This window comes from Pistacia vera, unplaced genomic scaffold (genome assembly GCF_008641045.1).
Source record: "Pistacia vera cultivar Batoury unplaced genomic scaffold, PisVer_v2 Contig364, whole genome shotgun sequence".
Lineage (NCBI taxonomy): Eukaryota > Viridiplantae > Streptophyta > Magnoliopsida > Sapindales > Anacardiaceae > Pistacia > Pistacia vera.
In genome coordinates, this window is record NW_022196184.1 from 358,711 (window position 1) to 430,799 (window position 72,089).

Here is a 72,089-nt window from a genome sequence, read left to right on the forward strand (position 1 = left end):
ACAAAACAAAACCAAAACAAGTAGTTGTAGCAGGAGAAAGTGAAATGAGAATGAGGCTAGCTGCGGGTATACATATACAATAAATCGGGTTACATGCGTATCTTGAAGAGAGTACGCTGAAGAAAAGAAATGCTAGTCGACAAAGAGAAGAAATGCTAGTCTTACCATAAGTTATACAAAACCCCGACACAAGAGAAACACTAGCATTTGCCACATCACCTGTCTCATCATCTATGGTGGGGTTTCTTTGTATAACTTGTGGTAAGACTATCATTTCTCGAGAAAGAATGGGTGGGAAATGAAAACTATATACATACGCAAGGAACACAAGCATTTGCAATTGCCACATCATCTATGGGAGGTTTCTTTGTATCATCCCTTCCTAAAAATGTCCCCATGAATCTCCAAAAAGTCTCGTCACCACCAAAAATACCCAGATTATCCCTCCAAAATCAAAATACCCAGATTAACCCTCCAAAGTCATTTTCAAAAATACCCAGATTGACATCCAAAGTCATTTTCACATATACCCATGGGCCATGATCCTCACCTATGTCCCCCTGAATCTCCAAAAAGTCTCGTCACTACGTAAAATACCCAAATTAACCTCCAAAGTCATTTCCAAATATACCCATGAACCTCACCCTATGTCCCCAGCGTCACTTCCAAATAAAGTCTCCATAGTCCACCCCATCATCACTTCCAAATGAGAGCCGCTGTCAACAGTACAAGTCCTGACTTCCTCAATCCTCTCCTTTTCATAATTTACATGTAACAAGTAGCTGAAATTTCTTGTGCAATCTGTTGTGATAATAGTGATATAAAGATGACAAATTAAATTGGGAGCACTCTGAAACGATATCTATGAGCAACATAAATTAGGAAAATGAGACATGCAGAGCAATATGAACTAACTAGGAAACTATCTTCATATAATGCACAAATCGTTGGCTTCTTTGGTCATTCTTGGTGAAAGGCTAACTCGAGACTACACAAATTTCTTTTTCTTTTTTTTGAAAGTGTTTACTATGATTTTTCATTTTCTGTTTTCACAAAATATAAAATCCGTATTTTTCTTAGTATTTACAGTTTTATTCTATTTTTCCGAAAATATAAAAAACTAGTATATCGAAGGTGTTTTCTTGTTTCACTGCTTAAATTTTTTACAATATATCAAACATTGACTTTAATCTCAAAACTAGAAAAGTTATAATCATTTTATTAAAACAGGAGAAAAGAAAACTTGATGAAAAGTTTTCCTTGTAAACAGGAGCTTCACACTCAGAGATCGTCAATCATGTATTTTACATGAACTTATATACATGACCATTATCTGTACAATGTTCTCTACAGAAAGAACGCCTTCCAGTTTTAGTATATTTCCTTTCCTTATTTATATTCTTTACACAAATGTCCATGTATTATTGTTCTACAAAGTTTACCAAGGACGAAACCACCAGAATACTAAAAATCTCCCATCTTTTGTCAGGGATCCATAATCCTATTCATAATTATCCTGGTACTCCATCTGTGTTTTCAATTCGTTCCCACAAAGTTCCCAGAAGTTAAGGATGGATAGCTGAGCTTTACAAATATAGAGCAACCAAAAGCAGCTTAATATGTGAAGAGTCTGATCACTTTCCGTAATAATATACCTGGTGTAATCAAATACACATAACACTGATTACAAATTCAACCATGATAAGGAAAATAAAACGACAGAATGCATTTTGGAACGCTCATCGCTAATATATTATAATCCAAAAGTTCAAACCCTTTAAACGGCATAGACTCTAAGTTTGATATTTTCATTGCACTGATAAGTATGCAATTTCAGTGGACTACTATACTCACATTTGTTACAATTACCGAAGTTGTACAATATTTAGACTTAATTTTTTTCAGGGCAATGTATTAACCAATTGTCATCAAATAATAAAAATTAATCCTTGCATTTTGATTATGTGAATACTTGGTTGGATGCAAAAATCTGCAACACCTCTGTTAACCCAAATGAAAATATATACAAAAAGAAGTTGGGCGTTTTAGTGATCTGTATCATGTGACAAAAAATCACAGTTCTTCACTCACCAATAAAGTTCTCAGATGACAGAAGCTAAACCACCATAACTAGGAAAATCATTAAAGACGACAGTTGTAGGTCGCACATTTTTCAGGAAAATGTCATAGCATCCATTTCAAATATGTGCAACAAGTGCAAGACAATGGCTTGATGCTCACAAAAGCATATAGAAGAAAAAAATGGCTTACCTTAACAGTTCGGTCAGCATATCCAACAAAAAGCTTTCCTTGCCAGTAAAACAAAGCTGTTATGACAGAACCACAGGATATTGAACCAATAGGTATGGCATCCACGTGAAACTCATTCACCATTAGTTCCTACAAATTGATAGCAACATTGATGAGTAACATAAGTTCCTAAATAAATGAAATATATATTAAATTTAATTCAGAAGAGTTTAGACAGAAACAGGATATTATTAGCTTAAAGTTAAAATCTCAGTTGAAAAGAACTTTCAAATGCAAATATGTACTACATTACAAGTTCTTAAATAGGTTAATATCAGCCATGAATCAGCTTGTCCGCCTTCAAGCCATACAAGAATTGATGTAATCAATATAATTAAACAAACAAATGATACACCTGCACACTGACAGTCTTGTCCCAGCCTCCTGTAAACAGCCATTTCCCCTCCATGCAAATAGACAGGATGGAACCATTATGTGTTTGCATGGATTTCATTAACACATCATTACTCCAGACCTGCAGGATGTAGTGTTGAAGATAATAAATTCACTGACTAAGTTAATCAGGAAAAAAGCTTGAAAGGAAAGCAGCATCTCCATATTGGTATTCCCCATGACAAGGAAACACTTCTATATATTCCCTATTGGCTCAAAAATCATATTCATGTGCATGTTCGAGCATACACATTTTTGACTGCGGAACTGCAGATGCACAATACTTAAGCATATAAATCAATCTTTCCTCAAGCTCAATGCAATGTAATTCTAGCATTCTACATTAACTATCTACGAAGTCATAAACTGCAGAAATCAAAGTAAATGTCCAAATCTCATATCCTCCCAGAAGTGGTGGTCGTTAAACACTCCATAAGGATTCTGCCACCTAAGCTTCATAATTTTATGATGCTAATAAAATATTAAATTCTGTCCCACAATGTCACATGCGAATTCTCTGCATAACATGACCAAAATAACTTTGGCAGGCTATTATAGACCACCTTGAAAGTTCAAAATTATTTCACTTACATGTAGTGTCAGCTATTCAATACCCATAAAACATAAACAGATCAAACCTGGCTCAAGCAAGTATCAGAGACTACAACACCTTTATAGATCCATTTTCATGAGCTGCAACAATAGTATGCTGATTGGCAGTAAGAGACAAGACAGAGTATACATTCCCCATACTGACTTCCTCCAATACCGTCAACAGACTATGATCACTTAGACTCCACAATCGGATGGTTCCATCCCAACTCCCACTATAAAGAACCCCATTGCATACTGCTAGTGTAGAAACTACGGATTTGTGACCATTCATAGTGCATGATAGGGCACCATCCTGTAAACGACAATACATTATGGATAATGTATAACATTTGGAAAAGATGAGGTTATAATTCGAATAGATCATGCGATGACAAAAAATTCATTACCAGCAATGACCACACTTTAATTGTCTTATCTCCACCGCCAGTATATAGATATTTCCCTAAACTAGCCAAGGCATGAATACCACTATAACGCCAATCCTTTGGTTCATTCCATTTCTTTATTGGTTCTTGCCCAAGAGGGAAACTAGTGCTCCATACAAATATACCACCTCCACTGTCACCACTTATGCATAATGGTTGTTCTTCATCCACATAGACTACTGCCATGACTTTATGCTCATGACCTTTGAATGTATGTACATGAGAAAAGTCCTGCACATAAGCACAAAGAAGGTAGTTGCTGAAAACAGATAACAGAAAATAAGCCTCAAATCCAATAAAATAATTAAAAAGAAAAAAGAGAGAAAACTTTATGCTCTCTCATATCATATCAATCAAACAAAATACTGAAGTGGATCTACTTACGCATTCAATATGAATAGATAAGAATCATGACGGTATAACAGAAGTAACCATTCCTTAACAAAATGCATAATAAATAGTACGAATACTCGTATAAAAAGTTTTAAAAGCAATGGATGAGGTTCTTATATGAATTAGAGGACTAAGGATACTTAAAATAATTGTTGATTTCACAGTGCATACCTGCAATGACCATACATGGACTGATTTATCAAATGAGGAGCTAAACAGGAACCCCCCTACAAGAGGGAAAAAAATTGCATTCAGAATAAAGCCGCAAAGTATGTAAGCTTCAAAACAACATTTTATAATAAAATGTGTAGCAACAACTTGAGCTTCAAAAAGTCATGCTCTGCAAACTTGTATAAACTAGGCAGAATAATGAAGAAAAGGGGAAAAAGAACAAAATACCCTTCGTGAGAGCAACTGTGTTATAGATATAAACCAGCACATGACATGAGTGGGAAGGAAAATATTTAGCTGAGGTGAGCATGAGAAAACATCAGAGAAACTTCCACTCTTCTAGAGTGGTTGATCATAGAAAACCATGCTTACAGCTTGCATTAGAAACTGTTTCATAGGTTATAAATAAAGATATAACTAAAGAGGAGAATGACCTCAGATTCATAAGCACTAGGCTTGCCAGGCTTCTAAAGAAAGGAAGCCCAACCATGGTTTGGATGGGAAGTGATTTCCATAAGCTGGCTGGGAGAGGTTCCCCTGCATTTTCATAGTCATAATGAAAAGGATTGTCTACACAATAACTACACGTCCAAATGTTTGGAAACTGAATAGATCCAATAGTTGACAACAACAAATGATGCTTATCGCAAGGATATCACTTCATTCTCAATTCTCAGCAATCTAGGGCAATTAAAATATGCAACAGATGAAGAACTTCAATAGAGCATTGAGTGAATTCCATACCTCCAACAGCTAATCCAGTGACACAATCAAGATGGCCCTGCATGTCTTTAAACTTTATATTTCCCTCTGTTAGCCCTTCAACTAAATCTTTGGTAACCCCTGTCTCCCCAGTTTGATCAATAGCAGTGCCATTGCAGTTCTCCACTGCCAGCAACCCATCTTTTTCCTCTGTCGATAATCTTCCCTTGGGCAACCAGCACAATTCTCCAAGGACCAAACAATGACCTTCATTCTCCAAATTTACTGCCTCATTGCATTTGATCATTTTATCAAATTTACATTTAATAATCAGCTCCCTCAGGCACCTCCACACATCAGTCAAAAGAGGACGATTCCCTGAATCAAAATTCAAACATTGACAAAACATCTGCTGCAAAGACACAAATTCTGAACCAATCTTATTTTCCAACAAAGAACTTACTTTCTCCACCCAACCCATGTACATCCCCAAACTGTTCTCTTCACCTGCTTTTGTGCTAACAAAACATATATAATGAACCAGCTCTTCATTAAATTTTCTCCCAATAAGGAGTCCAAGCAAAATACAAGCTAACGACCAGACATCTGAACCATACCCAACCAAATGTCTAGTCTCCCCAGATTCTGCCTCAATTCCCTCTTTCTTCAACAACTGAAACAGCAGCTCCGGACTGAAAAACAAATTTCTTTTCAATAAATCACTCAAAAGAACTCCCATTTCTTTATCACCAATCCTTCTACCACCACAACCTACTTCCACAACACTTTTAACAATCTTCCTTCCTATCACTAAAACTTCATTCAAATCAACAAAAACATGCCCAAAGTCATCAAAACTAAAGCAAGAGAAACCTAAACAACCTAAAATCAACCCTTGTTGATTAAATCCAATCAGTGCTTCACACATTTCCATACCCATCATTGCCAAACCAAACAATCCATCATTACCCATACCATCTTCATCTATCAAAGCCCCCAACGATTCCAACAAACTCTGATTCATTCTCTCACAAACTATGCACAAAGACCCATCTGCCACATCACCCCACAAGCCCAAAACTCTACATAACTTACTCACTTTCGAAGAACCTCTCAGAATGAAACGCAATTCATCTACCTCTTCCTCTTTCATACCACTCAAACACTTAATCACTCTCACAACATAACTATACTTAAACACAGAATCATCATCTGATATCAAAGAACCAACCTGAACAAGACTCACCCTTTGACTTCGACTTTGACTTAAACAACCGAAACAGGCACCACCATCTTCTCCAGACTTCAGTTCAACTAAAACGGCATCCTGGGGGAGAATATACTCTTTCCAGAGAGAGTAGAACTCATCAGACCACGTACGGGGGATGAAGTCCAAGTGTGGGGCAGAATTGAAATTCTTGGGATTGTTGTGAGGCTTTTGGGGATCCGGGTCAATGAGACGGAGAAGGTCGATATTTTTGGGGAGAGAGGAGGGGCCTTGCGGCGGGTACTTGACGAGTACGGTACACGCGGGGCAGCGGATGGTGTCCGGAAACTTGTGTGGCAGGTTCAACAGGCAGCTCTCGCAGCACGTGTGGCCGCACGCGAGAACGCGTGGAATTGTATACTCGCTGTCGTAGGACTGTAAGCACACCGGACACTCTGGCATCTCCATCGTCACGTCTAGACGAGGGACGAGTACGACCAACTCGTATCAGTAAATTGGTTTATTTGGTTTAGCCTAAGGCGTTTCATGCTGCTAATAAACGACGTCGTTGAGAAAAACGACAACGTTTTGAATCTTTAGTTTTGAACATTTTTTACCCCTCGTTTTTTAACTAATTACCGAGTCTACCCTTTTATAGAGTCTTAGTTAATTTGGCTTAGTCACAGATTCATAGACTTGGCGTGTCACTGACAGAGATCGAGATCGGAGGGTCTAGGGTTTTAAAGGTATGCTTTTGGACCATTTTTCTGTTTGGTTTCGTAGAAAATGTGGCTGTTAATGGATAAATTTTAAATCTTTTCCATCTTATTACGATCTATATTGCTTGTGAACCTGCCCTCAACTGAGCCCATGCACGACTTCAATTGAGGCTGTAGCTAAACGAGCTTTAATCTTTTCAATGTCTTTTTGTGTGATTGGTTCATGCTTTATACCATTTCACTGTAGATTTGGTTGTGAACGGATCGATTGTGCGCTTATTAGGAAATGAATGTAATTGTGAATTTATAATATCACTGTGCCCATTTCATGGTTTTTTTTGTAGTTCTAGTATGAAATTGGAAAATTTCATTTTGGGTTAACTGTCAGTGTGTCTGATTTGAAGCGTCAAAACGGAAGGTTCTCTCTCGATGGAGATTCTCACTGTGCTAGAGAGATGTTTCTTTCACTTGAGTCTCTGCATAAAGAAATCTTCAGAACACATTTTCGCCACTAAGGATATTGTTTACGATTTCTGTATGCAAAATTGTGCTTCATACTAGTTCTTTTGTGTTCTTAATGAATCTAGACCACCGGAGACCATGTTCATGCCACAAGTTTCTTTTTATGGAAGTTAGTTTCTGCCTTGCACTTGAAGTATATCTTCACAAAAGATAAGGTGTCGACTGAATATTTGTACTTGAAGGACTTATTGTTTCTTATATGCTGCGATTTAATGTTAAGAACTATGGTTTTTTTTTTTTTTTTTCTATTAGGTATAATCAATATTTTATATTAACATAGGCTTCAAAATGAGGAACCTACACATGCTATTTTCTTTGATTCTTTAGTTGAAGTGGGATTCACTTTACAATGGTGCATTTTTTTATGTTTTGACATTTCAAGTGGTTGAGTGGTTGATTGTGTATCTGATGCTCTTGTCACTAATTCTGCAGACAATGGCTGGGTCAGGGAGTTCGATGCTATATTCATTTCTTTTCTTTGTTGTCATTTTGTCTCTTCAAGAAGTGTACCGAGGCAAGTTGGCATCAACTGAGTTATTTACTATACTTGGAGGCTTCATCAGTTCTCTCCTGTTCCTTGTGTCACTAACTGTAAGTGATGGGAATCTCATTTCATACATGAGTGTTGTTATTTTTCTCAAAGTTCTATTTCTTATATGTTGACAATGTTCTTATCAAAAAATTGTTTATCAAGTCATAATTGAACTAAGATAAATATTGTCTCTCTAGTCATACTGTTGATATTATTATTTTCTTCTATGATCAATGAGAAATGTATCCATAGAGAAAAAGGGGTTAGTCTATGCACACAGGATGTATCCAAAGTGGTTGTTTAAATATTAACGTGTCTTTTGATTCATAGTCTATAGTGTCTTTATGTATTATAGACTGCAAAAATCCATGAAATTTTAATTTCTCCGAATGGAGACAAAAACTAAATGTCATTTAAGATGATTATTTGTTATGAGATTTCCCTCTCCCTGTCCCTCCCTTGCTTGTAATCTTCCCTTTTCTTCTATCTTGTGTTCAGGAAAAATGCTGTGTACTTTGACTGTCTTATGTAGCTCAAATCACTATTTTTCTGACTGCTAAGTTCATGAAGCATGTACATTTAAGCTTAGGTCTCTGTACTTGAAGATATTAGTTTCTCACATCCTAGTGATTGACTGGAATCTGGTTATTAATATGCACTCCCACAAATGGATATCTGTTTCTCCCATGTGTTTTTTCCTTGCCCTACACCTTTATAGCTGGGTTTATGTTTGTATGATTGGTTGACATTCTTGTAGTGTCCCATAAATCTGCAAGTTTAGATCTGCATACCAAGTTGGGTGTTTGATTTTGCAGCTTGTATAACTTTATTATCCATTGTTAATGTGCATGAGGTTGATTGTTTTTGCAGTTCATTGGAAATTTCCAGGAAACATGTGGCATGAAGACTGGATGGGGTGCTGGTGAGTGCACTTAATTTATATATTTCATTACTCTCTTCTTCCCTCCATTGAGTGAAGCCCAAGAGAATGAGTTTAGAAGGGGCCTTTCAAATGTTCCTGCATACTTCACTGTATTCTATGTGATAAGAGCATGGTATGAATGCAAACACATCTGCCCCTGACTTGTGACTTAGCCACTGTTGAGGATCCTCTGTGTAATTCATGCACATCCCATGCTTTTCTCTGCATATGTAAACCCCTATTTTATAGTCTGCTGCATGTGTTTCTTTGTTTAGTTCTTTATGACCTCTGTCTATGCATTCTACTGTCAATTCTATGCTTGTCAGGCATAAATGGTACACATCTTTGGTAACTCTTTAGTTGAGATAAAATTTGGTGCACAGCTTGGGTTTTCTCTTTAACCCTGTTGAAAAGCCTTGAAGTACTGGAAGATCATATGTCACTTTAGCTTGCTTACCTGTTGCCTCTAAGTTTGGCCTATTTGCCAAAGAGGATAGCAAATAGCTGACTCATAAGTTACCTAAATCTTAGACATAAAAGCCTTGCAATTGATATTCTTGTCTGTCTTTATCTGTCATCTTGCAGGTCACCCTCTTGTTGCTTCTGTATGATGGATATTGATGTTCAGTAGCAAAAGGGGGCTAGGAACTTTACCAGCACATATATTTATTTTTATTCTTAACTGCTTTTTATAAACTCTAAATCTTATCCATGTAGTTTTGGCATTTCAGAATCCAGAGAAAGACGTAGTGCCTGTGTAGTGTAATTCATTCACAATGCAGTCTCCTTGGTTGTAATATTTATAGTTCCAGAAGTAACTTGAATGAATCTTTTTTTTTTTTTATCTTGCAGTTATGATAGCTGAAGCAATTGCTCTGATTGCTGCTAGCACAGTCCACCGAGTCTGCATCACAACTTGGTAATGTCGAGATAGATATATTAATTCTGCTTCTATTATAAAATTGTCAAATTGGCATGAGAGTGGTGGAAAACATGTTTTCAGGACACTGACCTTATTCCTAAATCTCAATGCAGTTTCTTGTTCTCAGCTGGACTACTTTACGAGGTCAACAAGCTTTCAGGCATGATCCTTGCTAGAAGTGAATCTAAAACAAAGAGGCACTGAAAGAGATCTTATATCTTATTCGTATAAACACTGATTAAAAATTCTGTCATTTTATCTTCCATTCCATAATCATTTTTGAGTTGTAGAAGATATTTGTTAAATGAAAATTATAGAATACGCTGAGTGAGTTAAAAAATTTCTTTTATGCTGTTATTGGCCCCTCCTCGTCCATATTAAAATGCCCCTGAAACCTTCTTTTACATACTTCTGAAGAAGGAAAACTGAGTTTTAATTCTAATATTTTCGAGGCCCTTTATATTGCCCCTGTTGATTGTCTACTTTTATTTGTGGTGCCTTAATGTCTTACGATAGATAGATCAACAATGCTACAGACACCGGTGTTTTTACACCAAAGTTTTGTACCGACTTACGTGTGTGCTGACTCAGACCATTCAACTCATTTTTGCGTTATTAAATTTTGTCTAATGGACGGTCGTCCATAACATATAGACGGAAGTCTATTGCTAAATGAAATAAAAAATATTAAAAAAAGTTAGGGACGGCCGTTCACGGTCGTTCATAGGTTATGAACGGCCGTCCATACATATTGGATGGGCATTCATATATTTTGGACGGACGTCTGCAATGTGTGGACGGGTGTCCGTATAGAATGGACGTCCGTCCATAATTTGGTTTAAAAAGATTTAAAAAAATATTTGGACACCCGTCCATAATTTATGGACGGGGCGTCCCTTAAGTATGGACGGGCGTCCATTACATATGGAAGATCGTCCATACTTAAGGGACGCCCGTCCATAAATTATGGATGGCCGTCCTTTATTTTTGGACGGGCGTCCCTACTCTAATTAAAAACAAAAATTTAAATTAAAAAACTTTTAGGTTAAAAACTTTTGGGGAAAGCGTTTAAAAAAAAAAAATCAGTAGCAGTCTTCTTCTTCTTCATCCATCTGCGCTCTGCTTCATCGTGTTCTTCATCTCTAGTTCATCGTCTTCTTCATCTCAAAAAACAAATCAGCCGCGATAATTAGACACTTTCGTTTTTCAATTTTTTTTTTTTTTTTTTTTTTTTTTTTTTTTAATGGTGGATGAATGTGTTGGATTTACATTTGTGTTGAATGGAGTTGAGTTAATAAAGAGAAATCCAATCAATTTGGTGGGATTGGTTTGTGTGATTGACAAATAGAAGTGTTCTGTTTTGGGTGTTTTTGGCTTGGAAAAAGATAACATTTTTGTTGGTTGTGTTGTTCTCTGTTGATTATGTCTAAAATTTGTAGTCAACCATTGCATTGCTAGGCAAAAATTAGTGTGTCCAGTGGACAAGGTTAGATGATAGGGGTTGTGCAGTTCCTGCCTTATATAATTCAGTCTTCTTTGTTTGCCAAGATGTTGGCTATCAGATTTTACCATTTTGTTGGTTGTTTTGTTCTCATAAATGTATGTTAAAGCTTACTTTCAGGTTGCTTCATCTTCGTAAAGATTCTTGTTCTAGTATCAGTGTTAGCTTTCTTTGACTCAAAATGTGTAATAATTCAATGTAACAAATTGTCTAAAAGGATTTAAAAGACAATTTTCAATGTTTGTGTAAAACTGTGCAGTGCTTCTGCAGATTCATTGCCTGAAACCATCGAGTGAAAAATGAGGTCCCATAGTACAATCACAAAATCTTGAAAATAAGAAGTTTACTTGAAGCATATCCCTATTCTGGAATACCAAGAAAAAAAAAAAAAATGATGAAGACTTTATGCAACCTTCTATAACCAGCCAACCAACCTCCCAAATTCACTTCTAACTTTGGCATCCTCATGCAATTCCTTCGGTTCAATAAATATGTACACTTACAATCTGTCTTTTCTTTCTTTTTTTCAAGAAACAATGAAACATACTAAAGGAAGGAATCAAGAGAAACAAATAAAAAGAAAAATCTGAGTGTTGTGGAAATTGATAAATATCGCCATTTTTTAGGGGTTAATTCACCAAATTAACTGCTTCTTAAATGTGCTCTCTATATTTGACCACCAAATTAGATTGATGGTCAAAATAGCCTCACCTCCTCTCTTATTTTTCATTTACAATTATCCTGTAACTTTAACTATTTGTAGTGGGATAGATCTCATCTCTTAAAGATTAGTACTGATTATTCATTTCTTTTTTATTGTATTTAATGGATTGTAGGTAGCAAATATACATTTCATAGTCTAGGAAACCTAAAGTTCTTAGATTTGGTGCAATGTTGTTGTGATTTTAGATTGTCAAATACATGAAAAATAACATATTTGGTTGTCGATGTGGTTTTGTACCTAGCATGATGACATATAGTGCATATTTAGTTAAAAATTTAGGTTCTAAATCATAACAGAAACAATTCTATACCTAGTCGAAAGAAAATATTTTCACCACCTTTTATCAATCTTTATTTTATTTTATTTTTTCATTTTTGTGTTTCCCTTGATTTATTTTGAATTATTTGTTCTGTATTTTTTTAATTATTGTAATAAATTGTTAGTATAGAAATTTCCTGGTTATGCAATAGTAGAACTTTGGAGAATCACACAAGAAAAAAACTCTGTTAAGTGAAAAAGATTCAAGAAGATGTGTGGATTTCACAACCTCCATTGTTTTATGGGACAGAATATGGTTACCGGAATGGTTGTATGAGAGAGCCTTTATATAGTGTTTAGGATGGTAATAAATCAGTTGATAATCCAGGAAACTATTTTCATCCACTGTTTCCAAATGTTAATTAATACCACAGGAAGTATCTTATAAAGCAGAAATTATTTGACCATTTGCCACACATTTTAAATGATGTAAGTGATTTAGTGCCAATTAATCTTGATATTTGAGAAATATTCTTTCTGTTGTTGATGGTTTTTGTGACTTGTGAGTCGATCTTCTTTGATGGTTTGACAAAGAGTTCAAACGATACAATTACTTAATGTTATGTTTTAGTTCTATCTCACTATGGATATGTTTTTTTCAGGGTCAAAGCAGAAAATGGTAAGAGTAAAAAACACAACCACTCCGGGTGGAGGCTCATCGTCATCTGGAGTCCAATTTCGAGACGTGCAACATAAAAAGCAATACAAAGAGATGACGAAAAGAGAGATTTGTCTTGGAAGAAGCTTGGATTTAGGATTTATAACCAGTTTGGGTTTAGGTGATGAGATTAATGGTTGGATTCGTAATTTGAAATGGGAGCAGTTGGCGAGTAATAGATATGATGGATATAAGCATTTGATTTACGAGTTTTTTAGTAGTTTGGAAGTTGTGGAGACAAGTACTGATGATATACTACCATATACAATGTTTTTTAGATTAAAGAATCAGAATTGTGTAGTGAGGCCACAGGACTTAGCAAACTAGATAGGAATTGATTTTGAAGGTTTGGATAGCGTACCAAGAACGTGGGATTCCAAACAAGCTTGGACGAATGTTTCTGGAATAGGGGTTTATCATCCACATAGGTGTAAATCTACGAAGTTAAGAAATCCTGCCATGAGAGTTTTTCACAGATTTTTGACATTCACATTTAATCTCAAGAAAGAGACAAATGGAAATATGACAGTGAAGGATTTATTGTTGATGGAAGCAACAGTAACGGGGAAGCAAGTAAATTCAGCTAAGTTATTGATTAAAAAGTTGGGAGAGATTAAAGCAAAAAAATGTGACATTTATTGGGGGATGGTTGTTAAGCTAATATGTCAGAAGTTGGGTTTTCAAATCACCCGTTCAGATGAAGCCAATAAGATAACATTTTCTGCCCATAATTTGTTGGGGGATGTCACATTGTCTAAAATGGGTTTGATTAAAAAGAATGTGTCAGGAGAATGGTTGCTGATTAGGGATGAAATGGAAGAAGAGGCAACGATGCAGGAAGGTGTCCTTTTTCCAGAAGGGAAAAATGAAGGAAGAGTCTATGTGCGGAAAAGAAGAAGAACGAGTATGGAACCTGGATCTTCTCAGAATGTAGAGGAAATGTCTTCTGATACCTTAAACGAAATAGTAAGCAGAATTGATCGGATCGAAAGGTTTCAAGAAGAGAGTTTTTCACGTATTGAGAGGAAAATGCAAGAATAACAGGATCAGTTGCAAAGTGATTTCAACTCGTTCGCATCAAGAATAGAAGAAACGGTTGACATCCTTGGGGAACGCATGACAGAAATATCCAACATGATGAAGAAATTGTCACCAGCCTCGTCCTCCTCCAGTCAGCCTCCACCCCCTACACTAGGATAAAGAACTACTGAACAATCTCCACCTTGTCAACATCTATGTAGTTAATTAGGGAACGGACTATGAATATTAATTGTAATTATGTGTAGTTCAAATATTGAACTGTATGTACGGAAATATGTTAATTAATAAAGTTTGATTTCACAATATGTTCTCAATTAGCTGAACTTCTCCAATATCATATGATTGTTAATTCTTATTATAAATGTTATGTACAAAGATTATATTTGCCACAGTAGAATCTGAAATGAAATGTTGAATAATCTGAAATGAAATGTGACGATAATATATATTGAAAACATCCAGAATAAGGCTAATATATACATTTACGTTATTATTATGAATTCAACACCAACAACCAACAGTGTACTCTTACCAACCAGCAACAGAAATGAAAAAAACAAAACAAACATACCAAAAGACATATGAACACCCTAAATCCTAAACCCTGAAATGTACAATAATCTGAACTGAAATGTGACAATAATATATACTGAAAACATCCAGAATAAGGCTAATATATACATTAACATTATTATTATGAATTCAACACCCTACAATCAACAGTGTACTCTTACACAACCAGCAACAAAAATAATAAAAACAAAACAACTGATTCAGCATATAGCTCAACTGCATTCGTCAGAAATTAACCACAACGCAAATAATTTCTACCGAATACAAATGCAACAATACTCCAACCAGTTAATGATATCAAATCTCTCCCAATGAAAACATGTTCATCATTTACATCCTCCTATCCAGTACATAAATTACTATTTGCTGCGAGATTTTGAATCGGACCAGTGGACAACTGTCAATGTTTAATAACCACATTTTAGCACATGTTATAGAAAACTTAAGGTTTTTACAATTATACAACATACATAACACATACTTGAGTAGCAACAATATCATTTGACAACACTTGAGTTCCCGGTACACTTTTAGCAATGTTTTCTCGCTCTGCTGATGATTCTTTCCCTATCAAGTAGCATAACACATCAATAATCAAGTAAATTTTATTATAAACTTCAAATAAGTAAATAATGTTTAAAAAACAAATATCATGTCAGAATGGGTGTATAACTCATACCAAGTCTTTGTTTTCGCAAATTTTTATTTTTAGCCCTACGTATAATTTCGTCAACCTTCAATTACTTTCTTTTGCATGGAGGATGACCTTTGCTGCGAGCTACCCGTGGACTATTAATTAGTTATGCACAATATCCAAGACTTGAAAGATCTAAAATCAGCCTCCTTTTCCTTTTCCACTTTATCTCGCAATGCATTATCATATTGTTCCACAAATTGTTTCAACGTTATTTTGGAATTTACATATCTATCAAAAAATGCATGCATACTTTCACTACGTTGGGTAGTAGACATATCTGCCCAGAAAGTATCTTTAAGAAATGCAAGCACCCAACGTACTCTTTCTTTATACAATCCAGATAACCATTCATTCTCATGAAGGTTATACACATCAATGAATTTGTTCCACCGTTCTTCGAACTCTTCACGTGTCAACGAATCATACACAATATTTTGTAACGTAAACTTGATAGTTTCATATTCGTTATACCCTCTTAACTTTTCAGGCAGCTTCTTCATTATATGCCACAAACACCACCTATGTCTTATACTGGGGAAAACAATCTCAATTGTATTTTGCATGGCCTTATCTTGATCAGTGATAATTCCATTAGGAGCAACATCCATGCATTCAAGCCAAGAACGAAATAGCCACACAAATGTCTCTGTGTCCTCATGTGAAATTAGCCCACAACCTAACAATGTCGAATGTCCATGATAATCAACCCCCACAAAAGCCGCAAATGGCATATGATACTTGTTCATCAGATACGTTGTGTCAAAGGTCACAACATCATCGAAATCTTTATATGCGGCCCTACATCTAACATCAACCCATAGCACATTCTTCAATCGACTCTCTTCATCTACATCAATCATGTACCAGAAATTTGAATTCTCCTTTTGCATTTTCATAAAATACTCTAGCACTGCCGAAGCATCTCCAACTCCAAGTCGTAGCCTTCTAACTTTTTCAATGTAATTCCTACAATCTTTTTGTAGAAATGACAAATTCTCTACACCTCCTGCCTCAACTGAACATGACTGAAAATTTTTACACGGTCTAATCCCAGCCTGATCATTAACTTCAAGCCTCCTTTTCACAAAAGGCTGTATCGTTCGGTTTACTTTGAAATATCTTCTTTTCGTCGGACTTGTAAGATCATGGTTATGTTCAAGCACAACTGACTTAATTTCCCATTTGTATTCACCATTCAAAGTTGCACTAATCCGACTCTTACAATCTGTTTTTGCAACAGGTTGTTTTTTCAAGGTATTTCTGCATTTACTTCTCTCCTTCCCAGAACAAGAACACGCCACTGTCACGTATCTCATCTCCCCATCATCTCCTTTCTTTGACGTACGTATCATTGCTTCAAAACCCATTTTATTCCCATACCTTCTGTAATACTTCACCAAACTATCAACTGAATCAAACACCATTCCAATATGAGGCTCCACTTCTTCCTCTGCACATCCCATATCTTCTAATTCATCACATTCATTTTCCTGATTCAATGGTTTTATAATAAAGAAAATTATAATGTGAACACATCATAATAAACAATACAATACACCATATTTAAAAAAGTTTCAAACACAATTTACCTCAATATCATTGAAACGAGGCAAACTGGACTCTTCCATATTCAGTTATTTCATGCACAACTAATACCAGTTTTCGTGTACACGAATCTAGTTCACAATTGTCTATAAAACGAATATGATTGTTATCTATCAAACATATATTCAATCCAAAATAGAATGGAAACTAAATGAATATATAAAATAAGTCAAAAATTCTTTACCTTAATAAAAAATCCGAGCTTTAACAGGTTTGATATTTTGTTATTTTTGTTTCTCGATTATCTCTGTAAAACAAGGTATTGCTGCTGGTGCTTGGCTATTGAGGAAGCAACTGGCATCGAAGCAAGGAATGACAACACGCAACAAAGGAGAAGCGTAGAAAAATAAATGGCGCAGACGAAGAACTGAAGAAAAACAAATGACGGAGATGAAGGAGAAGAGAAGAAAAAAATTCTGGCACTTAAAAATGAAGCGTATTAGACAAGCCATTCATTAATATTAATTAACAAAAAAAAAAAAATTCAACAAATATGGACGCCAGTCCATCTAGTTTGGATTGCCGTCCATTTAGTATGGACGGCCGTCCATCCTATGGGGACGGCAGTCCATGTAGTATCGACGGTCGTCTATCCTAGATGGACTGTCGTCCCCGTAGGATGGACGACAGTCCACAGATGATGGACTGGCGTCCATCTTTATATGGACGTCCGTCTATTTTAACTAGACGCCCATCCCACAAATTTGGACGGGTGTCCATCGTTTTTTTTTTTTAAGCTAAACTTTTTTTTATGGACGGTTGTCTAAGCTACATGGACTGCCGTCCCTATAGGATGGACGACCGTCCACAGATGATGGACTGGTGTCCATCTCGGGAGTCCATATAATATGGACGCCCGTCCCACAAATTTGGACGGGCGTCCATTGTTTTTTTTTTTTTTTTTTTTTTTGAACTAAACTTTTTTTATGGACGGTCATCCAAACTACATGGACTGTCGTCCCTATAAGATGGACGACTATCCATAGATGATGGACTATCGTCTGTCTTTATGGATGGGCGTCCATATAATATGGACGCCCGTCCCTAAAATGTGGACGGGCGTCCATCATTTTTTTTTTAAAAACTAAACTTCTTTTATGGACGGTCGTCCATTCCACTATGAACGATCGTCCGGGATGTATGGATGGCCATCCGAAAACGTTGGACGGCCGTCCATTTATGTCAGTATTCAATCGTCCAACGTGATGACCTCTACGTGTTTCGGTGCAATTTTTTTGGTGCAACTCTTCAGTGGATATAGCATTTCTGTAGATAGATAGCATGAGTTTAAAGTCAAGACTGACAATAAACAAAAGACTCAACATAAAAATTTGTCAGGAAAGTAGATTTGTTATTATATTTTTTCGGTTTGAAATTTTTCAAACGCCGTAAACAGCTGCATTTCAGTTTCATATACAATTACAACGTAATTTCACAATTTTCTCTTACCACTTTAACATAACAACATAGTTAGTATTACTACATCAACTGATGAGTTTGACTAAATACGAACGATTATCCCTTAGAGACGAATGACTGCTCCTTAGAGACGAATCTTCGTTCATTCATAACTCATAAGAAATGGTTGTTCATTCATAAGGAACAATCATTCAATTCATAAGGAATGGTTGGAATGGTTGTTCCTTTATGAATGGAATGAATGTTCTTTCATAAGGAACAATAATTCCTTATGAAGGAACGGTTGTTCGTCTCTAAGAAACGACAATTCATGTTTATTCAAAGTCATTTAGTGTCTTGAGTATGGTGGGAGCTAACGTGATAGTTGTCAACTCAGTTGCCACGTTAAGGTTGTAAGTAGAGATGGGCGCAAGGCGGGTTGGGGCTGAGGAATGGATCCCTCGTACTTGACCCTTGAGGAAATACTTGTACCCAAGTTGGAGGGTGTCAGAGAATCCCCATCCCCTACCCGTTCATGTTCGAGTGATACTACCTGCGGGGGAATCTCCCCCCAAATGGGGAGTAATCCCCATAGGGAATTTTCCACCAACGGGATGTGGTCCACTTGGCAGATTTTCCCCGTGAATGGGGATTAATCCCCATTGGTCATTTTCTATATAAATTTCATTAGCTTAATGCCTTAAACATCTTTAAAAAAAAAAAAAAAGATATATTGTATTAGTTAAAAACAAAAAAAAAAAAATATGACCAATCATAATTCATAAGATATATTGCCATTTTATGAGTTAAAGACACCGTTTATTCGAACAAAAATATTTGATCACATATTAAAGGTAATATGAATAGTGATTTTAATAGATGCATTTGTATGTCTATATATAATCTATTTCAATAAAGTAAAAATGCAATCAAGCACTTTAAATATTAAAAAAAATTAGACCATTTGATTACATCAACCAAATTAATCAATACCTATAGACTATAGTTCATTTACAAGAATATTTTAAAGATAGAATACTATTACTATAAACTATAGACTCCGCTTAAATGAAAACTAATTATGTATGAAAAAATGTTAATTTGAGAGATTAATTGTTTAATTGTAACAAACCAATTATATATATATATATAAAATTGTTTTCTTTAACCTCGTTTTTTATTAATATTTTCTTTTAATCAATTTAGAGGGTTACCGATTAAATAATATTTTCAATTAATTATAAATATGTTTAATATTAATCAATCTCTTCCAAAAAAAAAAACAAATAAATAAATAATTTAATAAATTTTGACAATGTGGACAATTTGGAGTTTTAGACTTGTAATTTTATACATTTAACATTAAGAGTTCCAATTCCTATTAGATTATATTAATATGTTAATAGTTTATATTAATTTATAAATTATTAAATTAAAATGTATAGTGACATAATATATTTTATTTATGTTTGAGAATAAATTAATATTATTCATTATAGGTTGTAATTCATTAATTAATTACAGTAATAATAATAAAAATAATAAAACTTTGCATAATGGAAATATTATTCCGTTATTGAAGATTTCAATAGTGATTAGTTTTATAATATTCAATAAATATGTAAAAAATTAATAATTTAATGATTTTTTTTTAATTGCATAACTATGGTGATCATATTTGACAATGGGCACTAAAACATAATTACTTAATCAGTTAATTAGAGAGGGAGAGACCGAGAGATATACTACTGAGATAATTCTGAATTATTAATTCTTAATCTTTACTCAAAGTATTAAATGTCCTTATATAACATAATAAATCTTTAATCTTTAATCAAATATCAAAATATATTCACTTTATACCTTATTGTTACTTCTATTATATAAATTAAAATATTCAATACTAAATTTAAGATAATAATTACAAAATTTGATTGCATCACATGATTTATAGGATGCTCATTTTATACAAAATTTTATAAAACATATAATTAATTAATTATATATTTTTGGGGAATTTTTAGGGTGAGGTGGGGCCATGCGGGGATACAACCATTCCCCAAACCCGACCCGTCCCGCACCCAGGGAATACTCTTCTCCCCATACCCGACCCCTCCCTAACCCATTTGGGGCAAAACTCTAACAGGACGGGTAAAACGCTCATCTCTAGTTGTGAGATTGAGTTGTGTCATAATTTTAATTCTTCATGAAATGTATTTACAATACATAACTAATATTCGGAGGGAAATCCCTTATCCAACAAACAAAATATGTTCCCTCTTCCAAATGACCCTCAAATCTGCAGTTAACATGTTAACATATCCATTATCCACAGATCTAACTGTAAATTTGGTGTCTTATAGTCCAAAGGCACCTCTTGCTTCCGTGTAACCGTAACCATGGTCTAGGAACAAAGCGGGGGCTGCCTAAGCTGTACCACAAAGTGCAATTAACTGAGCATCAGAAATTGAGTTTTCACATTCATTCTCTTTGGTTTAACCTTCACTTCTTTTGTTGGACCTGCAAAAACATGCCCACGGTTGGAAAACAAAGTCTCCCAAAAGTTACACATAATTATTTACTTTTATCTGATTAAAAACAAGGCCTCAAATGCAACCGAATTCAAACTGGAACTCAGTTGCTCCATAGCTTATAACAGACTTTATCATACTACTATCTAGGACTAACATAAATCCTATATCTAAAAAAATAATTCTTTGTTTATGTCCTTTTGTTGATTTTGTCTGTACAATTTAGCAAAAGACAATGGAGTTGAAAACGAAACTCTAGTTGATAATTTTACCTTAATTCATATAAGAAGCACTACCATTAATCAACAGTCAACCAGTAAACTTTGACAACAAGAGTGAAGGGGAGAAAATACATCTGAAAAGATTGAACTTTGCTCTTAATAAAATCCCCATTTTGACTCCAGAGCTCCGATTCTGGATCACCAATCGTCAGCAGCTTCTAGCTCAACCATATATGGTTCCTCAATCACATAAAGGCTCCTTCACCAGGAGATTGATTTTCTCCCGAAGAAATTCAAGAACATCTTCTCTACCTTCTTTTATAAGTAATTGTCTTAACCTCCCAAAAGTCACACTAGAAGGCTGGATTCCTCTTTCTATCATCTCTTCCAATAAGACACAAGCTTTAGTAACATTTCCTCTCTCACACAACCCATTTATAAGAACTGAAAAGGTATGCATGCTAGGGATGAACTGCTTCAACCTCATGAATTTCCATACTTTGAAAGCCATCTCTAGTTCACCCCTCTCACAAAACATTTTTATCATAATTGTGTACGTATCTGCATCTGGCTCACACACCTTTATCATCCTACGGAATACCTTATAAGCCTCATCAGTTTCTCCACGACCTATCAGGCCATTCAGAATTATATTGCATGTCCTCGAATTACGTGGCACACCCTTGCATTCCATCTCATTTAAAACCCTGTAAACATTTTTGAACCTGTTTGCTTTACAGAAAGCACCAATCAAGGCATTATACACCACAACATCAGCCTGAATTCCATTCCTTTCCATCTCCATGAATGTATCAACAGCATCCTCAATCCGGTTCTCTACCCCATATGTATGGATCAGAACACAATAAATGAAAGAAGTTGGCTGACAAATCCTAGAATCCATTCCCTTGACAATCCCGAGCGCTTCATCAACCCTCCCTGCCTTGCAAAGAATGTCAACCATTATACCATAGGTCACTATATCAGGATTGCAACCCATGTCAACCATTTCTCTGAATATTTCTCTTGCCTTGGGCAGATTTGGATCCTTTCCCCATCCATCAATAAGTATACTATAAGTTTTTGAGTCAGGAATGAAACGATCCTTCATGCTTTCAAATATCTCCTGAGCCTTCCTCACATTCTTAGACTTGCATAAAGCACTTAACAGGCCATTGAATGCCGCTAAATTTGGGGGGACATCATATTTTCCCATCATATTAAATGTGTAAACTGCTTCCTCCACCTTTTGAGCTCTAGCATACTTTCTCATAATAATGCAAAAGGTCTCAACATTTAGCATCCTCTTGTTCCTCATGGCATTCACAAGATCCCACATGATCTGGTACTGCCTTATCTTGGCCAGAGATTCAATCATGGTGTGGTAAGTCCTAATGTTGTGCTCATAGCTCCGCTGCTTTTCAGCCCATTTAAAGAAACGATATGCCAACATACCAGCATTCTCAAATTTCTTGAGGATATCTTCAACTATTTCTGGTGATACCCTAATGCCACTTTGGTCAAGGGCAGTGTCAAGCACTACTGTTGGGGAAGATAACATTATCTTACTTATAGTTTTTGCTGTATCTGTAATGTCTGTTTTTGGCTCACTTGAATACCTCCTGATTGACAAAATAAATCCTGATATAAATTTGCTCTGAAGATTGTAAACTTTGATCATGTTGTTGTAGCAAATTGAGTACTACAATTTATCTGAACAGAGAAAAAAAAAAGAAAAGAAAGAAATAACATCAAACATCATGATTGAAACTAATGCGTCAGCCTAAAAAATAATGCTTCTTTATATTTGATTAACAAGACTATATAATACACAAGTAAAAGATGTTATGGCAAAAATAAATAAATAAAACTTCCCAAGCATTAGCAGAATGGTTTTCCAATAGAAATTAAAGCCCGAATCCTGGATATCAAGTAATGTAAGTCTAGCGCCTCAATTACTATTTCCCACCAAGCTTCACAAGTTCTACCCTCAACTTAATTGTAGCTAGGAAGCAACATACATATTCAATAGATATAAAAGTCGAACAACACAACTTTAAATTGGCATCTGAAATTGTTAAGCAGATTGAACACAACTAAGCAGCTAAAATCCATAGAACAGGCTATCAATCCATTTAATTACATTGCAACCCACTAGTCATATATAAAAAATCATCCCATTTCTCAAATACCGTGATAAAATTACATAAATAGAAGAAAGGAAAAAATCTCATGAATTAGAATGCTAAAAGCAAGCAAATTTACAGTACTTAAACCAAATTTCCAAAATCCATATGCGGATAAAACGCAGTGAAACTCTTAAAAATCTCATACATTTGTTCATAACTATGGAAATGTGAGAGCTTAAGTAATACAAAACACAAAGTAAACAAAGCAGTTGAAACTAAAATCTGCTATACACATAATGAAAAGAATTGCCACTGTTACGGAAAACTATACGAGAATCCAAGCTTTGAATCATGTTTTCTGTTAACCAAGATTCAAACAACCAAATGAATAAGAATAACAAAAAAATACGAACTAATTTAAATCCGAAAAATTATTGACAAACAAATCCACTATTTTCCTTTTTGTTCTGTAGGCTGCACAGATGATACACAAATCCTCAGTTATATATATATACCTAAAAGACGGCCGGTTTCTTCGTGTTCGCAATGGAGCTTAGCGAAGTTTTCGAACCAGCATGAGAGTGGAAAGTCCCTGAAACGCACCGTTTCAAGCACAGGTAGAGGCACTGAGGCAACTTGATATTTTAAGAAAAGGACAAAATCAAATGAGTGATGCTATGGGTACTAACGGATGGGTACTAATCTGTGTACTAACTAAAGCATAGTATCCGTACTATACTAAAGCATAGTACCCGTACTATACATATAGTACGGGTACTATGCTTTAGTTAGTACACAGATTAGTATCCACCGTTAGTACCCACCGTTAGTACCCAAAGTATTATTCAAATCGAGTACACCCCTTACAGTTTGGGAAAGTTTCAGCAGTACCCAAAGTATTATTCAAATCGAGTACACCCCTTACAGTTTGGGAAAGTTTCAGCAGTTGGAAACCAACATTTTTAATCAAATTCCCAATTAGTTTTTAAAAATATTCAAACACCTACCACAATCCTATCTCCGTCCAATTTGGAGCGCTAACGGCGGACACAAAAATTTTTGAAGGACTATAGTTCCCCTAATTTGACCTTGATTGTCAATTTGTTGATTGACATTAGAGTTTTGGGAAATTTCCCTTAAATCCCTTGAGATTTTCTCTATTTTTTTGAACTCTCTTGTTAACAGTCAACTCTCACCCCCAACCCCAACAGTAACACAGCCGCCCCACCCATGGCAGCCATCGCAAAATTACCCAGACTAACTGGTCTCATATCAAAACTCTAGCAAATCTGTATCAAGCCCAAACCCAATTCAAATTTACCACAACAGCCTTTATGAATATCAACCAGAAAAAGAAATTGCTCGTTGGAATAAAAATTAAAAATCAACGGAAGATGAACAATACCAATTATTTCAAAATCTTCGAACACAACAGATATGTGCTACGCAGGAAGGAGGGGCTGCTGCGTATGGTTGGAGTGGGTTTCTCTTTTTTCTTCAGTTGAAAAGAAACTGCTTTGTCCTTCCTTTAACTGAACTTAGACGGCCTCCCTAATCGACTAAGCTTAGGGAGGTGTTTTTAATTTTTTTTTAAATTAGCGGGGTAAATTGATTTAAAACGTAATAGTTTCCATTTCCAAACAGTAAATGAGGGCAGTTTAAAACTCACGGATTTGAGGAAAGAATAATACTTTGAGTACTAATGGATGGGTACTAATTTGTGTACTAACTAAAGCATAGTACCCATACTATATGCATAGTATGGGTACTATGCTTTAGTTAGTACACAAATTAGTACCCATCCATTAGTACCCATAGCATCACTCTTGAGGAAATATGGTAACATGATAATTTTCCGCCAAAGTATGTTGAACGCACCGTTTTTCCTCTCCTAACTAGATAGATTTAAAAGTATTTTTTAACATAATTAATCCCTTAAAATGAAACCTACCTATGAACAATTCAGTTTAATTAAAAAAATTAAAACAGAAAAATAGTAAAATGAATCAACTTATTCTCCATATATAAAGAGAATCAAACTCCTCTTTCAATTTTAACTATTCCATCTTCTACACGTAATTACATTGTAAAATATTTGTGTTTAAAATATTGATTTGAAACTTCAAAGTCCAAAGCTTATCGAACCCAACAAGAATTTTCCATTTTGCAATCAAATTACAAAGGTAGCTGGCGATGCACTACACAATTGACATCCTTGAGCTGTTTCTTGACGTACTTTGCCACAAAGAAGATCTAAACGACTCATGACTAAGCGGCAATGGCCTCTCTGGCAATCTCGGAATGTCAATATCACCTTCAAGCATCTTCAAAGCTTCAGCAATGGTAGGCCTGAACGCCACCATAACATGTGCACAAAGAATCCCCACAAGAACAAACCTTTCCATCACCCCTTTCGGCCCTTCTTCTCTTATTGACTCTTCGAAAATTTCTGGCACTTTTCCAGACTTTGCAAGCGTCCATGCCCAGTCTGTGATCAAAAGGAACGATGAATTAGATGTGTCCAGCACTTTTCTCCCGCTCATTATCTCAAGAATCACAATTCCAAAACTGTACACGTCGCTCTTCTCTGTTAACTGTCCATAAAGAGCGTACTCTGGTGCTAAATAGCCGTGTGTGCCGGCAACTCTTGTGGTGAGGTGAGACTGGCCTTCTAAGTTTTGTTTGGCTAATCCGAAATCTGAAACTCTGGCTTTGAGTTCTGAGTCTAAGAGTATGTTTGTGGCCTTGATGTCTCGGTGATAAATGGCGGGTTGGAGTCCATAGTGTAAGTATGCAAGTCCTTTAGCCACATCGAGGATGATTTTCTTGCGTTGAGGCCATGTTAAGTTGTTTCTCGTCAGGTTATTGGACAGATGGTCACTGAGACTACCATTAGACATGAAATCGTAAACAAGAAACCTTCTTTTACCTTTCAAGTTATCGCTTGTGACACAGCAGCCTCGAAGAGAAAGAAGGTTTCTGTGCCTTATTTTGCTTATGATCTCAACTTCATTGATGAACTCTTCATCGCCTTTTGAGTCCAAATCAAGGATTTGTTTCACGGCAACCGAAGTTCCATCCGAGAGAGTTCCTTTGTAAACAATCCCAGATGCTCCTTGGCCTATCATATTTCTCTGAGAAAATCCGTTTGTGGCACGTTCAAGCTCCGATACATGGAACCATTTTGCGCCACAGTTTGGTAAAACACTGGCCTTAAAACTGCTGACAAATTCATCATGCAAAGCATTTCTCTTCCTTTTCTTATCCCACTTCCTGTACACAATGATAATCACAAAAGCCAGCAAAACACCAGTAACAGCACCAGATAGTGCAAACGCTAATTTGATTATGCTTTCGCGACTCATCGATGGATTGCTTGCTGCTAAAGACAATCCTAGTATGCAAGCAGCAGCGTTCGGATCCTTGGGATCATTAAGAATTCCTGCAGCATACAAAATAGCAAAGTAAAAGCATTTTGTCGAATTTGGTGCTAATCCTACCAGCTGAGAAGTGACTGTGTAGCCAGCATCAAGACATGCAGTACACTGAGTTAGTCCAGTCATATTCTTGCAAGCCGTGTCTAATGGGGTTACTTGACCGGCCTTCTCTATCCAATCCTTTTTCGTTTGGATTCCGGCGCAGCTGGAAGTGTTGGTGACGAACTGGGTGTAGTTCTTGAAGCAAAAAGGGACTACAGCCGGATCGATTGACAAGGCGGAGAGTTTGTCTTGGAATTTGGTTAAGCAAGAGAAGGAAACATTTAGATTCGCTAGATCAAAATTGGAGGTGTCTCTCAGGTGTTGGGCGAGTCCCATGCCCATAAGACTGAGCAGAGCTTGGCAGCAGTTGGTTCCATTAGGATCCTGCAGGCACAAAGATTTGTCCCAGGGGTAAGTTTGGACGTAGCTGAGATCCATAGGACATGAAGTATCAATGGAGAAAGTTGTGAAGAAGGAAAGGAGTAGAAAGAGAAAGAAGAAGATGAGCTTGGCCATGTTGAGTTTCATTGTGTAATTTTGCCAGAGGCATTGTCTCTTAATCTTTAATTAAGTCTGTAAATTATAAGTATCAAAATTGGCTGCTGGTCAAAGTGCACGGGTGTTTGGTTTACGAGTTTGATACGTATATGTCACCTACTGTGAGGTCAAAGTCGGAACAATCAAGGCATTTTCAACAGTGGGTGGTGGGTACTTTTATATTCATGGTGACTTTACAGAAAAATTTTTTCAGTATCCAATATGTAACACATTTACATGTATTCAATTTAACAATTATTATAAATTAATTTTTAAAAAATTTCCAAACTAAGATTAAATTCGAATACTGTATATGATATGACATGTAAATATATACATCAACTGAATTGAATGTCTTAATATTAATATATTGTGCGCGCAAGTAAAAATTGGTTGTGTATTATCTAATTTTGACTTCAAAGCACGTGATACTTTTTATTATTTTTAGTAGTATTTTTGAAATATTATTAATAGGTAGAATTTTGTGATTATTACGAGATAGAATTTAAAATTTAACAAAAAAAACTCTTTAAGTTTGCTAATTTAACTTAACACCCTAATATATAAAAATTTTATAAAATGACAAAAACACCCCCACCACACACAGTTGTCAGATTCCAGTCACCACCGCTGAAATGTAATGTTACGACGCATGACCTGTTGGATCTGGACGGTCGTGTGCCGAGATGGACTTTTTCAGCTAGATGGTCAATGGTCAGATCTAGTCGTGTTTGGTCGTCAATGACGGCCAAAGATCTAGCCTGTAAATCTAACATTTTCCAGTCAAATCCACAGTAGATCTGTCCGGTAAATGATAGATCGACGCACTACCGATAATTTCTACACTTTTTTTTAGGAGGTGTTTAGTTAAATTAATAAACTTAAGGGGTTTAAACTAGTTGAATAAAATATAATAGTATTTTCAGAAGATAGAAACAAACATATATGTTAGAAATAGTATTAATAGGATAGGAAAAAATAATTAAACAAACGGACCCCCCAATTTCATGTTGGTCTAAATTCAACTAAGTTGAAGCAAGTGACAGATTAACTAATGGTTGTCTTTCTACTATCTGAAATGCAATATCACCTTTGATTCCAAAGATACCAATGCCTTAGAAGGTGATCAAATTACTTTTGAATTGGAATATAGTGTATATATATATATATAAATACATTAATTGTTTCTGCAAGTTACATGTGAATCTCAACTATTCAAGATATTATATTTCAATAATCAAATTTAAACATTTTTACTGACTCTGAGGCCCAAGCTTGTATACTAGAAACCAAAATAATGGGCCAAGCAACTTGGTGCAATATGTAGATAGAATTGAATATGGGCCACCCATTTCCCTCCACTAAATGACAAATTGGACCGCGTGTTCTCAAATAGAGCCTGCAGAAGCACGGTCCAGGAAGCTTCTTAACTTTTTTTTTTTTTTTTGGGTCTAAAAGCAACGTGATTTCAGTGATCATCAACAACATTTACTTGCATGACTTGTTTATGGTCAATGAGACCTCTCACCCTCACCCATCGCCATCGCCATCGCCATCTTCAACCTCAAGCTCTCTGTTCTTTTCAAGTTCCTTTTGTTTCAAGTTAAAAGGGAAAAGAACTACTGCTTATTTTCACTTCGTGAATTTTCTTGTGCTGAAGAAACCCAACTGAATTGACTTATGCTCATGCAAAATATTTCAGATTCTACATTTAAAAAATCTAAGAAATATAAAAAATCTAAGAAATATCTGATAAAAGTAGTGTTTTGTGAATAATGTTTTTAGAAAACAAAAACAATGAAAAATATGCATATAACATATAAGATATGTCACCAACCTGCAGCCCATATCATGTTATAAATGATGAGAAGAGAGAAATATTAATGGGGGTGGCATGGGCTGTCACACCCAGTAGAATATGTCAAAAATATATGGTTTCAAAACTTCAATCCCTTTATCAAATCATCATTTGATTCCGGTTGTCACGACTCACGATCACGAAACAAGTAATAAAGGGAACAAATTAATAAGCGAAGGACAAGCAGTGGCCAGCTAATACTGAACTAATAACTGCACCCTTTACTGCATTTTCTATTACTTAATTAATAACTCATGCCTCTTTCATTCAGTAGTGGAGCCAACACCAAATTATAAAGGCAACAGTCCACGCAAGTTGGCAAGCAGTTGGAGGAGCAATTAGTGCTCTACCTGTTGCCAATTGTCAGCTCATTCATTGATTCAAGTCTTTTTATATTCTTAAGTTTGTAAGAGAAAGAGTCGATTCTTGTCATTTCTGTTTCTCAAAACTCCTCCAAGCAAAAGGGTTCTTTCGGATGATTAATTTTCCCTAAAAAAACACATATGACAGTAAAGAATGAAACCACCCCTTGATGACCTCGGATGGTAAAATAACCAAAAAAAAAAAAATTTATGAGCTTCTAAGTTTGATCTCTAGCGATCGTTAATAGAAGTGATTACATAAAATATTTACTAACTAGATTAAGTCTCTAAAAATTAATTAAAGTATTTACAAACTGGTTCGGGCTTAGTCATCTTTCAGGATCCAGTATTATGCGGATCCTAGAAAGGATAACATCAGCTAGTCATTTTCCCAAACCTAATAATCAAATAAATTATATATAATTAATAATATTCATTAGATATACTAAAAAACTTGCGTATTCCAAGAAAGTTTCTATTAATACTGTATTGGTAATTGTATTTTCAGACTTTGGGATACCAAGGATTATATTTCTAGTAAAAGTAATTTAAAAAATATAATGATATTTATTTATTTATATAATTTAACACTCACCTTCACATCTTATTTAAAAATTCTTTATTTTTTTAAAATAAATAATTATAAGGTATATGATAATTTAGTCGGTGGAACCGTGGAAGATATTGTTCAGAAACATGGAAACAAAAGCCAAGTATAAATAATGGCCCACCATTACTTTTTTTCCTCCTTTAGAAAAAGAAATTGTACCTTTCCTTCAAAGTTCACACGCACCGACCACCGAGAGAGGGAAAGACTTCGTTGATTTTCAGAAGTAATTTTCTCCTCTCAATTTCTAACTATTTCCTGAATTTTTCTCTTCACCTCTGATTTTTATTCTTCACTCGATTCCCGCCAATTTGTCTCCACCGTCTATACACAGCGCAACCTCTCTCTTGACTCGCTTCCCTGTTTCAGATCCCCTGTTTTTTTTCACGCAAAATATCTTCTAAAATCAACAAAAATTCGAATTCTTCGTTCTTTTATTCAATCTTTTTTTTTTTTTCTTCTCAATTTTTCTTGAAATTGTGAAGATGGATGAGTTCGGTGTGTTAACGGAGCGTTTCGGTCTGAAGCCGCAAGGCAAATCTGCTCCAATGGCCGCAACAAAACGATCCGCCGTACCCACCACGAACGGTCCGGCCCGAAATTTTTCATCCAATTCGGGTCTGAACACAAAACCCTCTTCATACAATTCAAATAACTTTAATGGGGGGTTTCCTGATGACAGTCTCTTTCAATCAAACACCAACAACAACGGTTATAGCGCCTTCAGCGACGACGTTTTTGGCCAATTTCAAAACTCGATGAGTAAATTAAGTAATGGGTCTTCATTGGATTACGATTCTATATTCAAGGTATCAAGTAATTCCGGTCCGAAATCTTATGCGTATGATGATGATGATGTTTTCGGGTTGAATAAGAACAAAAACGATGACGTTTTCGGGTCGTTTGCTTCGCCGCCGAAGCAGAATGATTTAGTTGATGACTTGTTGGGGAGTGGTTTTGGTGGAGCTGATACGAGATCGAAAAATTCGAAGCAAAATGTGGGTGGTTTTGATGATTTGATCCCTGGGTTTGGTGCCAGTAGTTCTCCAAATAATGGGTACTTGTTTAAAACTTATAAAATAAACTTGATCAGTACCTTAATTTTTTTATTTATTAATGGATAGCACCTAATTTTTATTTATTTATTAATGGATGGACAATGCTTTAGTTGATTAATTGATTGTTAGCTAGTTTTTTCTTGAATATCTATGTACAACATGAAACCAGGAGTTGTAGCCTATAATTAAAAACCAATCTTTATGATAGTAATGAAAATGTCATGCATGATCAACTGTTTAGGGACTTTTAGTTCTTTCTTTTTAATGGTTATTTTGTGTTTGTGTATGGATGAGTGAGTTTACATGTTTCCAGGCATTTCCAGCAGTGTTAGGAAGATATGGAAGTTGTAATGTGTTTATGCTTTGCTGTATGCACTGTCTTCTGGTGGACTGATTTGCTTGGACTAAAGCTTTGCAGCTTTTACTCCCTTGAGCTAGTGAACCTGGGATCTTTATTCAGTATTTTTATTGATTTTATGCTATTAAGTGTATCTTGTCATTCAAAGCACTAAATACACCGGCGTAACAGTGTTACACACGCACTCACATGTAGGGATATAGATGTGCCAAAAACCCAGCATTATTGTGAGAGATGGAGGAAAATTTAGGCATGTCTCATTGAAGTGTTTTATATATTTTCACCATGGCATGAAATGCAGTATCTCAGACCACGTGTCCTTTTCATTTTGGCTATTAAATTGTAGGATTACTGATTCCCAATCTTGCTGGTTACTAAAATAGTTTTCTTACTGGTGATGCATGCCAAAAAAGTACCTTGTAGGTTGGTTTATGGTCAAAATTTGAATGCATGGCCATTTATTTTTTATTCATTTGTGCAACTAAATTTCAAAGCTTATCTGCAAATTTGCTAGTCAGAGTCTTCTATTGCAATATTCAAAGATGCATATTTTTTCTAATAAATTCTTGTATTGATGTTATGAAATACAATTTGTTATGTTGTGATATATAAAATCAATGTTTTTATTCTCGTTTCTTACCTTTTGAGTAGAACAAACGTAGGAGCCTCCAAATCAGCCTTCATGTCAGCAGATGACCCTTTCGTTGTATTAGAAGGAACTTCAACCGCAGCATATAATTCCTCAGATTCATTCTCAGACCCACTGGAAGAGCTCGGTAAGCTCACTCAATCTGGAGGCAGAAAGCCTGGTGTTTCATCACCAAAAGTTTCACCAATATTGAATCCCCCTCCAAAACCATCTAAAGTTTTGAAGACAGATCGAGGTTATTTTTCTTTACTGTATAACATGAGGGCTTTCTGTTCCTTCAATCCCCCATAACTTTAGTGTACTAAACATGTTTTATGACTTGGTTATAAATCCAGGCGTATCTTCAATTGATGAACTTGAAGATTTTGCCATGGGTAGGGTGCGAAATAGTGCTGATGGAAGCTCAGGTGTACGTCATGCTAAGGCAAGCAAGGATCAACGTAGCGCCAGGGCTAATAAATTTAAGGAAGCTGAAGATGGTGCACGAAAAACCCAAAAAAAGAGTGGGGATGATCTAGAATCCTTTTTTAGCATGGGTTCTCGATCAAGTAGTGCACCAAGGTCAAGGGCTACAACTTTGGTAAGAATTATTGATATAAAATATTAAAATGTATTCCATTTTATAATGCTGTAGATTAAGTTATCTGTTTCCTTTTGTGCTTCCCAGGACCCTGTCTTTGATGCAAAAATTAACAGGAGAGGACCTGATGTGGCGCAGAGGACATCTTCTGGGAGCTCACCAAACGTAAAGAAGGTTTCTTCAGCAACAAACTTGGTTGATGACCTTTCTTCAATGTTTGGTGGTAATTGATTGCTGACATGAACTTTCATTTACAACGTTATAAATTTAGCCTTTAGAGAGATATCATTTTCTATCCTCACCTTTTTTTTCCCAGCAGCTGCCCCATTATTTGGAGAATTTGAGGAATATGAAGGGGAAACCAAAGAAAGACGAAGAGCCAGATTGGGACGTCACCAAAGGACCAATGACCGTGTGGTATGCACTTGCTTTGCTTTTCTAACATGTGGCTAGATTCATTTTCCAGGATGGATGAATTGGCAAATTTTCTTAGTATATAGAGAATAAGAATGCTGAGGGGAGGTTCATTGGTTTAATGGTGAAACAAAATCTACCAGTGAATTGATAGAGGAACAGGACAAACAAATTGAAATACTCACTCATGTAGCAGTCTGAAAAATGTTTTTCTTCATATAGGTCAAATGATATTTTTCTCCGCTTGAGCATATTTTCTTTGTAAAAATAGCAGCTGTAATTGATAAAAACTTTGATAAATGTCCTGTGGCCCTTGAGACTTGGCTATGCATGTTGATAGACTAACAACTTATAGCTAATGTTCCTTCTAGACTGTATGGATCCAAACCTTTTGTCGAATTTCATTTTATAAATGTATTTATCTTCACACAAGGCAATTCTACAGTTTGGATTTTTGTATATACAGGCTAAAGCAGTTGCTGATATGAACCAGCGTGACTTTCAAACTCAACAGGAACAAGAAGAGAGGAGTGTAAGTAGTTCTAGTGTTCCATATGAAATTTTTGATGCATTAATGGGGATTCTCTGAGTTATGGGTTTGATTGTATTATATATAAATATTTATATGTGAAACTTTTGACAGTTCTTTTATCAAAAAAAGAAAAAAAAAAGTTGCATTCCATTATTTTGTTTCTTTACATATCTTTGTGGTTAGAAATGGGGGTGGGGTTGCTGTACTTTATGCTTATCTGTATTCTTTCTATCTTTGTTTATCTTGTTGCTGCTCAAATGATTTTGATATTGTTGTTATTTTTATCGTGATACAGAGGATTGCTGATCTGTTGGATTTTGACATAAAGCGCTGGGCTGCAGGGAAAGAGGGCAATATGCGTGCACTATTATCATCATTGCAATATGTGCGCTCTTCAGTACTATTTTAATTTTCTAGAAAGAGAATATTCTTTTGCATTAAACATCTGGGGTTGTAATACAAGAAAATGTTAAGAGTTGCTTGTTTTAGATTTTTGTTAGCTATTTTTCTACACTGAAGAGAGTCTAAGGTAAACATATATTTAAAGGTGATCAGGATATTTTTGTCGAGGATTTGAAACTACAATTTTAAGTCTGAAAGCATATCATAAGATCATTTGATCCTTTTAGTGGATGAAATGAGAGGTCTTACATTGCATGCTTGCATTCTGGTATCATCTCATTAAAAATTTTGAAAAAGAAAAAATGTTAAGGACAAGAAGTACATACTTGTGCGCACACGAAGTATACCTTTCTGTTACTACTTTTGCAAGGAGGTCTGTGTTGAATGATTACTTCTCTTTTGCAACAATTCCATGGTGCTTCTTAGTTGCTTCTCATTCTGGTCTAGTGAAACAGCAAGAAAGTGAACGTTTTATGCTTATTCATATATGATTATTCAAGTATTCTACCATGATCTAGGTCACTTGCACTTTAGCTGAAAAATAGTTTTTTTTTTTTTTTTTTATTATTTTTATATTTTCTTTTCTGAAATTACTATTGAAAGTTTTGGATTTTTGATTTCTTAAGCTGCATGAAATGAGCCTTTTATTGGCCATGCAAAGTGCAAACTAATCTTGAATATCTGCCAAATGACGAACAGGTCCTTTGGCCAGAATGCGGTTGGGAGCCAGTTTCACTGACAGATCTCATTACTTCTAACTCAGTTAAAAAAGTTTATAGAAAGGCGACATTATGCATTCATCCTGATAAGGTTCAACAGAAAGGTGCTACTATTCAACAAAAATATACTGCAGAGAAGGTTTTTGATATTCTCAAGGTACATATGCTTGAGTATGTTTTGTACTTAAAGATTTCAAAGTTTTCTTTGATCCTCATAGTCTGCTAAATTATCTGCAATTTTATTTCTAGTCTGCTAAATTATATGCAATTTTATTTTTACTTTTTATTTTGTCCTTGGCCATAATACCATGAATAATGTTCTGCTAACACTAAGTGATAGGACATAGATATGATTGACCTATACAAATTCTGGGAACGTCTTTTCTCTGTTGTGCAAATTTGGGAGGTTTGAACAATCCCAATAGTTTCCTGATAATGCAAATTCTTGCGGGTAGCTATTGACTCTTGATCATGTGATATACTTTCTTCTGGATGTCCATTGTTTAAGGTTTTCCGAAGTATTTAAAATGTGTATCGCTTTTTTCTCATTTCTTGGGTGGTGCTCGAACATCACAAGTATTGTTCAGTTGTATTGATTTTAATATTTTATTTGAAATGCATTAAAACAGGAAGCGTGGAACAAGTTCAACAAGGAAGAACTTTCTTAAAAACCTTTGATAATTCAAACATCTATATACCAAGCCACAGCCACATCATTCGGCAGTTATGCTACCCTTTTGGGACGAATCTGCAAGTCCTGTACTTGCTTGTGTTGCGATGGACCCAACATGAATTTGTCTTCTGTGAAAAGTGAGAAAAATTTCAGTAGATACCCACGAAATGCATTGTAAAGAAAACTCTTTTTATTTTTTTTATGATGGTGTAAATGATTCTGCATCATAGAATATTTATGTTTTCTAAGCATACACAAGAGGTCAAAAAGCAGCATCTTCCTCGGTTAAAATTTGAATAGCCTAGATAGTAAAAACTTTTATTTTTTCTTGTAGTAGTTAGGCTGTGAGTGTAATATTCTTTTTAATTAAATTTGAATAATTAGAAACATGTTTATTGATGTTGTCATATTTAGTGAATGGCATTCTTTCGTGATTCTTTGGTTTCAAGTTTGGTTTTCAGATCTTTTCGTTCTTCTTTCGGTGTTCTTTTGGATCTTATATTAGAGTGTAACTCTAAAATTGTCAAAGCAACTGTAAGAGCAGTGTCAATTGATTGATTTATTAGGGTTATACTTGGGCATACGGTGCCACAAGGCGATTCCAATTCTGGAAGATATGAACAAAATATTCCACCAATTCTTTAGCTGTTACTAAATTGATGACCCAAAGGTTTACCAGTTGCTGGTTTGCTGCGGCATGAGAACCTCCAAGAAGCAAGAAGTACAATAATGGGAAACAAAAGATACATATATAAGCATTGGCTTTAAGTTTTCCGATGCATTTGGAAAATGGAATAACCGAGTAGATGATTATTTCCTTGTCTAGGAAAGTCTTCGTGAAATTGCTATTACCATTTAAATTCAACTAAACTTAATGAAATCAAAAGATCTAGATTAACTTCTGCAATAGAGCCCGGCAGCGGTAACCATAGTAATAACAAGGTAAGCCATTCTATGCTCCACTTAGGTATCTTCTTTTGTTGCTGTATACATCTCAACAGGGAAGTAGGACTCCGAGAGTGGTCAATGTCCTAGTGCTCCAACAAGACTAACCATGTCGTCGTAAGATTGGCGGAAGAAGCATTATAATCTCAGTAATCTAAATCCTGGAATTGGGACTTTAATTTCTTTGGTGATGAATTCATAACCTGGGAATCTTTCAGCAGCTTGTTACTCAGCGAATGTGAAGAGGAGCCGGCAGTAAACTTATTATGCATACACAGGATGATATATAAATGGCTACATGGGTTATAGAAATCAAAACCAGTGAGGAGGTTTCCCGGTGATCAGTCTTCAAAAGCAGCCTAAGAGCATTTGGAATAATGTGGTTACTCCAACACTTTACTAATAGTCATTGATGCCTTCTTCACTGTGACACTGTCTTGCCTTTTGATGGTGTAGTTTCAATTGCGTCCTATCACATACCAATTATTCATAAGGTTAGATCTGCATATAAATTATCAGAAAGAAAGAGAAAAAAAGTTAAAATGTACTTGTGTGCAATATTCCAACAATTCCCATATGCATAACTTAAAAGATAAATTCTCACATATTTACCTACTAATTAAGTGTTGGAGTAACAACCCAATTCCACATGCTTTTGGCTGCTCTTGGAGACTAATCACCTGGAAATCTCCTCACTGGTTTTGGTTTCTATAACCAGTATTTGTTACTTGACCTTCTTAATGCAGTCGTAGTTATCATTGCTTTCCAAGTTTACTGCAAGCCCTTCTTCGAATTCATTGAAAAACAAGCGGCTACAAGTCAGACGATGAATTCATGATCACCAAAGAAATTGAAGTCCCAAGTCCAGGATTTAGACCCCTGCAGTCTACGTCCCTGTTGAGATGTATATAGCACAAAAAGAAAATACCAAAGAGGAAACGAAATGGCTTTGGCCTCCAAATCCTAAGTTTTGCTTGAGCTTAAATAGGATTGATAGTAAGCCGTTTCTTCGTTCCTAATTCCCATTTCTGAGAAAGAAAGACAAAGAAAAAGAAAAAAAAGTCGTTTTCTTCCTCACAGTTTCTTTCTTTCTTTCCAAACACGAAAAACGACATGCACGAATGGCACCTAACCCCAACTAATCCCATTAATTTTGCGATATGGTTAACTTATATATTTCTAAATAAATTCCCACTATAAATCATGCCTAGGCAAAAAGTTGACAGAAATGTAGAAAATGGTCTTTGTCTTTTACTAATTAAGTTTATTAAAAGAAGAAAGTTTTAGGAAAACTCTTACCAATTTCATGTCTCAACAGTCAATCCATTATACACGTATTGAGTTAAGAGTTGTTGAGATGCAGGTATCTACTCACTCTTGTCTCAACTCTTCAACTTTCGGTTAAATTAAAAAGCTTTTCGTGCGTAATATTTAATGAAAATTTAATTAGACGTTGAAGTTCATTTGATTGATTTAAAAATAGAGGATGAAAGCTTTAGCCATAATTTCATACATATAAATGTATGAACTTGATAGCTTTTAGGTAAATGTTTTAATGAATACCAAGAGATTAAATACGTAATTAAGAAACTAAAACAAGATTATACGGACTCTTAATTACCTTAATTTCCACCCTTTTCCTTTGTCAGCTTTCAGAAACTCTCCTTCCTTCCTTGAAGAAATTACCAAACCCAAGACAAAATTACGAAGAAACGGACAGGGGATTTCGACTTATTTAGTGCCCAACTTCCATTTCTTTTATACTAAATTTGGAGTATTAAAAAAGAATTATATTCATCTTTTACTTGTTGACATGGACCACCTTAGATTAAAATTCTCAATCCATCGTATAGACCAAAACCAATCATACCCCACATGTATTCTTTATTCGGTGTGTGTTTAAATGAATTAGTATACATTAAGCATCTTTAAGCTTCTTTATATAAATTAACGAATTTTTAGACTTTTTTGTTACATGGATTTACATAAAGAAAATGAGGTTTTGCAAGATTCGTTAGCTTTTCTTTTAACATAGTTAAATTTAGTCTTAATAACCTAATGCGTTAGAAAAGTTGAGAATGAGTATACATTAAGTATACTTTAAGCTTCTTTAATATAAATAAACGAATTTTTAGACTTTTTTTACATGGATTATACGCGTAGAAGAAAATGAGGTTTTGCAAATTCTTAGCTTTTCTTATTACACAGTTAAAATTTGTCTTATAACCTAATGCGTTAGAAAAGTTGAGAATGAGTACATTAGCATACTTTAAGCTTCTTTAATATAATTAAACGAATTTTTAGACTTTTTTGTTACACGGATTATACGCTAGGAGAAAATGAGGTTTTGTGAGATTCTTAACTTTCCTTTTATATGGTTAAAATTTAGCCTTATAACCTAATGCATTAGAAAAGTTGAGAATGATTCATCCATTGTAGACGTCTAACTTATCCTACTAAATTTCACAGTTGAAATCTGACAAGTCCACAAAACCTCAACGATTTAGTTAATGTGTCTTATAATCTAAAATCATTTTCCTTCTAACACTTTTTATATATATATATATGTTGAAACTTAAAATGTAATAAACCTAGATGAATTTCATGTTTATATATTATAGCTAGCATGCTCAATGTTGAAAAGTTGGTTTAACTTTCCAGGCAATGCATAATAATATGGAAGGAGGAGCACAAATTAGAGCATTAAAAGTGAATATGCCCATATTTTGGTCAATATGAGTGCTGAATATGCACCTCTCTATATTTCGTCCACATTCATTGGAATTCTGCTTCCAGACTCAATACTACATGAGTTCATATCTGAAAATTTGCACAGTTGGAGGTGATACGCAAAGCTCTAATCAAAATATTGATAAAATAAATTTTTAGTTTATAAATATGAAATTACAATTAGGGACTAAAATATAAGTTCACGAAATTCTAGGTTAAACAAATGTCTCTATCGAATTCCTTTAATTACTAGGAATATTAACAAATTGTCAAATTTTATGTTAATATCAACAAATCAATGCTATTTTGAGGTTAAATTTGGACTTTATCTTAAAAATAAAAGCTAGATTGGTAATTAAATTGGTCCAAGGCCGAAGAACGAGTTACAAAGACCAAGCTCACACTGGGCCTTCCCTTTCCTTGGGCTTGGTCTTCTGCAAAGAGCAAATATGGCCGATAGACCCTATATTTGAATAGTGGTGGCCTCTCCCTATCCGTTAGATCAGTTTTAAAATTCGAGCTCTCCGACCTCGCTCCATGCAAATTTACGGATGTAAAACCATATACCTCCCTTTGACTTTTCGAATTAACACTAGGTCCAAACATTTAACATATTGCACAATTACCTCCCTTACTGTTAATTTCTGTCGTCAAAACTAACTGTACTAAGGGTGAAAAACTGAAAATGTATATTGACTAGAAACTCACGATGATATCGAAAAAATGCATTGGAACATGTGAAAAATCTTCTATTTGGTTATTCTTATCAAGCCAAAATCAAATGAAAAAAAATTGATTTCAGAAAATAAGGGACACACCCACCACATATTTTTAGCGGGAGAAAGACAAATCCTTTACTTATGACCTAGATATTGACAAATGAAGAAGACAAGCATAACCCCCTAGTGCAAAAACATCTAACCTGTTGAGATGTATCTAGCACAAAAGAAAATACCAAAGGAGAGACGAAATGGCTTTGGCCTCCAAATCCTAAGTTTTGCTTGCACTTAAATATGATTGATAGTACAATGTTTCTTCTTTCCGGGTTCCCATTTCTGAGAAAGAAAGAAAAAGAAGTCTTTTTCTTCCTCACCCTTTCTTTCTTTCTTTCCAAACAAGAAAAACAACGTGCATGAATGGTACCTAACCCCAACTAATCCCATTTATTTTGCGATATGGTTAATTTATATATTTCTAAATAAATTCCCACTATAAATCATGCCTAGGAAAAAAGTTGACAGAAATGTGGGAAATGGTCTTTGTCTTTTACTAATTAAATTTTTTAAAAGAAGAAAGTTTTAGGAAAATTCATGTCTCAACAGTCAATCCATTATACACGTATTGAGTTAGAGTTGTTGAGATGCAGGTATCTACTCTTGTCTCAACTCTTCAACTTTCGGTTAAATTAAAAAGCTTTTTGTACGTAATATTCAATGAAATTTAATTAGATGTTAAAGTGCATTTGATTGATTGAAAGCTTTAGCCATAATTCCATATATATAAATATCAACTTGATAGCTTTTAGGTAAATGTTTTAATGAATACCAAGAGATTAAACATGTAATTAAGAAACTAAAACAAGATTATATGGACTCTTAATTGCCTTAATTTCCACCCTTTTCCTTTCTCAGCTTTCAGAAACTCTCCTTCCTTGAAGAAATTACCAAACCCAAGACAACATTACGAAGAAACAGACAAGGGATTTCGACTTATCTAGTGCCCAACTTCCATTTCTTTTATACTAATTTTGGAGTATTAAAAAAGAATTATATTCATCTTTTACTTGTTGAAATGGACCACCTTAAATTAAAATTCTCAATCCATCGTAATTGGGCCAAAACCAACGATACCCCCACATGTAATTCATTATTACTTTTTTATATTTTTTATAAGTTGTGGGTTAAATGAATTAGTATACATTAAGCAAACTTTAAGCTTCTTTTAATATAAATTAAACGAATTTTTGAACATTTTTGTTACAGGGGATATACGTGTAGGAGAAAATGAGATTTTGCAAGATTCGTTAGCTTCCTTTACATAATTAAAATTTAGTCTTATAACCTAAGCTTTAGAAAAGTTGAGAATGAGTATACATTAAGCATACTTTAAGCTTCTTTAATTAAATTAAACGAATTTTTAGACTTTTGTTACAGATACGAATAGGAGAAAATGAGGTTTTGCGAGATTCGTTAGCTTTCTTATTATATGGTTAAAATTAGTCTTATAATCAATGCATTAGAAAAGTTGAAAATGATTCGTCCATGTAGACATCTAACTTATCCCACTAAATTTCAACGTTGAAATCTGACGGTCCACAAAACCTCACGATTTAGTTATGTGTCTTATAATCTAAAATCATTTTCCATTGGAAAACCTTATTCTTCTAAACAGTTTTGTTATATATAATTTGAAACATTAAAATTGTAATAAACCTAGATGAATTTCATATTATATATATATAGCTAGCATGCTCAATGTTGAAAAGTTGGTTTAACTTTCCAGGCAATGCATAATAATATGGAAGGAGGAGCACAAATTAGAGCATTAAAAGTGAATATGCCCATGATTTTGGTCAATATGAGTGCTGAATGAATGCACCTCTCTATATTTCGTCTACATTCATTGGAATTCTGCTTCCAGACTCAATACTACATGAGGTTCAATATCTGAAAATTTGCACAGTTGGAGGTGATACGCAAAGCTCATAATCAAAATATTGATAAAATAAATTTTTAGTTTATAAATATGAAATTACAATTATGGACTAAAATATAAGTTCACGAAATTCATAGGTTAAACAAATGTCTCTATCGAATTCCTTTAATTACTAGGAATATTAACAAATTGTCAAATTTTAATGTTAATATCAACAAATCAAATGCTATTTTGAGGTTTAAATTTGGACTTTATCTTAAAAATAAAAGCTAGATTGGTAATTAAATTGGTCCGAGGCCCAAGAACAAGTTACAAAGACCAGAGCTCACACTGGGCCTTCCCTTTCCTTGGGCTTGGTCTTCTGCAAAGAGCAAATATGGGCCGAATAGACCCTATATTTGAATAGTGTGGGCCTCTCCCTATCCGTTAGTATCAGTTTTAAAATTCGAGCTCTCCGACCTCGCTCCATGTAAATTTACGGGATGTTAATCTATTTACCTCCCTTTGACTTTTCGAAATTAACACTAGGTCCAAACATTTAACATATTGCACAATTACCTCCCTTACTGTTAATTTCTGTCGTCAAAACTAACTGTACTAAGGGTGAAAAACTGAAAATGTATATTGACTAGAAACTCACGATGACATCGAAAAAATGCATTGGAACATGTGTAAATCTTCTATTTGGTTATTCTTATCAAGTCAAAATCAAATGAAAAAAAATTGATTTCAGAAAATAAGGGACACACCCACCACATATTTTTAGCGGGAGAAAGACAAATCCTTTTACTTATGACAATAATACTATGTGCACTAACCATTTTGTACTAATCTAAGTATTAATATTAAAAATTAAAATTTTTTTTTTAAGAATTTCAAATTTTCAATGTTAACACTTAGATTAGTACAAATGATTAGTGTACATAGCATTGCCCTACTTATGACCTATATATTGACAAATGAAGAAGACAAGCTTAATCCCCTAGTGCAAAAACATCTAACCTGTTGAGGTGTATATAGCACAAAAGAAAATACCAAAGGGGAGACGAAATGGCTTTGGCCTCCAAATCCTAAGTTTTGCTTGTACTTAAATAGTACGATGTTTCTTCTTTTCGGGTTCCATTTCTGAGAAAGAAAGAAAAAGAAGTCGTTTTCTTCCTCACCTTTTCTTTCTTTCTTTCTGTTATGACTGGAAAAGTATGGCTGACTAGGGATGGCCCGAAGCCCGTTCGGAGAATCCCCGAAAAAAGCCCATTCCCCAAACGGGGAATTCGGGGAATTTGGGGGTTTTTTTATATTTTTGTATCTTTAGTTTTATACTTTTATTATTCTTTTCTCCAAATTATATATACCAACCAAAAATATATAAATATATATATATATATTAAACGTAAAGACAAAAAAAAAATAAAAAAAAATTAAATATATAATTAACAATTCTATTAGGGTAAGGCAAAATCCAAAAATTATACATATTAGTATTTTTTTGTTCAAATGCCTACCCTTAAGTCCTCAACAAGTGTTGGATCCGCCCCTGATATGATTATAATGAATCCAAATATCAAAATGATAATTATAATACATTATTACATTATACATATATATAAATATATTATATATTAACAGTATAATATTATGTATTATTGTATTAAGTAATAAGTATACATATATAATGTCTCTTTAATATATAATATAATGTATTATATATGATACATTATACATATATATTATAATAAATTTTAAATAAATAACTACCATATATATTATAATAAATTCTAAATAAATAGCTATCACAATTCACAATATAACAAAGGCAATTAGGTAATAGAATTGAAATAATGATTCAATAAGGGACAAAAAAAAAAAAATTATAATGATTTATTGATTCATTATAATCAATCAAAACAACAAATAATATATTACATATATATTATGTATTAACGTAAGATTATAGATAATAGCATATTATGTGTAATGCATAACATATATATGTTATATAAATTATACTTATATAGTATATATCATATATAATATACAATGTATAATGTCAAATGAATATAATATATAATGTCGAATGTATAACTTTTGTTTCATAGTATTAACATATATATATAATGATTTATTATATTTAATCTAGTTTTATTTATTACCTATTTGTATATAGTTTCATAAAATACTTACACAATTATAATTTGTTATTGTATAATATATAATTGATTTTCAAATATTAAAATTATTATAGGTATATATGATTGATTTTCAATTATTAAAATTAATATATATATATATATATAGGCCGGGGCAAAACCTATCCCGACCCCTGCCCGAAGCTCGAAAAATTCGGAGAAAATCTGCCCCATTCGAGGCAGGGCAGGGCGGGCTTTGTGCCCATCCCTATGGCTAACGCAGAGCCCTGTCAGCGTAAGAGGTCAGAGCTTAGGTAAGTCTAGGAGCCGTTCAGGTGTAGCCACATCGCGCGCTGACGCAAGAGACATGCTCCTACCAGTGCAGTAGGTGTACGTCAGGCTGGTGAAAGGCTGGAGGTGATCCACGTGTCCAATCCCGATAAGGATCGAGTAAAATCACTTAGGCAAGTGAATAACGGGGTGCAAGGAAGGATTTGGACGGCAATCTGACCCACTCCCTGATTTAGTAATCATTACCTCAATCCATCCCACTATAAATAGAGGGTTCATCTCCCGTTTGTGAGATTAGCTAATTTCTCTCTGGAATAGCATACTTATTTTCTCTTTGTAATCACTTGTAAATCAGCTCGCTGAATGCGACATGACCTTAGTATATTAATACAATATCAGTGGACGTAAGAGTCGCTTGTTTAAGCATCCGAACCACTTTAAACATTGTTCTCCATCTCTTATCCATTCTCATACCCCTATTCGCGTGTGTTTTCTGAGTCAGCTCAGCATTTCACATGTGCGTTTAGTTGGTGTCAAAATCACGCATCAATAGTTTGGCACTAGAAGGAGGGCCTGATTTAGTATTCGTCCTTCATCAGGAGAATCTCTAACTAATCGGTCCTACAACATCAAATGGCTCGCAGATTCGAATCTGAGCGACCCGATCATGGTGAGGGAGAAATCCTCTAAGCACAAGAGGACACTTCTTTCGAAGTGCCCCCAGTGCCGCAAAATCTCGTGGAGGATTTTCCTTTAAGCTCACAGCTTGACCCAGCCATCATGAGCTACCTGGAGAGGTTCAACAATACTCTCCAAACGGTCAACCAAAAGTTGGATCGTTTGGATCGAGTTGCACCACCCGAATCAAATGAGGCGATGCCACCGCCTAAAACACCTGCAGGTCACATGGATGCATGAAAAAGGGTGATAGCCCGTGCCGCATGCACTGCATCGCATCAAAGAAAGGGAAAGTACATGGGCAAAAAGGGAAAAGACTACAGGAGATCAATGATCCTCGTCCCTAGGCTGGTCGCCGACTACCTGTTCGGGCGAGAGCTCCTCTAGGACGAACTCTGGATGTTCCTCTTCCAAGTCAGGTCCCTGAGCCGCTTCCTCAGCCTCGACTCGCGCCATGGAAGCAAGTTGGTTCTGATACTCGTCAGGAAGGTCGGACCGATCCATCTCAGGGTTCTTTGGCCGAAGGGCAAAGATGGACTGAATCGTCCATTCTGTAGCCCTACTCTTTATCTCAGCCTCCTGTTGCTACATCTCCGCAGTTAGCGAAGTGACGCAACCTCGAGTGAAGTGGAGCTCGACCTTAAGCGTTGATCGTTGCTTCTCAGTAGTCTCCCACAACTTGCCCCTTTCCTTCTCTACTTGTAAGGCCTACAGGTAGGTCGTTTGTAGCGCCTGGTCTTTCTTGCAGCCTCCCTGGAGAGGCTGGCCACAGTCCTCTGGAGTTCCTTCACCTCCTCGCTGCATTTCTCAAGCTCGGCCTTCTGAAAGTCCACTGCGCGAAGTGTAGCATCCCTTTCGAACAAATGCTGATTCGCCTGAACGATGGACGAGTCTCTGTCTGTTCGTGCGGCCTCTAGTTCCCGCTTGAGCCACACATTCTTTTCCCTCATCTCGACCAGTCCTTCAGCAGCCCCAAGTTGGACCTTTTGAGGGACATGTGCATAGAGAGCAGGGCCTACATAACGAAAAGAATAAAGTTGGTCCTTTATATTACAAAAGCAAATATAAGTCCTCGTCGAAAGTAGCTCGTTTACCTTGCTCAAGTGCTAGAAGGATGTGGTCATCAGGTCAATAGTGCCGGAGGCCACAAACTATTCAAGAGCCTTCGCAAGCCCACATTCCAGCAAAGCAAAGACTACCGGCTACAGATGGTCCGGTAGATGACCCATTGACTCCAGCACGAGGGTGTCTATGCCCATAGCAGGTAGAGTTCCCTCCGTTGGCTCCTTGCCCGACTTCCTCCCGGGGACTGCGGCCACTTCTTATCTTGACTGCAGACCCCCGGGAGCAATAGAGATGCCGGTCGCGCCTCTAGGTGGCCCTCCCGAGTGAAAAGATTGGTAAGGCTGCAACCTCTCAGGCTGAACGCATAAACCCTTTGGTTCAGACTTCGATTCCTTGGTCTGAATTTGCCTCCTCTTCTTAGGCCTTTGGGCCGTGGTTTTCTGCTTCGGGTGAGCAACCGAAGGCTGGAGAGAGCTCGCAGGTCAGGCCGGATCAGTTGCTGATGTCCCTCCGACGGGGGGACTGTTGGGAGCTGCTCCAACTGGTCCGGTGGCACCCCTTCCGAGGAAGGCAAATTGTCGTTGTCGAGGTGATTTGGGCACCTTGGGAGGCATGGTCACTACACTCAAACATCATTAATAAAATAGTTCGTTGCATGCAAAATCAAAAAGGTTGAGGTCAAAAAGCTTACTTGGTATGGTCTCTAGGGTCGCTTCTGAGTTGAAAAAACCGTACTTCCACAAATTTGCGGTTGTCACAAGCAATCTTGCATTGCGACTCTCTTCGGGCAGAAAGCCGAAGGTAGCGATCCTGTGTGGATCCTTGAGGAGCTCTAACCTGGTCGTTTTGTTAATTGCAAAGAAATAAAGAGCTTGTTAGCAAAGAACGAAAGAAAGTTCGCAAACTCAAAAAGGAGGACCTACTTGGCTCCTGAAAATGGCAAATGCCATTATGACGAAAGAAAAATAATTTCGTCTCGTATGCCCCTACGTTGCTCAGGTAACTGTGTATTCCCACTTCAATGGTAGGTCGCTTGGAAAGATAGTAAGAATCATTGTCCTTACTCTTTTTAAGAATGTACGAGCAACCAAGCTCTAGCGCGGTTAGCTCGCCCAATTCGTTCTCACTACATGCGATGTACATAGCCACGGCTATCATGTACACGTTTGACATGAGCTGCAATGGTGCGATCCTGAAATGATCGAGGACCGACCTGACAAAAGGGTGGAAGGGGATCAGCCCCCCACTCTTGAATATGTTCTTAGAGATCGCATCCATCCCTCGTGGCAGACTCCGAGCTGTGTGTACCCTATCTCGAAAGACCTCTACGTCAAGAGCGTTTTGGTCTACCACCTTCTGGATCTCATCGGCAGTAATTATCGACAAGATCTCTTGAGGGGGACCCTCCTCAGTCCTGGTCGTTGGGGAGTCCATTCTTCTGCGGTTTGAAAAGAAAAGCGACATGTAGGGAATCACTTAGTCTTCATACATAGTTTCGTACGATAACGTGGAGGAAAAAGAAAATACTTCCTCCCTTGAACCCTAGAAAAACCCTAACAGAATATTTTTAGAGCCACCATCAATGGCTCAATCCCAAAGAGAATGTTTCATCTCTGATCAACTTCCGACAGACTGTCATCGCATGGAAACTATTGAAAACAAGAAAAAATAGTAAAAGTGGCAGAAGGATCATCCTTACCTCTTGAAATGAGAAGATTAGTCCTCCTGCTCTGGATATCAAGCGTGCACCAATCTGATAGACAAATAATCAAAGCTCATAGAAATCTCTTGCTCTCTCTGAGAAGATGAATATTGTGGCATTGCTTGAAGTGAACTTGAGATTTTTTAGGGAAGGAAATGGCGTTTTGGTTTCCCAAAGTCAAATGATGTTTGGGTGGAAAACGCATCTCACCGTTGATCATGACCATGTGTCATAGATCAGCGGAGAAGAGTGACCGTCACGCTTCAAAAAACCAAATCATCGTTCTCTTCCGTTGAAACTCTCAAGCGACAGCACGTTTTTCCTCCTCCACATTAAATGCACTCACATCCGTATTTAATGCTCTAATAGGGAATGTCATTTCAGCATGGCTCGCATTTAATGAGCATGGCTGACACTTGTTGCGCACATAACACGTCTATCAGAGCTAAAGATATTTCATTAAATGCATCAACTATAAAAGTGCAACAGATAAAATCTGAAGAGGTCGTTACGTATAACACTCTTCAGCTCATGTCTCATCGCGAAGCGACGTGACCCCTCGATCTTGTCTCTTGTCAACTGTGAGGCGACGTGACTCTTCGACTTGGATGTATATCGGTCGCGAGGCCATACGATCTCTTGCCTTATGCAAAAAATTTCGCAAAGTGCAATCAGGTCGTAAACCTCGGACGAAGGTCAAAGTCATCGCCGTGGCACTGGATATGGTCTAATATAGGTCGTTGACCCTTAGAGTAAAGGCCATTTCAGGTCGCCTGCATGAAAATGTTTCTTCGACCTCTTTGCATCCAAGTCGGGTCAACCAGTGTTCAAGCGCATCAAATCAAGGCATAATATGTAGTTTCTAAGGTTCGATTCTCAAACCTTAGAAACTAGGGGACTTCTGTTATGACTAGAAAAGTAGGGCTGACGCAGAGCCTTGTCAGCATAAGAGGTCAGAGCTTAGGTAAGTCCATGAGCTGTTCAGGTGCAGCCACGTCGCGCGCTGACGTAAGAGGCGTGCTTTTGCCAGTGCAGTAGGTGTGCGTCAGGCTGGTGAAAGGATGGAGGTGATCTAGGTGTCCAATCCTTGCAAGGATCGAGTAAAATCACTCGGACAGGTGAATAACGGGGCGCAAGGAAGAATTTAGATGACAATCTGACCCATTCCCTGATTTAGTAATCATTACATCAATTCATCCCACTATAAATAGAGGGCTCCTCTCCCGTTTGTGGGATTAACTTATTTCTCTTTGGAATAGCATACTTATTTTCTCTTTGTAATCATTTGTAAATCAGCTCGATGAACGCGACCTGACCTCAGTATATTAATACAATATCAATGGACGTAGGAGTCGCTTGTTTAAGCATCCGAACCACTTTAAACATTGTTCTCTAGCTCTTATCCATTCTCATACCCCCATTCGCGTGTGTTTTCTGAGTCAGCTCAACATTTCACACGTACGTTTAGTTGGTGTCAAAATCACGCATCAACACTTTCCAAACAAGAAAAACAACATGCATGAATGGTATCTAACCCCAACTAATCCCATTTATTTTGCGATATGGTTAATTTATATATTTCTAAATAAATTCCCACTATAATTCATGCCTAGGCAAAAAGTTGACAGAAATGTAGAAAATGGTCTTTGTCTTTTACTAATTAAGTTTTTTAAAAGAAAAAAGTTCTAGGAAAATTCTTACCAATTTCATGTCTCAACGGTCAATCCATTATACACGTATTGAGTTAGAGTTGTTGAGATGCAGGTATCTACTCACTCTTGTCTCAACTTAAATTAAAAAAGCTTTTTGTACGTAATATTCAATGAAATTTAATTAGATGTTAAAGTTCATTTGATTGATTGAAAGCTTTAGCCATAATTTCATATATATAAATATCAACTTGATAGCTTTTAGGTAAATGTTTTAATGAATACCAAGAGATTAAACATGTAATTAAGAAACTAAAACAATATTATACGGACCCTTAATTGCCTTAATTTCCACCCTTTTCCTTTCTCAGCCTTCAGAAACTCTCCTTCCTTGAAGAAATTACCAAACCCAAGACAATTACGAAGAAACAGAAAAGGGATTTCGACTTATTTATGTGCCCAACGTCCATTTCTTTTACACTAATTTTGGAGTATTAAAAAAGAATTATATTCATCTTTTACTTGTTGAAATGGACCACCTTAGATTAAAATTCTCAATCCATCATAATTGGGCCAAAACCAACGATACCCCCACATGTAATTCATTATTACTTTTTTATCTTTTTGATAAGTTGTGGGTTAAATGAATTAGTATACATTAAGCAAACTTTAAGCTTCTTGTAATATAAATTAAACGAATTTTTGAACATTTTTGTTACACGGATTATATGCGTAGGAGAAAATGAGGTTTTGCGAGATTCGTTAGCTTTTCTTGTTATAAAAGTAAAATTTAGCATTATAACCTAATGCATTAGAATAGTTGAGATTGATTCGTCTAACTTATCCCACAAAATTTTCAAAGGTGATGAGTCCTACAAAACGTCAACGATTTACTTAATGTGTCATACGATCTAAAATCATTTTTCATATGTGAAAAACACTTAACCTTCTAACTCGTTTTAATTATATAACATGAAACATTAAAATTATAACAAAATATGCTCTTAGCTAGGTTTATAAGCATGAATTTCATATTTTATGTATATAGTTAGCATGTTCAATGTCGAAAGATTTTTTTTTTTTTTTTTTTTTTTTTTTTTTTTAACTAGGATGTCAAGGCCAGCTTGCGTTACAAGACGTTTACATAACCTAAGGTTTTACCATTGAGCCACAAGCCAAGTGGTTTAATGTTGAAAAGTTGATTTAACTTTCTAGGCAATGCATAATAATAATGGAAGGAGGAGCATAAATTAGAGCATTAAAAGTGAATATGCCCATGATTTTGGTCAATATGAGTGCGGAATGAATGCACCTATCTATATTTCGTCTACATGCATAGGCATTCTGATTCCAGACACAATACTACATGAGGTTCAATATCTGAAGATTTGCACAATTGGAGGTGTTGTGCAAAGCTCATAATCAAAATTATAATATTGATAAAATAAATTTTAAGATTATAACTGTGAAATTACATTTCTGGACTAAAATATAAGTTCACGAAATTCATAAAATTAAACAAATATCCCTATCAAATTCCTTTAATTACTAGGAATATTAACAAATTCTAATGTTAATATCAACAAGTCAATCATATTTTGGAGTAAACAACTTTTTGCCACCCCAATAATAGTTTAATGACACTTTCTCACTCATAGACTTTTAAAATACCACTTTACTATTAAAATTTATATTCCATTCTTAATTTTGACATCGTTGCGACCCCACATCACCGTCATTCTCTTTCCCGACATCATTCACTAAAACCTCTCAAACCCTACTCTTACCGACCCTGCCAATCGTCAGCAATCGAAAGATTAAGGTTTGCACAACTGCCCCCCTCAAGTCAAATTTCGATCAATCCTAACTATCAGAATCCAATATTTCACTACCACAAGACTCATTGTTCTCTCCTCTTTAAAAGCTCCAATAGTCTAGACTGAGTTTGCTCTCTATTCGCAGTCCAAATATAAATTTGGATAGTAAAGTGATATTTTAAAAATCTTTAGTGGAAAAGTATCATCAAACCATTATTTTTATGGAAAAAAGTCTTTTAACTCCCTATTTTGTAAAAGTAAAAGCAAGATTAGTTAAATTGGGTATAAGGACTAGACCTCACACTGGGCCTTTCAATCCTTGGGCTTCGGCTTTTGCAAAAGACAATTGGACTGAATGGACCTTATATTGGAATAGTGTGGGCCTCCCCCTATGCCTTAGTATCGGTTTTAAAATTCCAGTTGTTCGACGTCGCTCCATGCAAATCTGGCATATTACACAATAACCTCCCTTACTGTCAATTTCTGTCTTTAAAACTAACTGTGCTAAGGGTAAAAATGTATATTGACTAGAAATTCATTTCGAAAAAATGCATTGGAACATGTGTAAATCTTCTATTTGGATATTCTTATCACGTAAAGTCAAAATCAAATAAAAAAAAATTAATTTCAGAAACAAGGCACACACCCACCACATATTTTTAGCGGGAGAAAGACAAATCCTTTACTTATGACCTAGATATTGACAAATGAAGAAGACAAGCATAATCCCCTAGTGCAAAAACATCTAACCTCAGTACTGTAAGAACCTCGTAACCAAAGAAGAGCAGCAATCTCTTTCCGGTTGAACAATGATGAACCAAAAGCTCCTGAGCTTACCTCGTACAACAACCGAATGACCGATTTGAGGAATGTTCAATCAACTTCTTGGTGAATTACGTTTTATGCATGAATATTTACTGAAACAATGGTTCTTGAAACTTGTTTGTGTATTGTTGGTGGAATGTGGTGATCTTTTAACACTTGTTATACTTTTATGTTAGTTGAACGTTAGGAAGAGCAACAGGTTTAGCCATTTATTCTTTATGATTTTAGGGTTTCGAATGTGATTATTTATGTGTGTTTTTGTGATGGAACCAACCCAAGTAACTCAGTTACTCATGCATTCAATCACTCATTTTAGACTAAAATCAACCAAGAACAGAAAAGAGGTAGTGATTGTCTTGCTTAAAATGGATATTTGGATTGATATTCAGTAGCTCATTATAGTGAATTAAACAAAAAGGAAAATATGGCTAAAACAGAAAAAGGAAAGAATCCAGGCTGATCTTCGAGGGTCAGCTCCTCCCCACAATTCCCAACAATATTCTCAATCCTCCCCCTTCTGTTGGTTCTCCTTTTATTCCTTTATTTGTCATGCTAGCTGTGTTATTGTTCCACCTGTCAAACAAACTCATTCACGCTTGTTGTGCTGTTGCCTTACTTGTTATGCTGCTGCTCCAGCTATCCTGTATGACTCTTCCTTCTTTGCCCCTTACGGTTATATCACTTGACTATTGGTGGTTGATCCGTCTTTCTTACAACATGCAAAATGTAGCAAGTATACTAGTCGCTCAAGTAATATAATGATGAGTAGAGTATCGTTCCCACGAGGATTATTAGCAAAACACTGAGTTTCCTAATGTTATCAAGTTGAAGCAATCAAATTCTTTGGATTGGTGGGAGCAAATTCTAATTAAAAACAACAATGAATTTTAAACTAAGATTAAAACTTAATTAAGAAAGCAATATGAAAACACGGATAATCAATTCAAGTAAAACGGGTAGGGTTTTGACTTCATTTGGATTTTCATGGGTTAAAACTAAAAATTACACCAAACACATTCATACGCAATGGTTGTAAATCGAACTCACTAATATGTTAAACATACCTCTCGGACTATATTTTCCATTCATCCTCATTAACCTTCCGCACCCAACAAATTGAAGATTAATAATTCCAAAATCATTAAGCAAAAGAATCCTATAATGATTTCATTAATTCTTGAATCTATCTCTAGCCCAAACTATAATGGTGATTACCCAAGAAGCCTAACATGATTCATTTCTCAATCTCACCAGTTCATCACATACAGCATTAAAAATCAGAGTAAACACAACCAAAACATATTTATATGAAAATAACACAATCAAACCCTTAACCCATTAAAATCAAACTACCATCAAAACCCTAACCCAAAATAGATTGTTCATAGCTAAATCAATAATACAAAAACGAAAATCGGAAATAAACAAGTCAACATAAGGAAACTGAGATAAAAGATTAGAAATCTCCCAAAAGATGAATCCTCTAGTTAGAAATCGAGTCTTCTCCCTTTAACAAAACAAATGCTCAAAGTTTACTTAGAAAAATGCAAAGTAGCTAACCCAAAAAAAACCAAGACTACTGGGCAAAAGGCTAAGTTTTTCTTTAACTTCGTCCAAATAACCCAGCCAAAATACGCACAGAACGAAACTGTGCGTTAACAAAACTGAAAATAATGACTGTCGCCGCGGCGAAGAGTGAAGCAGACACGCTCGTCCCTGGCTTACTTCACCGCAGCGAAGACAATTCCTTCTCCGGGGCGAAGCTTCTTGAAAAGTTCTGAAATTACAGAACTGCCACTCTGCTTGCTTCTTCGATTCTCGGTGCTCTCCCTGGGAACAAGCTCATCATGTTATCCTGCTCCGGAACTCTCTATCTTCGAGATTCGCTAATTTCTGAGTAAAAATATCCAATTTTTCCTTATTGCGTCAAAATGTCCATTTTAACCTAAAACACGAAAAGTAAAGATTAAGCCACAATTCAGGTCAAAATGCACTAGAAAGTACCTGAAATCCGACAAAAAGGTCTAATGAAAAGTGTATAATTCACGGATATCAACTACCCCCAAACTAGAGATATGCTCGTCCTCGAGCATACAGTAAAACTGACGAAAACACAGACAACAAACAAAAACAAAAACACAAAACCACACACAACAATACTGAAAACAAAAAACACCAAGACTCAACTCTACAAAGAATTACTAGAAATTGCACATGTTCAAAAGTTGTTGAAAAATTATTATCAGGAAAATTCAACAACCAGAAGTTATAAGCTACATAGCTGTCTTCCTCAATCGGTCCACCAAGTAGGTGATCCCACTTCAATCCACATTCCAACTTCGGATTATTTTATGCAAAAATTGTAAAGTTTATCAAATGGTGACAGACTCCATAAGCCTAAATACGAACTACTCTCCAATAATGAGGACTAGACAAAGGTAAGAATCAAAAGGTCTTAAAAGCTTATAACGTTAGGCTCGGGTAGGGGTTCCAATAAAAAGGATAGGAATAACAAAGTAAGAGAACTCGGTTGTCTAAAGCAAAACTAAAATCACATCGAAACCCATATTCTCAACCAACAATCGACATGTCCACTAATTCACAGCCCCAAACGCGTACCTTTCTTATTTTAGGATACCATAAATGCGGGAGAGATTCGTTTAAGGCGTACGTGGCATTTTATACCCGAAGTCGCCAAGTACTGCTAGGCAGTTTTTAAGGCGGGTTCTAGTTTCCAGCCGGTATACCCTTAAACTAGGCAGAATGGTTTTTTTTTTTTTTTTTTTTTCCAACAATTGAATTGAAAATGAGGTGACTACCTCTTTTGTTTTTATTCTTTTCTCTCAACCCCAAACTATTCTTTTGGCCTCTTCATCATTTTTCTTCTCTCAACCCCCAACTATTCTTTTGCTCATTCGTACACTCTTCCTGTTTTTTGTTTTGCACTAGGACCGAATTCTCCTAAGGGTACGATAAAGTGTTAGGGTAAAAGGATTTGAAAAATTTGTTGTTTTCCAAGAAAAATAAAGCAATAAAATTCATACGGTTCGAAAGGGTGACTAGGGAAAATTTCATTCATGGGTTGGCTAAAAAGGCTCAAACGTTCCGAAAAATGCCTAAATCATCTCTTCAACCATGTCTAATCCTAAAATTTCGCCTCAAGCACTTCTCAACTAGGTTCTAGAGTCCACCAACATTATCATGACTTTACCTAACCACATAAAATGAATCTAAGCATGCCAAAAAAATGAAAATTGTGGTTGAACCACTCAACAAACCTCAATCAAAATCCAATCAATAAACATAAACTTGAAGCAATGCTTAACATTTCTCAACAATAAAAATTCAATAGCCTTATTCTCATCATTGATTTATACAATTCATCATCGGCAAAAACGAAACAAACAAAGTAAACAAATAACAAATTTTTTTTTTTTTTTAGTCAGTTTAAGGTGTACGTGGCATTGTTAAACCTGAGGTCGCCAAGTGCTGCTAGGCAGTTTTTAAGGCGGTTACTGGTTTCCAGCCAATATACCCTTAAACTCGGTTTTAATTCTATTCCCTACCCTCAAACTAAACATAACATTGTCCCCAATGTTCCATTATGCAAAAATCAGGAATAGAGAATAATAAAACAATAAAGGTACGAGAATGCTCCCTGGTTAATCCATGAATTGTCGCTTCACAATGAACACCTGGTCTCGGACTTTTCATCATCCAAAATCTGTCAAAACAATTAAACTGTGATGTCCTTTATGTTAGCACAATTCACAACTAACTTAAAAATATTACAACCTAATCTCGTCCTTTTAATAACTACAAATTAAAACAACAACTAAACAACTACAAAATAAACAAAATCCAAAACCAAAATAAAATGAGTTTAATGTTTCAAGTGGACACGAAATTAAATGAAAACTATTAAACAAAAATAAAACAAAACAGGTGCTCTGCTTCAATCTTCTTCTTCTTCTTCCTCGTCTTCCTCTTCTTCCTCGGAACCCATCCACTCATCCGAGTTCCAGTCGACCCATTGGTATGCTGAAGTGTCAACATTAAGCTCTTTGAAGCTATTTGTCAGTAGCTCATGCATCCTCTCAGTCCGCTCCATCATCCAATCCTGACATCTCTTCATATATTTCATCAGGCCCATCATTTCCTGCATCATCTCTTTTTGTGTACTTGTGGAGCTAGATGATGTGGCAAGGCTTGTTCTCTGCCTTTTCGCCCCTGCTCTTGGTTGGGCAGATTCCGAACGGTCAAGGTGTTTCTTGTAATATTCTGAATCCAGAATTGGAGCAGCATGAATGCGATGCTCGTCATCCTGAACCTTGACTCCAGCTTTAAGGCATAGGGTTGTGATGAGATGCGGGAAACAGTAACTTGTCCGCCCCGGTTTTGCTGCTAGCTTGATGCTGTTAAAGATCATGTCTCCTACATCAATACTCTTTCCTGTGGCAATCGAGTAGAGCAGAACTGCATTCTCGTGAGTCACGGTGCTGTAGTGCGATTCCGGNGTCCGCTCCATCATCCAATCCTGACATCTCTTCATATATTTCATCAGGCCCATCATTTCCTGCATCATCTCTTTTTGTGTACTTGTGGAGCTAGATGATGTGGCAAGGCTTGTTCTCTGCCTTTTCGCCCCTGCTCTTGGTTGGGCAGATTCCGAACGGTCAAGGTGTTTCTTGTAATATTCTGAATCCAGAATTGGAGCAGCATGAATGCGATGCTCGTCATCCTGAACCTTGACTCCAGCTTTAAGGCATAGGGTTGTGATGAGATGCGGGAAACAGTAACTTGTCCGCCCCGGTTTTGCTGCTAGCTTGATGCTGTTAAAGATCATGTCTCCTACATCAATACTCTTTCCTGTGGCAATCGAGTAGAGCAGAACTGCATTCTCGTGAGTCACGGTGCTGTAGTGCGATTCCGGCATTAGTTTTGCACATACAAAGTATTGCCACAGTCGAGCCATCGGTGTCAACTGCGTTACCTTAATAGTCTTTTTCTGTTTCTTTGACACTTCCCACTCCGCAACCGGTTTTGCAATCACTGGAAGGATTAAACTGTCATCAATCTTTGATCTCTTGAACTTCACATACTCATCATTAAAAATTTCCGGTAAGTTATAGAAATCATTAATCTCTTTTCCCGTAAATGGCACGTCCTCCCCTCTCACAAAAACTGTGTCTTCCTTACACTCCGGGAGATTAGCATAGAACTCCCTTAGCCGCTAGCTCAGGAGCTCTCAAAAACATGTCCCAGCGTCTCCCTAAACTCCAATCAAGGGCCTCAGTAGCGGTTAAACCACGCTCCGGGATAATCCCCTTATCCTTTCTTTGGATTGCTGCCTTCCAATTCGAATTTTAATTCTACTAAATCTAAATCTCCTAAAAATATTCTAAAATCCCAAAATAACCTTTATCCTAATCTGAGTAATTGAAAATAAAATAACGTCTTAATACAATAGGAAAGTGGTAACTTGGGTGCAATAGGTCTTCAAATCTTCCAATAATAAACTGCCTATTGGACTTGCATGACAAGGCAGAATGTTCCAGAACATCGGTAGTGCAGTTGCGTCAACTTCAAGCCCGATTACAACCTTGATGCATTGAGTATCTCTCCAAACTCAGAAAATGAAAGTTGTAGATCTCTTTCTTATCATTCCACAGAAGTTTTAATCATCTCAATCGGAGCTTGGATGAGAGAGTTATGCCCAGATTACAAAACAATGTCGAAACTATCCGAATTCACTTAATTAGTTCCGTTTTGCAATTAACGCCTCCATTTGCATCCTAAATCAAAATAGAATATTAATGAGTACATTTAGGCGGAAAATAAGTATAAAAGACTAGACATTAAGGGGGGTAAATATGACATTTTGCATTCTCATCACCCAATGATTAACATGTCATCGACATATAATGCTAGGAATGCTACTGCACTCTTATTGAATTTCTTGTATACACAAGGCTCGTCTTTGTTCTAGATGAATCCAAATTCCTTTACGACTTCATCAATACGACTATTCCAGCTCCTTGATTCTTGCTTGAGTCCATAAATGGATCCCTTCAACTTGTACACCTTTTCTTCTTGTCCATCAAGAACAAAACCATAAGTTTGCATCATATAGACGTCCTCTTCAAGGTTTCCATTCAAGAAAGCAGTTTTGACATCCATCTGCCAAATCTCGTAATCATGGTATGTAGTTATTGCCAGCATAATCCGGATGGACTTTAACATCGCAACTAGAGAAAAGGTTTCATCATAGTTGATTCCATGTTTCTGTCTGAAACCTTTAGCAACCAGTTGTGCTTTATAGTTTTGCACATTACCATCCATGTCAGTCTTCTTCTTGATGACCCATTTACACCATATGGGTTTTACCCCTTCGGGTGGATCCACCAAAGCCCATATTCAGTTTGGTACATGGAGTCCTAATAATCCCAGGATTATACTGTTTTATTTAGGTGTTTTAACAGGATTTTGGATACTTCTTATGTCGTTTTTTCTTGAATTGGAACTTCATTTCACATATTTTATCTTTTAGGCCAAAACATGCTCTTTGAGCAAATAATGAGCAGAATCGAGTTCTTAGACCCAGAAGCGAGCGAATCTAAGAATTCAGAGAAGTTCTAAAGCGGATTTGAAGCACTATGAAGCTTGTTCCCATTGGAAAGCATCGAAGATCGAAGATTCAAGCAAGGAAACAAGTGGAGGGCAATTCTGTAATTTCAAAATTGTTAAGCAAGGTTCGCCGCGGTGATAAACTCTCGGGAATTCGTTGCCACGACGAAGTTTATTCTTCACTGCAGCGAAGTTTGCGATTTTTAGTTTTCTTCAAAACACACAGTTTTATTATAGGAAAGTTTTAGGTTTTTGGGCAAACTATTTAAGAAAAACTTTGCCATCTTAAGAGGGGTTTGTCTGATTTTCGTTTGGTTTTGAGAGTAGCTTTGACATTTGGGGAGAAAGGAAGAGAAGATTTGAGATTTAACCTTGTGAATTCATCAATTAGGAGAGATCTTTACTCTTTCCTCTTTGTTTCAACATGTTGACTGCTGTATTTACTGTTTTTCTTTTGAATTGTGTTAATTTCATTATGAACTAACTCACTTTGGGTTAGGGTTTTGATGTAATTTGGATTTCTATGGTTAATCAATAGATTATAGTTGCTTTTACATTCTATTGCATGGAATGTGTGATTATTCTGATTTTAATTGATTTTATTTGTTGAACATGATGAGATTGAGAAATGAATCGTGTTGAGCTTCTTGGGTAATCACCATTGTTGTATTGAACGCTAGAGATAGGTTTGAGAACCAATGATACTGTTTTTCTTTTGAATTGTGTTAATTTCACTATGAACTAACTCACTTTGGGTTAGGGTTTTGATGTAATTCGGATTTCTATGGTTAATCAATAGATAATAGTTGCTTTTACATTCTATTGCATGGAATGTGTGATTTTTCTGATTTTAATTGATTTTATTTGTTGAACATGATGAGATTGAGAAATGAATCGTGTTGAGCTTCTTGGGTAATCACCATTGTTGTATTGAACGCTAGAGATAGGTTTGAGAACCAATGATACTGTTTTTCTTTTGAATTGTGTTAATTTCACTATGAACTAACTCACTTTGGGTTAGGGTTTTGATGTAATTCGGATTTCTATGGTTAATCAATAGATAATAGTTGCTTTTACATTCTATTGCATGGAATGTGTGATTTTTCTGATTTTAATTGATTTTATTTGTTGAACATGATGAGATTGAGAAATGAATCGTGTTGAGCTTCTTGGGTAATCACCATTGTTGTATTGAACGCTAGAGATAGGTTTGAGAACCAATGATACTGTTTTTCTTTTGAATTGTGTTAATTTCACTATGAACTAACTCACTTTGGGTTAGGGTTTTGATGTAATTCGGATTTCTATGGTTAATCAATAGATAATAGTTGCTTTTACATTCTATTGCATGGAATGTGTGATTTTTCTGATTTTAATTGATTTTATTTGTTGAACATGATGAGATTGAGAAATGAATCGTGTTGAGCTTCTTGGGTAATCACCATTGTTGTATTGAACGCTAGAGATAGGTTTGAGAACCAATGAGATCAATTTAGGATTCTATTAGCTTAATGAACTTGGATCTATTAATCTTCAATTTGTTGGGTGCGGAAGCTTAATAGGGAAAAGTAGGAATTCATAGCCTGAGAAGGTATGTTTTACACATTAGGGAGTTCGATTTACAATCCGTGCATGTGAGTGTAGAAGTAGCATAATTTGTAGAATTAATCCATAAAGTCCTAATGAAGTCAATACCCTAACTGTTTGCTTTACTTGATATTACCCTTGTTTTAATCTTGTTTTTATTAATTAGCTTTTTAAATACTTGGTAAATTTTCTTTCAGTTAGTTTTAATTTCTCCCATTAATCCAAACACTTTCGGTTTCTCCAACTTGAAAACAAATAGGAAAATCAGTGCTTAGCAACCAATCCTCGTGGGAACGATACTGATGAGAATGCAAAATATCATATTTACCCCCCTTAATGTCTAGTATGTTATACTTATTTGTGGCCTAAATGTACTCATTATTATTCTATTTTGATTTAGGATGCAAATGGAGGCGTTAAATGCAAAACGAAACTAATTAGGTGAATTCGGACAGTTTCGACATCGCTTCATAATCTGGGCATAACTCACTCATCCAAGCTCCAATTGAGATGATTCAAAATGTGTGGAACCCTAAGAAAGAGATATACAAATTTCATGTTTTGAGTTTAGAGAGATACTCACTGAATCAAGGTTGTAATCGGGCTTGAAGTTGATGCACCTACACTGCTGACGTTCTAGAACATTCTACCTTGTCATGCAAGTCAATTAGGCAGTTTATTATTGGAAGTTTTGAAGACCTGTTGCACGCAAGTTACAACTCTTAACACCACTTTCCTATTTTACATTAGGACTTTATTTTATTTTCAATTAATCAAATTAGGATAAATGTTATTTTAGGATGTTAGAATATTTTTAGGAGATTGAGTAGAATTCAAAGACTTGAATTGGATAGTCTTAAAAGGGGGGAGAGATCAGATTAGAGCAGATTACACACGCCTCTCCTTCTTCTCTTCTAGAATTTCTTTTTGAGTTTTGATTATGGCCATGAGTGGCTAAAACCTTTGTAACTTGGTCGAAGGAAACGGAGGCCTCGGAATCAATAAAACTGTGAGATCTAATCTATTTTTAGTGTTCAATATATGCTTTGAGTATTAAATGTTCTTCTGTGCCTATTTTCATGATTGTTTCATTTAATTACTAGGAGGTCTACTAGTTTATTATTTGTTGCAATTTATTGCTTAATTAGATATCAAATCCGTAATTGTTTGATCCCTCTGATTTGTGAGTAAATAAGAGTTAAGAATTTGCTGCGTCAGGAATTGTTAAATCTTAAGGAGAACATTCGACTGAATTAAATACAACCGCTTGTGTTTGTGTTGTTCATCTTCATCGATCTCTCTAGTTGTTAAGGTTGCCACTAGATTAAACCTTTAGCGCTTGTCTTGGGTTGTTTACTAGTAAGATTAATTAGATCGCTTGTTTCCTAATTAACTACAACTAAGGAGAGATAGGGAAATAGTTCCAACGGTGAATATTCAAAGTATGAATTGATTTATTTTTGCATCGATGATCAGTTGTAAAATTCCGATGGTGGATGTTGACTTAGAGCAAGGTTTGGAATTTTGATTGATAATTTAATTTGAATTGTTTTTTTTTTTTTCCTGAAATTGTTTCTGTTTTACTCAAACCCCCCCAGCCTTATTCACGTAACATAAAACTCGACTAGACACTCTCTGTGGGAATGATCCTTACTCACACTACTACATGTGTTTTTAGGTTTTAATCTTGGTTGCCTACAACAACACACCAGATACTCACTCATCACTTTATTACTTTTGCGATTAGTGCACTTGCTATTTTGCATGTTGTAGTTACAACACATCAAGTTTTTGGCACCGTTGCCGGGGACTTGTTTTTGTGTTAACATTGAATTTTTCTTGTGTTAGCTAGATTGGAGTTTTATTTTTGTTTTAATTGTTTATTAGTTAATTTTTTTTGTTCTTTTCTGTTAGCCAGTGATCTCACGTTTTCTCTCATTCTGTGTAGTTTATGCGAAGAGCGAGACATCAGCCAGTGGTTCTTGTAGATCCAGAGATTGAAAAAACCGTAAGAAGACTTAACAGAGAAAGAAGAGAATGAGAGGCCATAGTGGTTGAGATGGCAGAGAATAGAACACTAAGGGAATTCTTTGTTCCGTTGATGGCAGTGGGTCAAGTATAACTAGACCAGCAGTACAAGCCAACACTTTCGAAATAAAGCCGGCATCATCCAGATGATCCAACAGTCGGTACAGTTTAAGGGAGATTTGAAGGAAGATCCAACTCTACACATTGCTAACTTTTTAGAGATTTGTGATACCTTCAAATCAAATGCAATGTCAGATGACACCATCAAATTGAGATTATTCCCTTTCTCATTGAGGGATAAAGCAAAGGGGTGGTTAATGGCACTACCACAAAGGACGATCACAACCTGGAATGAATTAGCACAGAAGTTCCTGACCAAATTCTTTCCGCCAGCAAAATCTGCGAAGATGAGAAACGATATCACATCGTTTCTACAGGAAGAGACAAAATCACTATATAAGGCTTGGGAAAGATACAAGGAATTACTGAAGAGGTGTCCACACCATGGGTTGCCAGTTTGGATGCAAGTCCAAACGTTTTATAATGGATTGATGGTTAATGTGCAAACAATGGTGGATGCAGCATCAGGAAGAGCATTGCAAAATAAGACACCTGAAGAAGCTCATGAGTTGCTTGAAGTTTTGGCAAGTAACAACTATCAAAGACCTAATGAGAGGATACAATCGAAGAAATCTATGCGTCTTCATGAAATTGATGCATACATGTCTATTTTAGCCTAACTTAAAGCACTTCAGAAACAGTTGGGAAGTATGCAGGTAAATTCTATTCAAGCACCTCAACTAACTTGTGATTTGTGTACAGGTAGTCATGTGAGTAGTGAATGTCAAGTGGGGAACACATTTGCTTCAACTTCTTTATCATCAGAATAGGTTAACTACTTGGCAAGAAATTAGAGGCAACTAAACAATCCGTTCTCCAACACATATAATCCTGGTTGGAGGAATCATCCGAACCTATCTTGGGGCAATCAGAATCAGCAGAACAATCAATGGAACCAAAGAACGATGCCAAACAACCAAGCAGGGGTGAACAATCAACTAGGAGAGCAAAGATTGATAAAAGTAGAGGATATGTTTGAAAAGTTTATGGAAGAGACCACAGGTTTCATGAATGAGACGAGGACGAATTTCATAAACAAACCCACGTGAACAAGCAAATGCAATAACACTACGGAGTGGGACAGTCTTGGATGAGGTGGAACAATCAGGGAAAGAAGGAAGCCCACCAAAAGAAAAGGAAGATTCCTATGAGGAAATTAATGAAGAGATAATTGCTAAAGAGAAACCAACTAGTCCTAGGGAAGATGAACAAAAGCAGGAAGAGAGGCAAAGGCAAAAGAAAGAGAAATTTCCATTTCCCGAGATACCACTAGAGTTGGCACATCACACCCCTCTTGTGCCGTTTCCTCAGAGACTAAGAAAGAAAAATCAGGATAAGCAGTTTACCAAATTCATTGAAATATTTTAAAAACTGCATATTAACATTCCTTTTGCAGATGCATTGCAACAGATGCCAAGGTATGCAAAATTTCTCAAGGACATTTTATCAAACAAAAGGAAGTTGGAAGATGAGGACCAGTGATGCTCACAGAGGAGTGCAGTGCCATTCTATAGAAGAAGCTGCCCCCGAAACTCAAAGATCCAGGGAGTTTTACTATTCCTTGTGTTATAGGAGACATTACTTTTGATATAGTTTTATGTGATTTAGGTGCAAGCATAAATCTAATGCCCTTTTTTGTTTTCAGGAGATTGGGGATTGGTGAAGTGAAACCCACAACCATATCTTTGCAGCTTGCAGATAGATCCATCAAACATTCGAGGGGAATAGTTGAAGATGTTTTGGTGAAGGTGGACAAAGTTATCTTTCCTATAGATTTTGTCGTGCTGGACGTGGAAGAGGATAAGGAAATGCCTCTCATTTTGGGCAGACCATTTCTGTCCACCGGAAGAGCCCTCATTGATGTGCAAGAGGGAAAATTGCTATTAAGGGTTCAAGATGAAATAGTAACGTTCAATGTTTTTGAAGCCATGAAATTTCCATCAGAGTTAGATTCGTGTTTTAGTGTAGACGTGGTGGATTAACTAGTAGTAGAGGCTATTAAAGAGAACACCCCTCAACTACCTCTAGAAGCTTTTATTGCCCAATAAAAAACAATAAAGGTAGATAAGCCGATGAAGAATGAGTGTGCTAGATTTTTGGAAGCACTTCAGCTGATTAATTCAAGCTAAGATCTTGAATTTGAAGAATTTGATATTGAGAAAGAGAAGGAAAATGCAAGAACAGAAGAACCTCCAAAACTTGAACTGAAGCCTTTACCTTCTCACCTCAAATATGTGTATCTTGGTAAAGCAGAAACCTTCCCAGTGATCATCAATTCAAAGTTTAGTAATTTGGAAGAAGAGCGATTGATTCGGGTGCTAAGGGAACATAGATGATGTCAAGCCTAGGGTACAACCACAACGGAGATTGAATCCTTCGATGAAGGAAGTGGTGAAACTTCTAGATGAAGGCATAATTTATTCTATTTCTGATAGTCCATGGGTGAGCCCGGTGCAAGTGGTTCCAAAGAAAGGAGCTATCACAATGATAAAGAATGAAAGCAATGAATTGATACCAACTAGGACAGTCATGGTTTGGAGGGTATGCATTGACTGCCAGAAATTGAATAAAGTGACAAGGAAGGATCATTTCCCACTTCCTTTCATCGATCAAATGTTAGAGAGATTGGCAGGGCATGCTTACTATTGTTTCCTGGATGGTTTTTCAAGTTATAATCAGATCGCCATTGCTCCTGAAGATCAAGAGAATACGACATTCACTTGTCCCTATGGCACCTTTACTTACAGAAGGATGCCTTTCGAGTTGTGCAATGCACCAGCCACATTTCAGCAATGCATGATGTCGATCTTTGGTGACATGGTGAAGCGGTTTATAGAAGTCTTCATGGATGACTTCTCTGTTTTTGGTTCTTCTTTTGACAATTGCTTATCAAATCTTTCATTTGTTTTGCAGCGATGTCAGGATACGAATTTGGTGCTCAATTGGGAAAAATGCCACTTCATGGTACAAGAAGGAATAGTGCTTGGTCACAGAATTTCAAAGGACGACATAGAAGTGGATCGAGCAAAAACAGAAGTGATTGAGAAGCTACCACCACCTACAAATGTTAAGGTAGTTCGGAGTTTCTTGGGACATGCGGGGTTCTATAAACAGTTTATCAAGGATTTCTCTAAAACCTCTAAATCCCTTTGCAATTTATTGATTAAGGATGTTCCTTTTGATTTTGATGATGAATGCATGCATGCTTTTCAAACTCTTAAGAAATTGTTAGTATCTGCACCTATTATTGCAGTTCCCGATTGGGGACTACCATTTGAATTGATGTGTGATGCCAGCAATTTTGCACTAGGAGTATTTTTAGGACAAAGAAAGAACAAAGTTTTGCATGTAATTCAGTATGCTGGCAAGACACTCACTGATGCACAGTTGAATTATACCACTACTGAAAAAGAGTTGTTAGCTGTGGTTTTTGCATTTGTTGACAAATTTCGTTCTTATTTGCTAGGTGTTGTTAGAGTAGATGCCCCCAGAGCCAATCAATTATTGGAGAATTGACTCTTTGTAATAATATTCATTAATCAATAATAAAAGGCATTTTATTCTATATCACGTAAATCATTATTATTGCAATATGCATTAATATATGTCCTTAGAATGGTAGAACCATGACGAGGGTATCAAGTGTTTCAAATCTTGATAGTGAGAGCCCTATGAGCACATATGGTGGCCATTCTAGAAACGTTCGTAGCCCCAGTATTATTCTGAAGTAAAGGCACAGATAATACGGTAAGGCTATCATAGTGTTGAACGACCCTGTCGAAAGGCAGTGACTGATCTCACTTGTCAAGGTTGTTTGGTGACAACCCGGTGCAACACATAGGTGCTTGCTGTAGGCGAATACACTGCAGCAAGTTCACTGGACTGACCCACTAGAGGATTCCATATGGATGGTAACCCTAGTGTCTATGGAACAAATCCACTAACAAATGGTAGTGCATGTGATCCTTAGACTTGAGATCATCGGAGCGCCTTGTGCACCGTTTGGTTTAGTTTGACACTAGCCTAATACAGTTCTATTCAGAGCTGTCAATATGGTGGTGATTGGCTGCATCAATGAGTGTATCAAGACTATGGTGGACAGACAGAGGATTCATCACTCCTAGGTACGGAAGAAGTTATCTCATGGCACAATTCAGTATATGGCAATGACACTAAAACTGTGGCCACAATGAGATTGAGTTGTTGCTCTATCCAGTTTATAGTACAGGTCATTGGTCCAGAAACTGAATACATAATATTGAGAGTAATCGAAGTTTGACACGATTTCTATGCCTTCGTCTCGTCGAGATAACGTATGATGAAACGATCGAATTGTATGGTAACCATATCGTTGACAGGTAGCTAATTTGCTGAATCCGAATCTATCGAGTGGCTATGATGCCTTGCTAGGGGCTAATCTTGGTCTGAGTATTAGTGAGAAGATTAATTGGTGTTAATCGCAATACTATACACAACCGGTATGATGAGGAGCCTATGGGTCACACACATAGAAGATAATTTAAGACTAAAAAAGTAAGAAGGGCGTTTTCATCTTTTTAGGCAAAAGGGTATTTTGGTAATTTCACAGTGCAATTAAATTTGCTGAGGTCGTAGCCTTTTATTTAATTTGTTAGAAAAATTAAATAAGTGAAATTACGTTTAAGTATGTGTTAGCATATATTTAAATAAATTATCATTATTGTTAAATGTTAATATATATATTAATTGATTTTAATTGAGATAATGATGAATTAAAATAAATATCTAATTGGGAGTGTTTGGAAACAAGGGGTGTTTGGGTTGGAGCCCAAGCCTATTCCATATGGGAATAGGGCAATTAAATTTTACTATAAAAGAAAAAGGTTAATTGGAAAAGAAGAGGGAAAAACACACAGCCCCCAAAACACTCTCCCACGCCAGATTTGTTTTTGATTGAAAGATCAAATACATTTCTTTTCTTCTTTGTTCTTAAGACTAAAGAGGATCCAGCAAATCCCTCTTTAGTCCCTTGTGATTATCTTCGTGTGGACTACGTCGGTTCAATCCTACACTTGGGTCGGTAGCAAAATACGTTCAGAGACGAAGTTGGAGGAGCCTCCAAACGTGCGTATGATTTCTTAAACTCTAGATTAATTTTTTGCATATTCTTATTTTGATATAAACTGTAAATTTGTGCCCTGATCTTGGTTCTATGGAATGATCCGTATTGTTAAAAGTTTTTGTTTTTCGCTGCGTAAATGGATCACTTCCTAACAATGGTATCAGAGCCTAGGGTACCAGATTTTACAGTTTTATGTGGATGGTTGATTACATGTATTTGATTGATAATATGTTGCCTTAAAGAATCTGCGTAAAATCTGCCTTAAAAGCATGTTTTAAGAAATCAATTAATCGATTAATTTTAATTTGTTGATGATCTGCAAGTTTGGTATATTGGTTGATGGATTTTTGTTGAAATCGGTGTGTATGATTGATTGCAAAATCTGTTTGCCGTGTTTTTGGTTATTGTTTGAACTGATTTGGAGCTACAGATCAGTGCCGGCTCGCCGCGGTGATATAACCCATTGCCGCGATGTGCGTGTTTAGCGTTCACGCTGATTACAAAATCAACGCTCGCCGCGGTGATCGTACATTAAGCGTGAACGTCAAGTTAACCAGTGCATGCTGCAGCGATCTAACTCATCACTAGAGCGAGCGCACTTCTGAGTGCGTAAAGGCCAGATTGTAAAGTTTCAAAACTTTTGGACCAAATTGTAAATCTATAAATTGTCAGGGGGTAATATAATTAACCCTCTAATTTCAAAAATTGATTGTTGTTTAAATGTATGCTATGTACTTGTTTGTATATTGTATGGTGCCCGGTACATGAGCCTTAGACCTATGGTGAATGTTTAAAAATTTTTTTTTGGGTATGTATGGTTGTAAATTTATTAAATTGGGCCTGCGTGTCCTGCCTTTCTCCTCTTCTCAATGTACATTCTCTTCTCATCTCATTCCCTCGAATGTAAATCGAGGTTTCTAAATTTGTTGATGTAAAGAATTTTGTATAATTATTCTTATTGTAAATTTAGTATGATGTATTAGTAATGTACTTAAAGACAGAGCAAAGGACGAGGCAATCATACTTGAAGACTCAAGATATTTATTACAAGACCCCTAGGTGACCCACCGATTCCTCTAGGCTCGAGAAAATCAGTTTTAGTTGGGCCATGTACCGGCACGGTTTTAACATTGTGTTTAGAATGCATGCTAAGGTTGAATGTTGAATAACATGCCAAACAATGTCATTCTAACAAAGATAATAATCTGGTGAGACATTAAATAACAAACCCTCAATTAAAGTATATTAAGTTATGTAAGCCTTCCATCACCATGGTTTTAATCAAACCACTGTTCGTCGAAACCTTGTTCGCCGAAGCGAAGGGTACACTTCTACCAGTGGGAGGTTAAAATGCATTAAAGTTTTCCTTAATGGTGATGGGTCAACTTAAAATGACGGTTTTGCTTGTTCGCCAAAGCGAAGGTTGATAAGCACGTCATAAGCATAGTAGAGCAGTACACATATTGTGTGTACGTGGTGACATGTAGTGTCCACTCTACTGATACTGAGAATCACACTTAAGGACGATGGCATGTAGTGTCTATTGGATTGTGTGATTGGCTTGTTGGCTTTTTTACATTTGAGGTTGATAGTAGGAGCTATCGACTGGTGTGGATTAAGTTTGTTGGCCTACCTAATCAACTCATTTTGGCTTGTTCGCCAAAGTGAAGGTTTGAAATAGGAGGAATGGATCTCGGTCCACTAGGAAAGTCAACGGGTTTCCCGAGTTAATAGTGAGGGCTATTGACTTGAGTAAAATAGTGGGAGCATCGTTTAATAAAGATCATATAATAATAATGAACTTTATAATGACTTTATTTTTCTGCAATTGTAGATTCACCAAAATGACATTATGAACCTGCGACCGATATCGAGAAAGAAAACAAGTTGATGGATCCAGTTTCTCACACTGGTATTGTAATCTTCGGATTGAATTAAGTCAAAAAAGAAATTGTATATCCTTGAAAAGACATACATGACTGAGCCTGATCCTGATGCCACTTAGGAAGTAAAGGATACTTATCAAAAGTCCTTGATTGCTGATGGCATTCAATGCTTGATCGCAGCATCAATGACACTTGTGCTGCAAAAGAAGCATGAGAATATGGATCTGCTTCCATTATTCTACACCTCAAGGAGCTTTTCGAAGGAAATGCTCGACATGAGAGGTACAAGGTGTCGAAAGCACTGTTTGGAGTCGTCTGACTAAGGGAGCCCAGGTTGTCCTTATGTGCTCAAGATGATCGAGACATAGAGAGACTTGAGACTTTTGGATTTGGGTTGGATGCAGAATTACAAATGGATTTGATTCTGCAATCTTTGCTTGACTCTTAGCCCGTTCATAAAATTCTTATGAACAACCCTTTCAGAACTTTTGAACATGCCGAGGACTGCGGAGCAGGACTTGAAAAAGTCCAAGCCTGTTTTACTAGTTACTACCAGTAAAGCAAAGGGTAATAGCAAGGGTAAGGCCAAGGCCAAACCCAAGCCCAGCCCAAGCCCAAAAGACAAGTTGCTCTTGGTCTTGAGAGTGCATAGGGAAGGGCAAGGTAGTCTGCTTCTTTTGTGGCAAGCCTGGCCACTAGAGGAAACACTGCAAGGTTTTCCTCGCAAGCAAGAAGAAGTCAATACTAGACTTCAGGTATTTTTATGATTGAGATTATTTCTCTCCTTCAACATCTTGTCATTAACACAGGATGTGGTACTCACATTTGTACTGATGTTAGAGACTAAGGCAGAGTATAGTGCTCGCTAAGAGAGAGGTGGACCTACGAGTTGGAAATGGACACATGTGGCTCATTGGCTGTAGGGACTTACTATTTATGTTTGCCTATGGGCTTTTATTGGAATTATAAAACTGTTATCATGTACCTTCTATTCTAGAAATATTATTTCAGTATCCGCTTTGGATTATGGGGTATCATTTTGAGATATCTAAGGATTGTTGTCTTTTAGTTTGATGGTATTCTATTTGGAATTGCAAGGTTATATAATGGATTATTGTTCTGATTTAACAAATAAAGATATTCTCAATATTGAAACCAATAAAGCTAAACAGAGCGATCAAAACCAGACATATCTCTGGCACTGTAGATTGTGTCTGTTAATAAGGCTCGCATTGCAAAACTTCAAAGGGATGAGTTTTGGACCCTTTTGACTTTCAGTCATTTGAGGTATGCAAGTCATGCCTGTTAGGCAGATGACCAAGTCTCCTTTCACAGAACACAGGTGAAAGGGCTACTAAGCTGTTAGGCATCATCCTAGTGATGTATGCGATCCACTAATAGTTGAGGCCAGAGATGGATATTCATGCTTCATCACATTTACTGATGATTTCAGTAGATATGGTTATGTCTACCTTAGAGACATAAATCTGAAGCCTTTGATAAATTCAAGGAATTCAGGAATGAAGTACAGAATATGATGGCAAAAGTATTAAAGCTCTTCGGTCGAATCGAGGAGGTGAATACTTAAGCTCAGGGTTTTCAGATACCTGAAGAGTGTGGGATAGTATCACAGCTCACCCCTCCATATACACCCCAACACAATGAGTGTGAGAAGGAGGAATATGCCTCTTGACATGGTTAGGTCCATGATGAGTTTTAGTGATTTACCTACATCGTTCTGGGGTTATGCCCTAGAGGACTGTGACTCATGTTTTGAACCGTGTGCCGTCAAAGTCTGTAGATAAGACTCCATATGAATTATGGAGTGGGTGAAAGCCCTGCTTCTATCTAAGGATTTGGTGTGCTAAGCTTATGTTAAGAAATTACTTCGAACAAGCTAGGCCCGAATCCTATAAATGTATATTTGTGGGGTATCCAAAGGAGACCAAAGGATACATTTCTACCACCCAGAAGAGCGCAAAATTTTTGTTGCTCGATCTAGTGTCTTCCTAGAAAAGGAATATTTTCTAAAAAATACTAGTAGGAGAAAGCAGAACTTGATGAAGTTCTAGAACCACAAGATATACTAGATGAAGGACGGGATGATGTGCCATAGGAAGTGGTTGAACATCATGAGGAGGTCACTCCACAACTTGTGGATCAAAGTGAACCACCTCAAGTAGCATAGGAGCTATGTAATCTGGGAGAGTATGCCATGAGCCCAAGAGATACAGTTACTCGTGACCAACATGGTGACATACTAGTCTACAAGACGATGAACCCAGAACCTACGAAGACACTATATCGGATCTAGATTCCGTTAAATGGCTTGAAGCCATGAATCTGAGATGGACTCCATGTACCAGAACCGAGTGTGGTCTCTGGTGGAACCATCTAAAGGGTAAAACCCATAGGTTTTAATGGGTCTTCGAGAAGAAGGCTAACATGGATGGCAAGGTGCATACTTATATGGCACGACTGGTTGCCAAGGTTTCGAACATATTCATGACATTGACTATGAAGAACCTTTTCACCGTTGCCATGATAAAATCCATTCGAATTATGCTTGCGATTGCTGCATATCATGACTATGAAATTTGCAATGGATTCAAAACAGCTTTCTTGAACGGAAACCTGAGGAGGATGTGTATATGACACATCCTGATGGTTTTTTCTTGATGGGTAAGCTGATAGGGTATGCAGTTGCAAAGATCCATATATGGACTGAAGCAAGCTTCAAGGAGCTGGAACATTCGTTTGATGAAGCCGTAAAAGAATTCAGTTTTATCAAGAACGAAGA

At 36.2% G+C, this 72,089-nt stretch overlaps 5 protein-coding genes across 7 annotated transcripts; 2 read left to right on the forward strand and 3 right to left on the reverse strand.

Annotated features, from left to right (window-relative positions):
- Positions 1–1,288: 1,288 nt before the first annotated feature.
- LOC116140158 lies at positions 1,289–6,737 on the reverse strand. Of its 2 annotated transcripts, XM_031425780.1 has the most exons (7): positions 5,052–6,735; positions 4,308–4,363; positions 3,705–3,974; positions 3,374–3,610; positions 2,666–2,785; positions 2,272–2,400; positions 1,289–1,655 (listed from the first exon to the last, which is right to left on the reverse strand). In XM_031425780.1, exons 1-7 carry the CDS (start codon positions 6,682–6,684, stop codon positions 1,635–1,637), a joined length of 2,466 nt encoding a protein of 821 aa, XP_031281640.1. In that variant the 5' UTR covers positions 6,685–6,735; the 3' UTR covers positions 1,289–1,634. The 2 variants fall into 2 exon arrangements, with proteins under 2 accessions (XP_031281640.1, XP_031281641.1); XM_031425781.1 differs by lacking the exons at positions 1,289–1,655; positions 2,272–2,400 and having other exon boundaries at positions 3,342–3,610; positions 5,052–6,737.
- Positions 6,738–6,880: 143 nt separating this feature from the next.
- LOC116140176 (keratinocyte-associated protein 2) lies at positions 6,881–10,313 on the forward strand. The gene is made up of 5 exons (XM_031425811.1): positions 6,881–6,962; positions 7,890–8,048; positions 8,860–8,911; positions 9,764–9,830; positions 9,947–10,313. The coding sequence occupies exons 2-5, from the start codon at positions 7,893–7,895 to the stop codon at positions 10,035–10,037; spliced, it is 366 nt and encodes a 121-aa protein (XP_031281671.1). The 5' UTR covers positions 6,881–6,962; positions 7,890–7,892; the 3' UTR covers positions 10,038–10,313.
- A 10,173-nt stretch (positions 10,314–20,486) lies between these two features.
- LOC116140151 (pentatricopeptide repeat-containing protein At1g77360, mitochondrial) lies at positions 20,487–23,887 on the reverse strand. Of its 2 annotated transcripts, XR_004129567.1 has the most exons (3): positions 23,745–23,887; positions 21,249–22,813; positions 20,487–20,868 (listed from the first exon to the last, which is right to left on the reverse strand). XR_004129567.1 is itself a non-coding variant. In XM_031425771.1 (2 exons), exon 2 carries the CDS (start codon positions 22,779–22,781, stop codon positions 21,342–21,344), a length of 1,440 nt encoding a protein of 479 aa, XP_031281631.1. In that variant the 5' UTR covers positions 22,782–22,813; positions 23,745–23,887; the 3' UTR covers positions 20,877–21,341. The 2 variants fall into 2 exon arrangements, 1 of the variants encoding a protein (XP_031281631.1); XM_031425771.1 differs by lacking the exon at positions 20,487–20,868 and having other exon boundaries at positions 20,877–22,813.
- Positions 23,888–25,254: 1,367 nt separating this feature from the next.
- LOC116140172 (probable receptor-like protein kinase At1g11050) lies at positions 25,255–27,244 on the reverse strand. The gene has a single exon (XM_031425804.1). It carries the CDS (start codon positions 27,234–27,236, stop codon positions 25,428–25,430), a length of 1,809 nt encoding a protein of 602 aa, XP_031281664.1. The 5' UTR covers positions 27,237–27,244; the 3' UTR covers positions 25,255–25,427.
- Positions 27,245–30,240: 2,996 nt separating this feature from the next.
- Positions 30,241–35,862, forward strand: LOC116140174 (auxilin-related protein 2). The gene is made up of 9 exons (XM_031425809.1): positions 30,241–31,129; positions 32,140–32,372; positions 32,473–32,717; positions 32,805–32,940; positions 33,037–33,134; positions 33,598–33,663; positions 33,959–34,048; positions 34,765–34,941; positions 35,414–35,862. Exons 1-9 carry the CDS (start codon positions 30,558–30,560, stop codon positions 35,450–35,452), a joined length of 1,656 nt encoding a protein of 551 aa, XP_031281669.1. The 5' UTR covers positions 30,241–30,557; the 3' UTR covers positions 35,453–35,862.
- Positions 35,863–72,089: the final 36,227 nt, after the last annotated feature.

Coding starts and splice junctions, on each gene's coding strand:
- LOC116140158 (XM_031425780.1), bottom strand. CDS start 6,684: ATGGAGATGCCAGAGTGTCCGGTGTGCTTACAGTCCTACGACAGCGAG. Junction 4,364..5,051: donor CACTGGATTAGCTGTTGGAG/GTATGGAATTCA, acceptor TCCCTCTTGTAG/GGGGGTTCCTGTTTAGCTCC. Junction 3,975..4,307: donor TCCATGTATGGTCATTGCAG/GTATGCACTGTG, acceptor GCTTATGTGCAG/GACTTTTCTCATGTACATAC.
- LOC116140176 (XM_031425811.1), top strand. CDS start 7,893: ATGGCTGGGTCAGGGAGTTCGATGCTATATTCATTTCTTTTCTTTGTT. Junction 8,912..9,763: donor GAAGACTGGATGGGGTGCTG/GTGAGTGCACTT, acceptor TTTATCTTGCAG/TTATGATAGCTGAAGCAATT. Junction 9,831..9,946: donor CGAGTCTGCATCACAACTTG/GTAATGTCGAGA, acceptor ATCTCAATGCAG/TTTCTTGTTCTCAGCTGGAC.
- LOC116140151 (XM_031425771.1), bottom strand. CDS start 22,781: ATGATCAAAGTTTACAATCTTCAGAGCAAATTTATATCAGGATTTATT.
- LOC116140172 (XM_031425804.1), bottom strand. CDS start 27,236: ATGAAACTCAACATGGCCAAGCTCATCTTCTTCTTTCTCTTTCTACTC.
- LOC116140174 (XM_031425809.1), top strand. CDS start 30,558: ATGGATGAGTTCGGTGTGTTAACGGAGCGTTTCGGTCTGAAGCCGCAA. Junction 31,130..32,139: donor AGTAGTTCTCCAAATAATGG/GTACTTGTTTAA, acceptor CCTTTTGAGTAG/AACAAACGTAGGAGCCTCCA. Junction 32,373..32,472: donor AGTTTTGAAGACAGATCGAG/GTTATTTTTCTT, acceptor TTATAAATCCAG/GCGTATCTTCAATTGATGAA.